At 36.6% G+C, this 72,089-nt stretch overlaps 1 protein-coding gene, 1 long non-coding RNA gene and 2 other non-coding genes across 5 annotated transcripts in view; all 4 read right to left on the bottom strand.

Moving 5' to 3' along the window:
• Positions 1–38,574: 38,574 nt before the first annotated feature.
• Positions 38,575–42,342, bottom strand: LOC115515613. The gene is made up of 4 exons (XR_003969348.1): positions 41,740–42,342; positions 41,185–41,326; positions 40,319–40,422; positions 38,575–39,639 (listed from the first exon to the last, which is right to left on the bottom strand). It is a non-coding gene; the product is annotated as an uncharacterized LOC115515613 (long non-coding RNA).
• Positions 42,343–65,994: 23,652 nt separating this feature from the next.
• On the bottom strand, positions 65,995–66,079 carry LOC115517434. Its single transcript, XR_003969884.1, has one exon. It is a non-coding gene; the product is annotated as a small nucleolar RNA SNORD116 (small nucleolar RNA).
• A 4,391-nt stretch (positions 66,080–70,470) lies between these two features.
• The window catches only part of LOC115515612, a 5,963-nt gene continuing 4,344 nt past the window's right edge, over positions 70,471–72,089 (bottom strand). For both annotated transcript variants that reach the window (XM_030317567.1, XM_030317570.1), the window contains 2 exons: positions 71,004–71,138; positions 70,471–70,728 (listed from right to left, as the gene is read on the bottom strand). In XM_030317567.1, the coding sequence (XP_030173427.1) occupies positions 70,513–70,728; positions 71,004–71,138 (351 nt within the window). In that variant the 3' untranslated portion in view covers positions 70,471–70,512. The remainder of the gene's footprint in view (positions 70,729–71,003; positions 71,139–72,089) is intronic.
• LOC115517432 lies at positions 70,660–70,753 on the bottom strand. The gene has a single exon (XR_003969881.1). It is a non-coding gene; the product is annotated as a small nucleolar RNA SNORD116 (small nucleolar RNA).

Below are 72,089 nucleotides of genomic sequence, written 5' to 3'. Positions count from 1 at the left end.
TGAAACATTTAAGGTCTGTGTCTAGGTCCCCTTTTCATATATAGATATCCCCTTGTTCTAGCATCATTTATTAAAAGACTATTCTTTATTCATGGAATTAGTTTTGTTCTCCTGCCAAAGATCAGCTAGCTATATTTGTGTGGATCTATTTCTGGGGTTTCTGTTCTGTACTATTAATTGATGTGTTTATTCATTTCTCAATACCATGTTGTCTTGATTATTGTAGATTTATAGTAAAAGTCTTGAAATAAGGTAGTATGAATCCTACAAATTTGTTCTTTATATTGTGTTCATTAACCGTTGGAACCCTCAGATTCCTTGGAATTTCCTGTACAATCATGTTATCATTAAATACAGTTTTCTTTATCACATTTTAAATCTGTATGTCTCTTCACCCCTTTTCCTGTCTTATTGCACCAGATAAGACTTCCAGTATGATGTGGGATAGGAGTGTTGCAAATGATATCCTTGCCTTTTCCCTGAAATTAGCATAAAGTCTCTCACTGGTAGATCTCATGGTAGTTATAGAGTGTTTAGATTTCCTTTATCAAATTTAGAAATTTTTCTTGTATTATTAGTTTTATTAAAGTTTTATTATGAATGAGTGTTGGATTTTATCAAATGTTTTTACAATATCTACTTAAATAATCATATGATTTTTCTTTGATAGACTTTTGATGTGATGGATTACATTGATTGACTTTTAAATGTTAGAAAAGCCTTGCATACTTGCAAGAAATTCCACTTGGTTGTATAATTTTTTTCCCTATACATTGTTGGGTCTGATTTGCTAATATTTTGTTGGTGATTGTTACATAAATACTCATGACAGATATTGGTCTATATGTTTCTTTCTTGTAATGTCTTTATCTGATTATGGAATTAGGGTAATAATTGTTTCATTTGATGAGTTAGCAAGTGTTCCTTCTCTTTAAATATTTTGGAAGTAATGGTGGAGAATTGGTATTATTTCTTCTTTTAATGTTTTGTAAATTTCACCAGGAAAAGTATCTGGGCTTGATGCATTCCTTTTGGAAGTTTATTACGTGTTAATTCAATTTCTTTAATTCATTTAGGGCTATTCAAGATATGCATTTTGCCTTGTGTGAGTTTTGGTAGTTTTTGTCTTTCAAGAAATTGGTCTATTTTATCTAATTTTTCCAATTTGTGGGGCATAGGGTTGTTCTTAGCATTTTGTAATTATCTTTTTAATATCCATGGAATCAGAACTGATAATTCTGATTTCTGATACTGGTTATTTGTGTTCTTGTTCTCTCTCTCTCTCTCTCTCTCTCTCTCTCTCTCTCTCAGTCTCTCTCTCTGTCTCCTTATTTCTTCTCCCTTTGCTTAGTCTGGTTAGGTATTTAGCAATATTATTGATCTTTTAAAAGAACTAGCTCTTCTCTTAAAAATGGAGAACAAACAGAGGGTTACTGGAGGGGTTGTGGGAGGGGGTATGGGCTAAATGGATAAGGGGCGTTAAGGAATCTACTCCTGAAATCATTGTTGCACTATATGCTAACTAGGATGTAAATTTAAAAAAGAAAATAAATAAAAATAAATAAACAAAAGAAGTAGCTCTTGTTTTTATTCATTTTCTCTATTGTTTTCCTGTTCTTAATTTGACCTATATTTTAATTTTTATTATTTATTTTCATCTATTTGTTTTAGGCTTAAAGTGTTATTTCCTTATTTGTAAGGTAGAAAATTAGATTATGGATTTTAGATTTTTCTACTTTTCTAATCCATTAATTTAATGTTATTTTTTCCCCAAATGCATTGATGTAGATACATCCTACAAACCATGATAAGTGGTATTTTCATTTGGATTTAGTTCAAAATACTTTAAAAAATTTTTTCTAATGGCTTTTCCTCTGATATACCTGTTGCATAGGAAGTGTACTGTTTAATTCAAATATGTAGGAATTTTCCAGCTATACATTTCTTTATTGATTTTTAATTTTAATCCATTATTGCCAAAGAACTTACTTTGTATTTTTAATATTTTAAATTTGCTAAAGTCTGTTTTATTGCATATAACATGATATTTTTTGGTGAATGTTTTATATGAGCTTTAGAAGAATGTGTATTCTCATTGATAGATGGAGTAATCTGTCGGTTGACAAATAATTGATAGTGATATTTATATCGCCTATATCCCAAATGCTTTTTTTGCCTATTTAATCAATTATTGCCAGGCAGATGTTGAAGTCTCCAAATTTAATAATGAATTGCCTGCTTTTCCTTTTAGTTCTTTCAATTTTTACCTCATGTATCTTGACATGATGTTTTGAGGCATACACTTTTATGATTGCTATGTCTTCTTTAATGATTGGTCTTTTATCATTATGTAATGCCATCCTTCATGCCTGATCATCTTCCTTGTTCTGAGGTTTTCTTTGTCTGAAATCAATATAGTTTCTCAAGTTAGCTTTTGATCAGTGTTATCATGGTATATCTTTCTGAATCCCTTTACATTCATCCTATCTAAATTTTTAATTTTAAAGTAGGTTTCTTGTTGAATGGGTATTGAATTTCTATATTGTACAACTGAAACTAATATTACAGTGTATGTTATTTAACTGGAATTTAAATAAAAACTAAACCTGTTGGGATGAGCACTGGGTGTGGTATGGAAACCAATTTGACAGTAAATTTCATATTAAAAAAAGAAAATAAAGCAAGAAACAATCTTCAAAAAAACAAATATAAACTAAAACCAAGGTAATAACCTTATCTCAAAGGAAAAAAAAATAGGTTTCTTGTAAGCAACAGTTAGTTGAGTCTTGTTTTTCTTAATCCATTCTGACAACCTTTGTCTTTATTTTTAAATTATATATATATACATATATATATATACACACACACATATATGTATATATATGTGTGTGTGTATATATATGTGTGTGTGTGTGTGTATATATATATATATATATATATTTGAGAGAGAGAGAGCATGCAAGCAGGGGAAAGGGGCACACAGAGAAAGAGAGAGAATCTTAAGTAGTGTGGGTCCACACCCAACATGGAGCCCAACATGTGGCTCAACTCCATGACTGTGGGATCATGACCTGAGCCAAACGCTCAACCAACTGAACCACTTAGGCACCCTATCTGCCTTTTAATTCAAGATATTCATAGTTAGCGATACTTTGACTTCTTCTTTGCCAATTTGGATGCCTTTTATTTCTTTTTGTTGTCTGATTGCTGAGATTAAGACTTCCAGTACTATATTAACGAGTAATGATGTGAGTGGACATCCCTGTTTAGTTCTTGATCATAGGGGAAAGGCTCTCAGTCTTTCCCCATTGAAAATAATATTAGCCATGAGTCTTTAGTATATGGCCTTTATGATGTTGAGGTATGTTCCATCTATCTCTACTGTGTTGAGGGTTTTTATCAAGAATTGGATGCTGTGTTTTTTCAAATTCTTTTTCTGCATCTATTGAGAGTAACATTGTTCTTATCTTTTTTTTAGTAATGTGGTGTATCAAGTTGATTGATTTGTGAATATTTTAAAATATTTATTTATTTTTGAGAGAGAGAGAGATGGAAAGGGAAAACATTAGTGGTGGAGCATCAGAGAGGGGGACAGAGGATCTAAAGCAGGCTTTGCACTGACAGCAAAGAGCCCAAAGCAGGGCTTGAACTCATGAACTGTAGAATCATGACTTAAGCCAAAGTCAGACACTTAACTGACTGAGCCACCCACATGCCCCAATTTGTGAATATTGAACCAGCCCAGGAATAAACCCTGCTCTAAAATAATTATTGTTATAGTTGGATTAATATTTTCTATGTTTACAACTTTTTTAGTCATTTATTTTTTTTATTGCCTTCTCTGCTTTTAGTTGATCCTTTTATAAGGTTATATTTTATCTTCTCTCTTAGCGTATCAATTATTTTTTTTTCTTTTTGATTTTTTCCACTGGTGTTCCTAGAATTCACAATGTACATTTTCAACTAATCCAAACTCACTTTCAAATTACACCATACCACTTCATATGAAGTGCAGGTGCCTTATATCAGATGATTCTCAACTTATCCATCTCATCTCTTATGATATTGCTGTAATTTACTTTATTATCTATATGGCATAATCACCCAATATATTAATATTATTACCTTGGAAACATTTAATTATTTAAGAATGATGAAATAATAATTTCATTTTATCTCCTTTATTCCTTCTCTGATGGTCTTTTCTTTATGAAGACTCACATTTCTAACCTGTAGAATTTTTATTTTGCCTGAAGAACTTATTTTTATTTAATTTCTTGTAGGGCAGTTCTGTTGGCAAGAATTCCCTCATTTTTGGCATATCTGAGAGTATTTATTTCTCCTTTACTTTTGAAAGATAATTTCGCTAATAAAGAGTTCTAGAGAGATTATTTTTCCTGCAACACTTCAAACATTTCACTTCTCTTCTTACTTTCATTTCTGATGGGAAGTCCACTATAATTTACAGTAACTCTGTACAGATAAGCATTGTGGATTTTTCCTAGCTCTATTCATGATTTTCCTTTGACTTTGTGTTCCTACAGTTGAATATTATATTCCCAGGTTTTATTGTTGTTGTTGTTTTCATTTTTTCTCTTCTTTTTATTTTATGAGCTCCCGGCATCTGTAGTCTGAATGATCTATTGGTCATTCATTTTGGAACACCCTTAACCATTATTAATTCAAAAAATCTTTCTGCTCTGTACTTTCTCAGCTCATTCTAGCATTCTAGTTATGTCTGTTACACTTTTGTTCAACAGCTCTTGGATGTTATGATATGGCTTTCCATTATTTTCTTCTCTTTGCATTGCATTTTGTTAAATTTCTATTAATTATTATTCAAGCCCACTGATTTTTTTCTTCTACAGTGTTGAGTCTAGTGATGGGCCTGTTAAAGCATTCTTTATTTAGGTTACAGTGGTTTTGAATTTTTTTATTCGTTTATTTATTTTTGAGAGGCACAGAGAGACAGCATGAGCTGGGGAGGGCCAGAGAGAGAGGGAGACACAGAATCAGAAGCAGACTCCAGGCTCCAGTCTCCGAGCTGACTCGAACTCATGAACAGCAAGATCATGACCTAAGCCGAAGTTGGGCACTTAACCAACTGAGCCACTCCTAGATTACAGTTATTTTGATCTCAAGTATTTACTTTTGGTTCTTATAGTTTTCATCTCTCTGCTTACATAACTTATCTGTTCTTCTATTTTGTCTTCTTTTTCTGTAAGAGCCCTTAACATATTAATCATAGTTATTTTAGGTTCCTTATTTGATAAATCCAACATATGTGCCCTGAGTCTGTTTCCACTAATTGCTTTGTCTCTGCAGACTGTTTTCTCCCCTCATCACATGGAATGAGTTGTATTTTTGTTGTTGCTTCTTGTTTTTGAGTTGTATCTGGTATCAGGGATTGAGATAAATAGCCCTTTAGTGTGATATTTATTGTAATCTGACTAGGAGTTTTTCTGTTTAATGATTGCTGTTGGTAGAGGTATCAATAATGTCAAACTCCTTTAGTGTGTTCTTTCTCTCTCTCTCTCTTTCATTCTGGGCTTCTCTGCTTTTTCTGAGAGAGTTATTTTTCAGTTTTTTCAACTGTAATCCACTGTTATTATGCTGAAAACTGTGGGATGGTAAACTGTGGGGGAATTTAGTAATCCAAAACTTTTTGAATAAGTCTGTTTTTGTGTACCTGTGTGTTTTGGTTGTGGCCTTCATGAGTATTTCTCCAGTATCATATCTGTTTTTCTTCTTGTCTTCTGTTTTCCCTGACTCTAGTGTCCCCATCCATTTCCTCAAAGCACTAACCTCTGTTGACTTGTGTATTTGTGTGTGTATGCATTTTCTGATTGGTAAGATAGGATGGCTAGAATAAGATGGAGTGAGAGGAATACCCTTCCCTCAACTGGGATAAGAGTTTTCCCAAGTCTTTCTCCTGGATATTAGACTTTTGTTGTGGAAAATTCTCTGGGTATATGTCACAATAATTACTCTTCCTTCATCCCAGAGTCATTAAGGGGTCTTTATCAAATCTTTACCATTGTAAATTTGTGGGGTTCTTGTAGGTAAAGTCCCCAGAAGTGTGGAAATTCCCAAAAGTCTTTCCTTTTAATTCTAGTCCACACTCAGTCCACCTACTTATCTAAATTGCCATTTAAGTTTTCTTATCAATTTGTGGCTTCCATTTTCACAAAGAATATCTCACCTATATCTCAGTGGGTGACTGTGTCTCCAAATTTTGGGGTGTTGGTTTTCCCTGCAGCCTCAGATCTCTGATGGATCCAAGGGAAGTATTGGTTTTTCAGTTTGCTCACCTTTAACTGGTTGCAAGGACAGAAATGGTGGCTTACAGCTCTTCACATGTTAGAGTTGAAACCAGAAGTCTTGAATAATTTTTTTAACATTAAGGAAATATTTCATTACTTAAGTAAACCTAAAATGGCTCTGATGCATTTAAAAATATTTTATTTAGGGGCGCCTGGGTGGCGCAGTCGGTTAAGCTTCCGACTTCAGCCAGGTCACGATCTCGTGGTCCGTGAGTTCGAGCCCCGCGTCAGGCTCTGGGCTGATGGCTCGGAGCCTGGAGCCTGTTTCCGATTCTGTGTCTCCCTCTCTCTCTGCCCCTCCCCCGTTCATGCTCTGTCTCTCTCTGTCCCAAAAATAAATAAACGTTGAAAAAAAAATTAAAAATATTTTATTTAATTAATGTGTAATATTATTGCATTTAAGATGTTTGCTTCTGTATTCATAGTAGCCATATTCTATAAATTTAATTTTAACAGTGTTATTTTCTGGTTTGGTTACTAGAATTAAGCTAGTCTGAGAAAATGATAGTTAATATAGTTTTTCTTGGGGAGCCTGAGTGGCTCATTCGGTTGAGCATCAGACTTTGGCTCAGGTCATGATCTCACAGTTCATGAGTTCCAGCTCCACCTCAGGCTCTGTGTTGACAGTTCAAAGCCTAGAGCCTGCTTCGAATTCTGTTTCTTCCTCTCGCTTTTCCCCTCCCCTGCTGGCTCTCTCTCTCTCTTTCTCCCCCTCAAAAATAAATAAAAATATTTTTAAAAAGTAGAAAACATAATATAGTTTTTCTTAAATACTTATAAAAATTCCCTAGAGTATTTAGGTCTGGAATATTCTTGTTTGGAAAGATGCCTTTGTCTTTAACAGATATAAAATAATCTATATTTTCCATTTTTTAAAGTTTTTATTTAAATTCTGGTTGGTTAACATATAATATTAGGTTCAGGTGTATAATTTAAAGACTCAACACTTACATACAACACCTGGTGCTCATCACAACAAATGCACTCCTTAATAACCATCACCTATTTAATCCACCCCACACCCACCTCCTCTCTGGTAATCATCAAATGGTTCTCTTCCATTTCATTTTGTGATTTTTTCACTAGTTGTATTTTAATTCCCCCCACTTTATTAATGATTTTTAAATAACTGGGAAAAATTCCTCTTCAAATTTTCTTTATGTTTTAAAATTTTTAAGTTAGGAGATTTTCCAATAATCTACAAAGACAAATAGATCATCGAGATGACTATGAACATTGTTCTGTGTTTTTTACATTTTACCAGGTTTTGATAGTGAGATGAAAATGCTACCCTTGACTAAAAGACATTATACATACGTACAAAATTATCAGCAAATTCTGCTATCACCCAAAAAACAGGATTTCCCAGTACTCAGGAAGCTACTAAAAAGGTCAAAACTTGTTTTAGAAAAATCCCACCGCAATCAGCAAATACTACTTTAACTGACCTACTATATAATTGTTTCAATTATCTCCATTTGCCTTCGATGAAATAAAACCAATCCAATCAGCTCCATCCTTATCTTACCTAACCAAAATACTGCTTATTATAAATTTAACCTAAATTCCACACTTTCTCAGGATTCTATATAATATTGCTTCTTTCTTCAAGAAGCAAGAAGTTGAAATTTTTCTTGCAGTTTCTCCCTTACCTGATCAATAAGTTGAACTAATTTAGCTCCTGATTTTCAAGGTTGAGTTAATTTTTATTTCTTTTGCAGAGTCAGGAAATTGGGATTCATGCAGGAAAAGTAACAGTCCAAAATCTGTATTCTCAGCATGCTTACACTCTAGTACAAGTAACCAATAAATTAAAAATATTAAATATACTTTATACTAGATGATTGTGTCCAAAGTCATGGAAAGACATATAAATAAACTTAGGAAATAAATAGAGGATTTAATATGCAAATAAAAACTAGAATGAAAACTTGTGACATTATCAGATCTCCTACACCTCACTAAACATATTGAGAGTTTTATAATACAAACAAAATCAGAAATCAAACTACACCCTCCCATTCCAGACAGTTGTAAACACTAAGTACACTGGAAAAATAATTTGTCCTGCATTAGTTGAAAATCTAAAAGAAAAAAATGAAATAGAAAATCTAGGTGCTTAAATCAAGAACTTAATTATCCATTGTATTTTAAAAGTCAAAAGAAACTTTATTATTAAAGTCAAAAGAAAACTTTCTTTAAATATTAGAGGATAAATTTACAATTTTTCCAGTTGATATGGGTGCCACAATGTTAATTTTAAAAACCCATTATTACTCTTCTTCCTCAGAAATTACAAATAATTTAGGTGGTAGATTTATCCAATAATCCTCAGCTGTTCCCCATGTCCCAGACTATCAGAAATTACCCTCAGATTTTAAATTGAATTATTTTATTATACTGTAATACCATAACTACTTACTTGATAGGTAGGTGCTTACTGTGAAAATGGAATTGCAAATTAAACACTCTGGATGGTATAAGCTTCAAGACTTTGAAGACTCCCTTCTTCATAAAAAGTCCCTAGATAATTGGCAATTGATTTACTACTACTTTTGTATCTAAATCAATCCCAAAATTACGATCTCCAGGAACTGGGGTGCCTGGGTGGCTCAGTCAGCTGAGCATACGACTTGGGCTCAGGTCATGATCTCACAGTTCATGAGTTCGAGCCCCGCATCAGACTCTGCCTTCAGCGCAGAGCCTACTTCAGTTCCTGTCTCCTTCTCTCTCTGCCCCTTCCCCAGCTCGTGCTTTCTGTCTCAAAAGTAAATAAAAATATCAAAATAATAAAAAAATAAATAATGAAAAAAGAAGATCTCAAGGAAATACTCAATATTTTTGTGCACAAAAATTTCTAATAATATAAGTAGGGTTATCTGGAATAAACACAGTAAGGTTTAGATTTATCTATATAAGCTGCTACCCAAACTTGCAAAACATCATCTATAACCTGGAACTAAAAGGGACTAAAAACAAAAGCCAAAAACTTGTACCAGTTCTTATAATACTTTTACTCTCCAATTTCAAAAACCCATTAAGTGGATACATTGTTCCAGACCTCATAGCCATGTGCAAAAATAGTCATTTCCTGTTTCCCTACATCACACCAAAATACCATTTTATTTTCAGTGACTCCTTGAGGCTGTACACGCTATAGTGGTAGATTTGTGTTCTACTTTTTTTGTTAGTTTCCCTTTGGATCAAAATAGTCTATACTTGTTTGTAAATCCAGGAAAATCAACAGTATATTTGTACTCAAAGGAAAATCTTCCCAGATGGCAGAAGTCATTGCACTCCACAAATCTGGTCAGAGATAAGAATGTGATTATACACAATGATGTTAAGTATACTTTGACTGTAGTCCATGGTTTTGGAATGCTTTGTAAATAAACACTGTTTTTCTCTCAGGAGAAGATTCAATGAAGAATAGTCAGCAAATCTACAATAGCCAAATTGTGGAAAGATCCCAAATGCCTATCAACTGATGAATGGATAAAATGAATGGTATACACACACACACACACACACACACACACACAATGGAATACTACTCAGCGATAAAAAAAATGAAATCTTGACATTGGCAGCAATGTGAATGGAACTAAAGTGTATTATACAAAGTAAAATAATTCAGAAAGAGAAAGTCAAATATCATGATTTCACTCATATATAATTTAAAAAACACAACAGATGAACATAGGGGAAACGAAGGAAAAATAAAAACAGGGAGGGAGGGAAACCATAATAGACTCTTCAACGTTTATTTTTGGGACAGAGAGAGACAAAGCATGAACAGGGGAGGGTCAGAGAGAGAGGGAGACAGAGTCAGAAACAGGCTCCAGGCTCTGAGCCATCAGCCCAGAGCCTGACGCGGGGCTCGAACTCACGGACCGCGAAATCGTGACCTGGCTGAAGTCGGACGCTTAACCGACTGCGCCACCCAGGCGCCCCTAGACTCTTGAGAACAAACTAGGAGTTGCTAGAGGGGAGCTGAGTGAGGAGATGGGCTAAATCGTTGATGGGAATTAATGAAGGCACTTGTTGGGATGATCACTGGGTGTTTATGTAAGTGATGAATCACTGGGTTCTACTCCTGAAACCAATACTACACTGTATGTTAACTAACTTTAATTTAAATAAATAAATTTTTAAAAAGAATGGTCAGCAAAATAACCTTTTAATCCTCTGAAAGTTTCTGAAGAATTGGCTATAATAAAAAGGAAAAATTCATAAAAAGGGATACCATGAAAGCTAAAAAAAAATGCCCCACCAGGTACTAAGACCCATTCCTCATTATTAAATATTTTGAGAGGCTCAAACGGGTTATTATAGAATACCATACATTGGTTCAAGTGTCAGTAAAGAGTTACCAGAGGTAAATTACATGAGAATAACTTCTGATGCTTAGTGCCAGAGGACTTCAAATGGAAAATTGCAAAAATTTAATATAAACTTATTCCCCATAGCAAGGACAAGTTGGCTATTGTGCTCGGTCAACATTGGTGGATAAAATGTACTAAAATTACTAAAAGTGTGTGTGGTGTATGTCTCATGTGTCATTATTTATAAAACTGTAGAGGTGAGACATGGGCAAGAGCTAAATACTCCAGGTTCTTTGAACACTTGCAGATTTCATAAATACCTTCTGCAATGCATTTTGATTATATGTTGTAATTGTCTGATTCTTTGGGGGGGGGGTGGATTAAAACCTTGTTGGAGACTTCTAGATTTGCTAGTAGCAATATATTACATTGGATTTTGTGTTCCCCAAATACCCCTATAATAGTGGGCACAAGCACAACCATTTTACTGAGACTATTACTAGAGAGTTCTGTACAGCTCTACCAGTCATATAGTAACCTTATTGTCCATACCACTCAAATCTTCATGAAAGGTAGAATAAACAGAAGTCTTAAGCTCATATTCACAAAATTCTCAGAGACTCTCAAACTCCCATTGTCTAAGATTTGCTTAAATGGCAATAAATGTAACTTCTGGACTTCATTGAAGTTTTCCTTTTGAGTTAATAACAGGACAACCTATGAGTCTTGGAATACTACCTCTGCTTCTAGACTCTGCACTATTCTAAGTAATCTTGGCCATATATCGCAGGCAACTTAGTCAACCATCCAGTTGTAATTATAAAACTTTCTACAAATTTGTAAACAAGCAATGTGGACGAAGCTCTTGGTGTTATGACAACTTTATTAGAATTCTCAGAGACCAGCTTACTAAAGTATCTGTTTTGACTCAGTGGCAATAGCCACAGTAACTAAAATAGTGAAAACTGCTGGCTTGATTTTAGATTAGGACCTCCTATAAAACCATGAGGTACAAATAGCTCTTCCTCAATATTCTCCTAAACAACGATTAAATTTTAAAGATCTGGTTTAAAACTTAGGAGAAAAAAAGCCTTCAAACTCCGAAAGGACCAATTAGGCATGGTTAAAACTAGTTCAGAAGTAAAATCTCATCAGGCTGTTACTTAGATCAATGTCTCTCATTCAAAGAGGGATACACCATCTTAAATCATTGCTGGAGGCTTCAAGCTGAGAAATCTTAGGAAGTAGATGGTCTTTGGAGGAAAATGACTTTTACCTAAGACCTTGAAATTGAGATGATTGTATGAAATGTAGACAGTTTCCACTCAAGACCCACAGAACAGTATTATAAATTGACATGTTTTAATCTGCATTCTTTCATTCTTTTCTTATTTATTTTCAGGTTACATTTAACTATGTTACTTATAAAACATTTTTATTTATATTTTATTTATTTTGCATTTTAGTTACTTTTTAGTATAAGTCTAATGATTTATGATTTATGTATGAAGTGGTTAATGCATGCAATAAATTGACTGTTGGGTTTGTACACATTTTCCTTTGTGACACACCTAATTTCTCTTTTTTCCAATTCCTGAAAATAAATCAGTAACTGAGGCTTAACAAATATATGGCAAGGCAAACACAACAACATGATAGACAGAAATTTAAAAATGCCTATCCTATACCTGGAAAATAAGTTTCTTGTGTCTACCTAAAAGTACTGGATGATCTCTGGTGGAAGTCAGTTTTTGTAACTAAACTTTCACAGAACTAGAACTTGCATGAGAACTTGAGAGCAGATAGTATTTATATGGAGGTATCTAAATTTCTCAGATCTTATAAGATCCACTGCAATTTCTTTTGTTTTAGATCTACAAATGGTATTGATAAGATAAAATTTATTGTCTGGCACTAAACTATTCTTGACAAATAATACTGAAACATTACAGCTTTACAATCCATAGAAATATTTTGGTTTTAAACAGATCATTGGGTAACTCTGAAAGACTTATACTGGATTAGTGAAACAAAAGTCTTCTGGGCTATGTCCTCTACTCTAGCATATGTGCTGCTTAAGTGAGTACATATGTCCTGTACTCTGCACTGGAGCTTGTTACCTTGGTAAATTAAAGTCTGCCTTCAGGGGTGCTTGGGTGGCTCCGTTGGTTAAATGACACTGGATTTTGACTTAGGTCATGATTTCACAGTTGTGAGATCAAGTCCTGCATTAGGCTCTTCGCTGACAGCAAGGAGCCTGCCTGGGATTCTCTCTCTCTCTCTGCCTTTCTCCCACGTGCCTTCTCTTTCCCTCTCCTTTTCTATAAATAAATAAATAAAAAGTTTTTAAAAAGTCTGCCTTCATTATAGTCTCTGACATCACCAAAGTTCTATTTTGGACAATTAATTTCTCTTTTAAGGAAAAGAGAGCCTTATATAACTTAATTCTAGAGAAGGAAAAATTAGTCCTTAATGTGAAATCTGAAGACCTACCATTCAAGGGGAATTCTGTATTTTTTTCTTTTCTCTTCAAGCCCCTCCATCCCTGCACCCCAAATGAAAGACCCACCTTCACTGAACCTTCAAAATGTGCATTCTTTTTTGATATACTGTTGGGACTCTGCCAAGGTGGACTTTCTCTTGCTATCAAAAGACAGCATTGTACTTTTGATGATATTTTTCAGGAGCCAGCATTTGAAATACATAACATAAATAATTATTTTTAAATGTATGTTTCCACAAAGAGTCACAAGTAATATTTATTGAACACATAATGCACCAGATACTGTTCTAAAATAAATCTTTCACCAACAGACCTCATTTAATTTTGGTAATTGTTAACAAATCTCACCTCTCACCACAGAGACAACAAGGAAGAGATGGTAAATGGGATTTTGAATCTAGACAATGCATTCTAGTATCCATTTCCTTAAAAGTATGCATTTGCATCTATTAATACATTTTATTTTCATGATTACAGAGAGTCTTACCCTTTTGCCCATGCTTTTTTCTCCACTGCCTAAAAAAATTTCTGTTTCATACTACAGTATCCACAAATACTTTAGGGTGAATAGATTTAAAACATATTCCATGTTGGTACACTTAGTGATATCTGAGAACACAGATTTGAATGCAGTAGACAAAATTAGACTAATACATATGCTACTTAGTAATTATCTTGTTTTTCTTATATTTGTAATGAAGGAAACATTTAGGTTCATGCTAAAGTTTATATGGCAGAATTACACAAATCAGCAACCACAAGTACTAGAATAGACTTGCTACCATAAAGTTGTCGTTGATGATAATGATGATGATGATGATATTATTCTTATATCACTTTCACCCCAGTTCTTTTCTTTCCTAACTTTCTTCAGCTTGTTCCTGGTTATTTAGTAACATACAAAAATCTGTATTATGGTTTTAGTTTTGTTTCTTTTTTTTTTAATGTTGAAAGTTGTTCTCTGAGTTTCTGGAGCTTATAAATAAACACTAAGTGTTTAATACATCTTACCCAGAAGTAGAAATTAAAAGGGAAAAGGAAAAGTAGGTAGAGTTTATGAGGGAGTAAAATCATATTATTATTCTAATGGGAATTCTTCTCAAATGTTGGAGGTAAGCTTATCTGCCACTAGGTCAAACTATGTTCCAGATCAACTTTTTTGATCTCTAAATATTGGAGTTTTTCTTTAATTAGATGAATTTAAGCCCTGTGTGTGTGTGTGTGTGTGTGTGTGTAGATAGATAGATGATAGTGGATGATAGATGCATATTAGAAAGATGACAGATGGGGATAAAGTATGTGGCTGGTACAGGACCTCAACAAATGGTAATAATAGGATAGTTAGTATTATCACATTTACCTCTGCATCTATTTGCTTATTCAATATAGAATATAAACCAAACAATAATCAAATTAATAATAATTAAACAATAGCAAAAATAAAATAATTGCGTCAGTTTAAGCACACATAGTATTATGTTTTCAACTTTCTTCACTTATAATTGGTTAAAAAAGGATCATTTTTGGCTTAAAAATCAAGTCTCATCATGATTTTAGCTATGGTCTCTCTCTTGATACAACTCTTTCTTTCATAAAGATAATAAATATGAGAAACTTCAGGCAGAAGGTAGGCAAAAAATTATTTTGCCCATTTATTCAATAATTTATATATTTTTGGTGATTAGTTGAACAGACAAACATTGCTGTAGCATCTCTTCTATGTCTGGTATTGTACCAGACACAGGAAGAATACAACTCTTTGGCTGCTTCCATGGAGTTTAGAATAGTGTTGATAGCCAATATGAAGCTGTTGATGCCCTTTTACTCTATACATCACTTGCATCTCTGATACTCACTCCAGGTAAGTTTTTTTATTCTATCTTTTGAACTTACACTTTTATGCATACTCACTAAAACACTAAAGAATGGAATATATATATATATAGCAATTGCACATTTATGAATTTCTATACAGCTTTTTATTTGTTTGTATGTGTAATATATATATTACTGAATATATATTATATTATAAATAATTATATATATATATATAATTATGTGTATGCAATTGCCCATTCCTTCATTTATTCAATAATAAATCATCCAAAGTACTGAAGTTGCATTTATTAAGAACATATTATGATCACAAAATGTGGGAAGCACTTAGAATGAAAAAAGAATATAAAGGAAGCTTATAGATTACCTAAGATGATAAAAATGTTGACAGTAATTTAAATAAAAAAAAATGACAACTGGGTGAAATTACAAACAGCTCTAAAAATAATGATTTGAATTTTTCCTGAAGTTTTATTTAGAGGATATATTTCTAATATTTTAAAAAAGTTTTATTTGCTTATTTTGAGAGATGGAGCATAAGCAAGGGAGTGGCAGAGACAGAGGGAGAGAGAGAATCCCAAGCAGGATCCATAATGTCAGCCGGAAGCCCAACATAGGGCTCAAACTCATGAAACACGAGACCGTGACCTGAGCTGAAATTAGGAGCCACTTAACCGAGTCACCCAGGTTCCCAAATATTTTTTTTAATTTATATCTTTAATTTTGTTAATAATGAATGTAATTTTTCTCCAAACCAGAGTAGAGGAAGGTTAGTCCTTCCCAGAAGAGTGTGGAACATGGTGAAGTGAGTTTCCCATGGTCTCACAACAGATATTGATGTCTTTTACAGAATTTTCAGGAGAGGAACCAGAGACAAAAAATACTCAGCAATACCACTTTTAATTGTATAAGTAAAACATTCAATTAATGCCATTTCCCATGTGGCCAACCCAGGACACAAGTAACTCCTTCAAGTTGAAACTTGCTAATGTTGCATTTATATGCCTGCCACTAAAATTTTAAAACCTATACTCTAACTACAATTAGAGAAATGGATGAGGCCCCAATATTTTTCTTTAATTGGTACTGTTTTCATTTATATGTATGAAACCCTTCCATTTGTAGTACAGGTTAATAGAATAGCCTATTTATTTTTAAAAATTTTTAAAATATTTATTTCTCTTTGAGAGAGAAAGAACGTGAGTGGGGGAGGGGTAGAAAGAGAGAGGGAGACACAGAATCTGAAACAGGTTCCAGGCTCTGAGCTGTCAGCACAGAGCCTGACGTGGGGCTCAAACCCAGGAATGCAAAGATCATGACCTAGGCTGAAGTCGAATGCCCAACCGACTGAGCCACCCAAGCACCCCACTAATAACCTATTTCTATATCAGATATGTGGTTTCCTTCTCAAATTCTTTCATTTTAAGTGTTAGAATATGAAATGGTAATTTAATTTTACACACACAATTCTACAACTGCCTGAAGAGTATCACTGAAGTGGAAAATGGGGAGATATCGGGGCTCACATAATTAAATGCAAAATAATCAAAGGACAGAATAATAATTTATGTGTCTCATACACAATATTTTCTTCACACCTCTCATTCAATTGAGGAAGTTCTACCATATTCTAATATCCTATGTCTAACTGAATAGCCTTTCCAGTGGAAAACTGGTAATTATTTTGAAATAATGCCAAGCAGTGCATTAATATAGCTTTTTGGATATTCATGGATTGGGGCCTTAGAGTCTTTATCAAAATATATAATGTTATTAAGGGTATGTTAACTATTCATGAGGGTGCTGACATGAATAAATAAGTGTCATTCCAAGTTGCTTTTCTAAATTCAGACAATAGCATACAAATTTCTGGAGAAGCCTTTTCTTTCTACAAAATGTAAGAAGCCTGAGAACCAAATGGTCATGGAGATAGAAAACTTTCAATAGACATATTCTTCCCCAAAAGTGAGATTAGAAATATTTATCAATATCTCCCTATACATGATCCTTTCTTTAATGGAAGGTATACATCACTAGCCCTTAAAACAGTCCACTTAGTAGGTCATTGCCCCAGAAATAAAGTGATGTTTAAATACTATCCTTTATTACCCATTTCTGCACCCTGAGTCCAAGGCAGAAAGAACCACTTTCTCTCTAAAGATGGAGTCATAATTTAAGCACCATCATTGGTAGTGGTGCCTAATGATGTTTCCTATCCCAAGGTGTTCCCTCAATCTAACCACCCATTAGCCTGGAGCTGTAAGGGAATTGTATATACAAATTAGAAACCTAAAGCCTAACCACAAAAGAATATCAATTCCTTGATTCATTGATAAAATGAATTTCTAAGTCATTATAGTACACAAAGAAGGAACTCTCTACCACTGTCACTATACATCTTCTAAGCCCACTAGAAAACTAAGTTCTTCCCCCAAGGCAAAACAGGGACATCTAGATTAATTGACCAATTAATTCATTTCAGTTGAAATTCATTGCTGTTGGGGGCGCCTGGGTGGCGCAGTCGGTTAAGCGTCCGACTTCGGCTCAGGTCACGATCTCGCGGTCCGTGAGTTCGAGCCCCGCGTCAGGCTCTGGGCTGATGGCTCAGAGCCTGGAGCCTGTTTCCGATTCTGTGTCTCCCTCTCTCTCTGCCCCTCCCCCGTTCATGCTCTGTCTCTCTCTGTCCCAAAAAATAAATAAACGTTGAAAAAAAAAATTAAAAAAAAAAAAAAAAAAGAAATTCATTGCTGTTGTCCATCATTCATTCAAATAATGAATATTTGGTGGTATGCGGATTTGTTTGATCATGTAAGCTGGTAGTAATTATTAATGTAATGTATATGGTCACAAAGACTTGTATTGAGCACTTGGCACACTAATGGTTGGTGGTGGCACTTATACACTATAGTTGCCCGATCATGTTTACAACTCACTTCCTTTCCTTTTCTGTTAGGGAACATTCTTTTCCAGACTATGAAATACTGCTAGAGAGCTGACAATCATGGGGTGCCATACCTCTGCTGGGGTTATGACCAAACTACGCAGAGTCAGTAAATATCTTTCTGAATCAATCTAGGTCCATTCCTCCATTCTTGGACTTCTATATAGTCAAGGGAAGAGAAAAGTTCACATTTTACTATGCTTACAAAGATAACTAAACCTAGAGCTTCAAATTGCTTTTCCAATAAGATAATTAAAAAAAATACTGTAGGATTAAGCAAAGCCAAGAAACATAGAACTAAGAAATGGAAAGAAAGCACAAGGCCAGATTATTCTTTAGATCAAACTCCTGTATTCCTCTGAGACTGAAGATAGACTCAGTATGGTTAGAAAAACTTATGAGCTCCCTTGTCCTTCTTTAAGATATTGGGTTGTATATCTTTCATTAATAACTGAGAGATATGAATGATAAAACAATTATGAGAAAAAGCAAAGTGGTAAAAATATTAAAGCTTAAGAATGATGTTATTTCTAGAGTTCTCCTTGAACAATTTTTACTTAGAACATCATACTGGTAATAGAAAGAGAGAGAGAGAAAGAGATAAAATAGTGATATGAAGGTGGTACCATAGAGCAAGAGGAGACAATCAAATTCTCTTTGATATGTAATTAATTGTTGATCATATGGTATCTAGTGCTGCAAAACAGAATCAGATGAAATAATTTTAATAATTTAACTTTGTGTAATTTAATGTAGTTGTACAAATAACTGAATAAACTTGTACAAATATAATATGTGACCATGGGATTAAACTTTCTGTTTATGCCAACAAAGAGAAACTAGAGTGTGGACAGCATCAAGGTATAATGATTAGGTCAATAGTTCTTCAGTTAAGATATATATAGATAAAAATATTGCCTCAACCCGTTACTATAATAACTATCATTATTGCTGCCATCCCCAGCATCTGTTCGCAGCAGCATTATGTCCCAAACTTTCTAAGCTGCTTTATTTACACAAAGTAATTTACTATTTAAAAGAGCAAATGGTGGTATGAGTGTCCTCATTATTTAGCCATATATAAAAACATGTATATGGTATCAAATGTATAGTATTGTAATATATATCTTCTGGGATAATTGGAAATCTTTTTTTTAGTGTTTTTAACTTGTATTTATTTTCACTTATTGATTTTATAATTATTATATTACATACACCAATATTCAATTATAAATAGTGATAATGTCGATATCTTTGTTTAGTTTTTTAGTTATTTTTACTTATTCAACTTCTGCCTAGTTATGAGTCACAAAAGATAATTATGTTTTTAAAATTATATTTAATGTCCGTTGTTCTCTAGCGCTTGAAACGTACAAATGTACTCAAAACTTTCTGTAGCATCCTCATGCAAATATTTAATTTAGAAACATTTTTGTGGATTCACTTTTTTTTAATGAAATTTATTGTGAAATTGGTTTCCATACAACACCCAGTGCTCATCCCAACAGGTGTTCTCCTCAATCCCCATCACCCACTTTTAAAATGCAAGTTTTATAAACATTTAAAAGCAAAGAATCTACCAGTTTTAAGTGTGCCACAAAAACATTTATCATACTCATTATTACATAAATAAGGAATTTGTAGACATGTGCTATTTCCTTCTTTCAAACAAGGAAGCCTCTATGAAGTTGATCAACTAAAAAATTAGTACAGTGAAGGAAACAATGAACAAACTAAAATGTAGCCTATGGAATGGGAGAAAATATTCGCAAATGACATACCTGATAAAGGGTTAGTATTCAAAATCTATAAAGAACTTATCAAACTCAACACCCCAAAACCAAACAACCCAGTTAAGAAACAGACTGAAGACATGAATAGACATTTTCCATAGAAGCCATCCAGATGGCTAACAGAGACATAAAAAGATGCTCAGCGTCACTCATCATCAGGAAAACACAAATAAAAACCACAATGAGATACGACCTCACACGATTCAGAATGACTAAAATTAACAACACAGGAAAAAAAATAACTGGTGTTGGAGAGGATAGAGAGAAAGAGGAGTCCTATTGCCCTGTTGGTGGGAAGCAAACAAGTGCAGTTACTCTGAAAAACAGTATGGAGGTTCCTCAAAAAAAACCTAAAACTAGAACTACCCTATGATCCAGAAATTGCACAGTTAGGTGTTTACCCCAAAGATACAAAAATACAGAGTCAAAGGGATACATGAACCACAATGTTTATAGCAGAATTATCAATGATAGCCAAACTATAGAGAGAGCCCAAATATCCAGGGACTGATGAATGGATAGAGAGGTTGTATATATATACAATGGAATATTAACCCTCACAAAGAATGAAACCTTGCCATTTGCAATGATGTGGATGGAGGTAGAATGTATAATGCTAAGCAAAATAAGTCAATTAGAGAAAGACAAATACAATATGACTTCACTCGTATATGGAATTTAAGAAACAAAACAGATGAATATATGTGAAAGGGGGACATAAAAGAGAATAGAGGCAAACAAATCACATGTGATGATTAACAATAGAGAACAAACTGAATGTTGATGGAAGGTTGTGGGTGGGGAATGGGTTAGGTGGGTGATGGTTATTAAGGAGGGCATTTGTTGTGATGAGCACTGGGTATTGTATATAAGTGATGAGTCACTGAATTCTACGTAGGAAACCAATATTGCACTGTGTTTTAAGTAAATGAAATTTAAATTAAAAAATAAAATAATAAAAAAGGAGCAAACATTGTTTCACCATATAATTTAAAGGCATGTAAGCAGCCTAATCAAAACACACAAGCAACATACTTTCTTTTTTATTTTTCAATGTTTATTCATTTCTGAGAGAGAGAGACAGAACGTGAGCAAGGGAGGAGCAGGGAGAGAGGTTAGACACAGAATCTGAAGCAGACTCTAGGCTCTGAGCTATCAGCACAAAGACCAATGTGGGGCCTAAGCCCACAAACCTGAGATCATGACCTGATCTGAAGTCGGATGCTTAACTGACTGAGCCACCCAGGTGCCCCAAGGAACCTATTTTTTAAATGAATAGAATGGAGGAAACGTAAGTTATATAAAAATAATCAAAGTGAAATGAAATATCACAAACCACTTAAAAATAATTATAAAATGGCAAATGCAAATAAAAATAATATCCCCTATTACATAAGAATAAGTTATTTAAAAATCATATTAAATAAAAAAACACAAAAAATGTTTTATTAAAAAAAGACAAGTCCAGGGGCGCCTGGGTGGCGCAGTCGGTTAAGCGTCCGACTTCAGCCAGGTCACGATCTCGCGGTCCGTGAGTTCGAGCCCCGCGTCAGGCTCTGGGCTGATGGCTCAGAGCCTGGAGCCTGCTTCCGATTCTGTGTCTCCCTCTCTCTCTGCCCCTCCCCCGTTCATGCTCTGTCTCTCTCTGTCCCAAAAAATAAATAAATGTTGAAAAAAAAATTTATATAAAAAAAAAAAAAAGACAAGTCTGAGACTAACAGGATATTTAAACAGAAAAATAAGATACTCTTGATAAAAGGTATAATCAAGAGTTGCCATCTTGTGTCCCTGTAGGTGTGCACCTAATCTCAGCTAGTCTGCCGGTGACACACTGAGCATCAATCCTAGCCCCTTCCTCAGTTCCATTTCCACTCCAAGATGAAAGAAACTATCATGAACCAGGAGAAACTCCCCAAACTGCAAGCACAAGTGTGCATTGGTGGGAAGGGACTGCTCCCCCAAAGAAGAAGGTGGTTTGTAGAACAGCTACAGCAGATGATAAAAAACTGCAGTTCTTCTTACCTTTGTTAAGGTTAAGTCATTATGTTCACAACCTAAGGATCCACTTTAACAACCCTAAAGTTCAGGCATTCCTGACAGCAAACACTTTCACCAATACATGCCATACTGAGACAAAGCAGCTGACAGAAAAACTACCCAGTATCTTAAGCCAACTTGCACACATTCTGTCTAGTTTAAGAAGACCGGATGAAACTCTACTCAAAAAAAATCCATGGATGGAAAAGCAACACTTGCTGCCAGAAAGGATGTTGATGATGAAGTTCTAGATCTTGTGGAGAATTTAGATAAACCTTCTAAGAATGAAACAAACTGAATTAAGTCACCTTCTGAAGAAGATAAAAGTTGAAGAAGTTACTGGGAGCTGCTATTTAAAATTTTTTTTTTCAACGTTTATTTATTTTTGGGACAGAGAGAGACAGAGCATGAACGGGGGAGGGGCAGAGAGAGAGGGAGACACAGAATCGGAGACAGGCTCCAGGCTCTGAGCCATCAGCCCAGAGCCTGACGCGGGGCTCGAACTCACGGACCGCGAGATCGTGACCTGGCTGAAGTCGGACGCTTAACCGACTGCGCCACCCAGGCGCCCCATGGGAGCTGCTATTTTATATTATGATTGATTTTTAAATTTTTATTAATGAATCTGATAAAATCTAGATCTTGAATATTTTTAGGCCCACACCTCTTGGACACTGCAGCTCGTGGCAGTTTTTGCTTATACACATTTCATTCTTCGTAGGTACTTAAGCTGAAGAAGCCTAGGAATAAAGCTTGAATCAAGGTTAATAAAGTTCTTTGCCTAGCATATAGTTTTATTTTTTAAAATTTCATTGACACTGATTTGTGCAGAGATTGCAAAGTTGTTTATAGGAAGCTAATCACAGCATGCAATATGTCTAGTAAACTTTGGTGACATTTGATTAAAGATTTTATAACTTATTTTTAAGTTTATTTATTTGAGAGAGACAGAGAGAGTGCAAGAAGGGGATGGACACAGAGAGAAGGAGAATCCCAAACAAGTTATTCACTGTCAGCACAGAACATGTTGTGGGATTCCCTCCCATGGACCATGAGTTCATGACCTGAGCTGAAACCAAGAGTCAGTCACTTAACTGACTGAGTCATCCACGCGCACCTAATTAAAGATTTTGAATGGCAGTATAATGTAACAAAGGTGGTATAAAATTCTCATATTTTAAAACTTCTCTCCAGAAGTCCTCAGGCTACTGTGGTTTATCTAATGAGTATAATTATAAAATGAGGATGGACAAAAAGGTATAATACACACACACACACACACACACACACACACACACAAAATTACTGACCCCATTAAAGATAAATATTATACCATCAAATTTTATAGAGCAAAAATTGCAGAAAATCCATGGGATTTAAGTAAAACAACAGAGAAAATTTAAAACACTACTCAGTTTTTGACCAATCAAGGAAATTACAAACAAGAGTATAGTTAAAGTAATTATCACTATAGTTTGCTTTAGGGCCACCATGTTGCTATTTGTTTTCTATAGATCCTTGTATATTTTGTTCCTCCCTTTATTATTTTCTGATTTAGTTTTGGTTAATAAATTATTTTTATCCTTATATTTTAATCCTGCTATTGGCTTTTTAGCTATAGTTCTGTACAATTTTTTGTATTTGTTTATGGGTATAGTATGCATATTCAGGTTATCAGGGTCCGCATAGAGTTTATGTAGTACAGCTTTATGTAAAATATGAGAAACATGCATTACTATAGTTACACCATCCTTGCTCTATCTTATGTACTATTGTGATGCAGATTGTATTTATATATGTTACAACACCCACAAGCCATTATTATAATCTTAGGTTTTAATGATAATAATAACATAGTTTTCAAATATTGAAAGAAAAGATAAAAACATGTATTTTATTAACCAACATATATCTTAAATTATTTTTCTCCTTCCTTTTCCCTTTTCCCAAGATTCCAATGACATTTATGTCAATAGAAAAATATCTAAGATAGCTCAGATGTGGTATTAACAGATAAGGACTTTAAACAACTCACTAAAATGTATTTAAATATTTGAAGGAAAAGATTCTCATAATGGATTAATATATAGGAATATAAGCAGAGAAATGGAAATTACAAAAATGAACAAAATTAATGTTCTAGAACTAAAAAAGAAAAATACAGAAGTAAAATATTTAAAGTAAAATTGGAAATGGGTAATAAATAGACTTTTATTTCTAGTGAAGCAGAGAATAGTGAACCAGAGGCCAGATCAATAGAAATAACTGAGTTGGAAATTTCAAAAAAATATTTAAAAAAATGAACACAATATCACTAATGTGTGCAAAAATAAAGTAGTATTCTAACATAGACATAGTTGTAGTCCACAATGAGAAGAGGGCCTGGTAAGGGGGAAAAATACTGGAAAAAACAATGGCTGAACATATCTCAAATTTCAAGAGGAATATCAGTCTACAATCAAAAAGTTTGGTGAACACCAAACAAGATAAATACAAAGAAAACCACACTTAAATACAAAGATAAAGAAAAACCTTAAACAGATACACAGGAACACAGATACAATAAATAAACATAAATAATGATTCAAGGATGAATGAATTCTCAAAACATCGGAGGCCAGAAAGCAATAAAATGCCATGCTTAAGGTGCTGAAAGAATAAAAAAATGTCCAACTATAATTGTATATTCAATAAAAATGATATTAAAATATTTTTCAAACAAATGGAAGGTGAGAAAATTTGTTGTTAATACACTACCACTGCAAGAATACTAAAAGAAGTTCTTCAGGCTGAAGAAAAAGAGAAGATGGAAACAGAAAAAAAAGAAAAAGTAGAAATGACAATCATATAAGTAATTACAAATATATTCTCAATTTACTTAAAATACTGATTGCAGAAAGGAAAATTTTAATATATAGATTTGATAGCATATGTAGACATAAAATATGATGAGAACAAAGGACAAAGGAGTACTAAGTATAACTACTTTGCTGAAAAGTTTTTTACACTTTAAATTATACACTTTAAATATTATACAATATTAACTCTAAGACTAACATAAGTTAAGCTACATATTATAATCCATATGGGAACCCCTAAACAAAAGTACATAAAAGTAGAGTTAAAATATAAGAGACTCATGTCATCTATGAAGAGTGAAAGTTTGACTTATTTACCAATTTGTATGCCTTCTATTTCTTTTTGTTGTCTGATTGCTGAGTCTAGGACTTCCAGTAATATATTGAACAACAGTGGTGAGAGTGGACTTCTCTGTTATGTTCCTGCCCTTCTAGAACTAATATATGAATTCAGCAAATTCACAGGATATAAAATCAATGTACAGAAATTAGTTATATTTCTATACACCAATAATGAAGCGGCAGAAAGAGAAATCAAGGAATCAATCCCATTTACAATAGAACTAAAAGCATAAGATACCTTGGAATAAACCTAACCAAGGACGTAAAAGATCTGTACGCTGAAAACTACAGAGAGTTTATGAAAGAAATTGAAGAAGACACAAAGAAATGGAAAAGCATTCCATGCTCATGGACTGGATGAATAAACATTGTTAAAATGTCTATACTACCCAAAGCAATCTATACATTCAATGCAATCCTATCAAAATAACACCAGCATTTTTCACAGCTAGACCAAACAATACTAAAATTTGTATGGAAACACAAAATACCCTGAATAGTCAAAGCAATATTGAAAAAGAAAAACAAAACTGAAGGCATCCCGATTCCAGATTTCAAGTTGTATTACAAAGCTTTAATCATCAAGATAGTATGGTACTGGCACAAAAACAGACACATAGATCAATGGAACAGAATAGAAAACCCAGAAATGGACCCACAACTGTACAACCAACTAATCTTTGACAAAGCAGGAAAGAATACCTAATGGAAAAAAGTATCTTCAGCAAATGGTGCTGAGAAAAGTGGACAATGACTTGCAGAAGAATAAAAGTGGATGGCTTTCATACACCATACACAAAAATACATTCACAATGGATGAAAGACCTCAGTGTGAGAAAGGAAACTATCAAAATCCTAGAGAAGAAAATAGTCAGCAACCTCCTTGACCTCAGCTGCAGCAACTTCTTACTTGACATGTCTCCAGAGGTAATGGAACCAACAGCAAAAATCAAATATGAGACTTCATAAAGATAAAAGCTTCTGCACAACAAAGGAAACAATCAACAAAACTAAAAGCCAATCGATGGAATTGGAGAAGATATTTGCAAATGACCTATCAGATAAAGGGTTAGTATCCAAAATCTACAAAGACTTTACCAAACTCAACATGCAAAATTCCTCCAAATAATCCAGTGAAGAAATGGGCAGAAGACAAGAATAGACACTTTTCCAAAGAAGACACCCAGATAGCTAACAGACACGTGAAAAGATGCTCAACATCATTCATCATCAGAGAAATACAAATCAAAACCACAATGAGGTACAATCTCATACCTGTCAGAATGTCAGAATGTCTAAAATTAACAACTCAGGAAACAACAGATGATGGCAAGGAGTTGGAGAAAGGGGAAACTTTTGCACTGTTGGTGGGAATGCAAACTGGTGAAGCCACTCTGGAAAACAGTATGAAAGTGCCTCAAAACATTAAAAATAGAACTAGCCTATGATCCAGCTATTGCACTACTAGGTATTTATCCAAAGTATACAAAAGTGCTGATTTGAAGGGGCGCATGCACCCCAATGTGTATAGAATCGCTATCAACAGTAACCAAAGTATGTAAAGAGCCCAAATGTCCATCAACTGATGAATGGAGATATATATGTATATACGTATATATACATACACACTCACACACATATATACACACATATATATATATATATATATATATATATATAATGGAATATTACTTGGCTATCAAAAAGAATGAAATCATTCCATTTGCAACAATGTGGATGGAACTAGAGAGTATTATGCTAAGCAAATTAAGGCAGTCAGAGAAAGTCAAATATCATATGACTTCACTCACATGTAATGAATGTAAGAAACACAACAGGTGAGCATAGGGGAAGGGAAGGGAGAGGGAGACAAACCATAAGAGACTCTTAAATACAGAAAACAAACTGAAGATTGCCAGAGAGGAGGTGGGTGGGAAGATGGGCTAAATAAATGATGGGCATTAAGGAGGGCATGACACTGGGTGTCATATGTAAGTGATGAATCACTGGGTTCTACTCCTGAAACAAGTACTACATTGTATGTTAACTAACTTGAATTCAAATAAATAAATTTTAAAAAGAGAGAAGTAACAGGTAAATAGAGAAGTTGATATAGAATACTAATATACATTCAATTAGTTCCATAATTTTGTAATTATTTAATTATTTGCAAAAAGAAGGAAGCAAAGCAGGGAGAAAGGTGTAAACTAAAAGGGACAAATGGGGGAGAAAAGTAGGTAAATAATAGGCATAAATCCAAATATATCAACAGGTATATTTAATGTAAATAGACAAAAAGATTTCAAAAGATTTAAAAGACATTGATGGTTAATTAAACTAGATAAAAATTAAGACTCAGCCATATGCACTCTACAAGAGTTACACTATAAATATTAAAGACACAGATTAAAAGTAAAAAGGTGGAAAGACATATCAGACAAGTGATAATCATAGGAAAGTTGGTATTACTATTCTAAGACAAAGCAAACTTCAAGAAAATGAATATATCTAAAATAAAGGGAAACATAATAACAAGAAAAAATACATTAAGAAGTCATGATAGTCATAAAAGTGTAATAAATAAAACGTCTTCAGATACATAAGAAGCTAATGAGACTTCTTACTATAAAACGTCCCCTGTGGCAAGGGAATTAGAACAAAAATAAACTATTGGGACTTCATCAAAATAAAGTGTCTGCACAGCAAAGGAAAAAATTCAACAAAACTAAAAGGCAACCTATGGAATGGGAGAAGATATTTACAAATGACATATCAGATAAAGGGTTACCATCCAAAATATATAAAGAATGTATCAAACTCAATACCACAAAAATTAATAATCTGATTAAAAATTAACAGAAGAGATAGACATTTTTTCAAAGAAGACATACAGATGGCCAACAGACATATAAAAAGATGGTCTCATCATTTATCATTAGGGAAATAAAAATCAAAATTACAATGAAAAATCACCTCACACCTGTCAGAATGGCTAAAATTAACAACACAATAAACAACAGGTTTTGGGAAGGATGTGGAGAAAGGGGAACACCCACACTTTTGGTGAGAATACAACCTGGTAGAGCCACTGTACCCACTGTAGAAAAAAGCATGGAGATTCCTTGGACTACCTTACGACCCAGCATTGCACTACTAGGTATTTACCCAAAGGATACAAAAACACAGATTCAACAGGACACTCTGATGTTTATAGCAGCATTATCAGCAATAACCAAACTATGGAAAGAACCCAAATGTCCATCAATGGATGAATGGGTAAAGATGTATTGTGTGTGTGTGTGTGTGTGTGTGTGTGTGTGTGTGTGATGGAATATTACTCAGCCATCAGAAGTAATAAAATCTTGCCATTTGCAATAACATTGATGGAGCTAAAGTATATTATGCTAAGTGAAATAAGTCAGAGAAAGACAAACACCATATGATTTCACTCATATGTGGAATATAACAAACAAAACAGATGAATATAAGGAGAGGGGGAGGAGAAAGAGGGAGGCAAATAATAAGACTGTTAACTATAGAGAACAAACTTAGGGCTGATGAAGGGATGTGGGAGGGAGATGGGCTAAATGGTTGATGGATAATAAGGAGGGCAGTTATGATGAACACTGGGTGTTACATGTAAGTGATGAATCACTAAAATCTACTCTTGAAACCTATACTACACAATATGTTAACTAACTAGAATTTAAATACAAACTTGAAAATAAATGAATAAATATAAACAAATGTGGAAGAAAAAAATACATTAGGGGGTTAAGAAGGTGGAGGAGTAGGGAGACCCTAAGAATGTCTCATCCCTTGAACACAGCTAAATAGTTATCAAATCATTCTGAACACTTAATAAATCAATCAGATGTCTAAATGAGCAAAAACTTTGAGACTACGTATAGGAAAGAGACCACCATTTGGAAGGTAGAAAGTGTAGAACGTTTACAAAGGAATATATTGCTCTGGATGCAGCTACCGGGAGGGAGCCTGCTTACAGAGGCAAAGTAGTAAAAGCATCTGAGTACTTCTACTTTTCTTCTGCATTTCTCTATTAGTGGGAAGTGCCAGGCATAAAAGTGTTCAAGTGGTAAAGAGGTGTAGAATACCAGGAGTGACAGCATGGTCTGAGAATCCCTTGAGTCACAAGAAAGATGGGATATGCCAACATGCTGTGCTGTTTCCAGGGATAAGAGAGGGGACTCAGTCTGGCTGACAGCAGTAAGCAAGTGTGTCGGCCTTCTTCTTTGTTTTGACATAAACTCTGAACAGCCACACAGGCCCACCACTGTTTTCACTTGGTCAGGCAAAAGTATGGCAAGACTCTTCCCAAGAGGAACAGTGTGGGTCTACACTGTGGGAATCCCTAAAAATTGGAGTTTTGAAACTCAGACATGCTCCTGAGATTAAAAAAAAAAAAAAAAAAAAAAAGCTTGGACACAGGAAAGGTGAATGTGGGGTTCTGATGAAAACTGGGGACACAAGAGGGGTAATTAATTGCTCTTCTGTGAGGACTTCCTGACTGTGGATGGTGCTAACTTCCAGCTCCAGAGATATAGAGCAGGGCACAGCCAAAGACATTCTGCCCTTCAGAACTGAAAGCCTTCAGGGAGCAAAATGGCACCACCTAGTGTAGGCAAGAGCCACTTAAGCCAAGCCCTGCCCCGCCTGCACCCAGGAGGCACATTTCCACTGATACAAGACAGCCTGAAAATCAGCATCTCACAGAAATACATCCCTCCTGCAGAAGAGCAGCAGAAATAATTTGCATTCACCAAGTCTACTGATAATAGACTTCAGCTTTAGAGGAAATAGGATCTAACTTCTGTTTTATTTTTATTCTTTTTTTTTTTTTTTACTATTAGTTTTTCACTTATTTTCTTAGTTTTTTTATATTCTTTTTTTTACTTTCTACTATTATTATTTTTATTTTATTCATTATTTTATTAATTGTACTTATATTTTATTATTTATTATTGTTAATATTGCTTGTATTTATTATTTCATTAATATTGTTTTAATTTTAATTTAATTTAATTTAATTTAACTTTATTTTATTTATTTTTGGATCTAGAATCTTTTAACAAGCAGACCAAAACACACCCAGGATGTAGTTTTGCTTTGTTTTGTTTGTTTCTTTGCTTTTCGTTTGTTTCGTTTTCCTTTTCTTTCTTTGCTCTTTTCTTTTCCCGAAAAAAATGATCAGATGGAAAAACTCATTCCAAAAGAAAGAACAGACAGAAGAACTCATGGCCAGGGATCTAATGAACCCAAATATAAATAAGATTTTTGAACTAGAATTTAAAAGCACAATTATAAGAATACTAGCTGGGGTTGAAAAAAAGCATAGAAGACACCAGAGAATCTCTTCCTACAGAGATTAAGAACTAAGATCTAGTCAGGTTGAAATTAAAAATGCTATAAATGAAATGCAATCTCAAATGGATGCCATAACAGCAAGGATGGATGAAGTAGAGCAGCAAATCAGTGATATAGAAAATAAACATATGGAAAATAATGAAGCTGAAAAGGGAAACAAAGGCACAAAGGTCACAGTACAAGGCCTAGAGAATTCAGTAACTTATTAAAGAATAACATTTGTATCATAGGAATCTCAGAAGATAAAGAGAGAGAAAAAGTGGCAGAAGGTTTATGTGAGCAAAGTAGAGCTAAAAAACTTCCCTAATCTTGGGAAGCACACAGATAATAAAATCGAAGAAGCACAGAGACCTCCCATTAAATTCAACAGCAGCTGACCATCACCAAGGCATAAATCATGGTCAAATTTACAAAATACACAGACAAGGAAAGAATTGTGAATGCAACAAGGGGAAAAAAGTCTTTAACCTCCAACGGAAGACAGGTCAGCTTTGCAGCAGATCTGTCCACAGAAACTTGGCAGGCCAGAAGGGAGTCACAGCATATATTCAACGTTCTGAATGGGAAATATACAGCTAAGAATTCTTTATCCAGCAAGGCTGTAATTTAGAATAAATGGAGCGGTAAAGCGTTTCTACTAAACTAGCTTTGCAAGAAATTTTAAGGGGAACTCCTTGAGTGAAGAAAAAAATAAAACAAACAAAAAATACCAAAAGCAAGAAAGACAAGACCAGAAAATATTAACATTACCAGAAACACCAACTCTACAGGCAAGACAATGGCACTAAATTTATATATTTCAATATTCGCTCTGAATATAAACGGACTAAACGCTCCTATCAAAACACATAGGGTTTCTAAACTGATAAGAAAGCAAGATACATCTATATGTGGCCTACAAGAGACTCATTTTTGACCTCAGGGACCTGCAGATTGAAAAGTGGGGAGATGAACAAACATATATCACACTAATGGATGTCAAAAGAAAGCTGTAGTAACCATACTTACATCAGACAAAGTAGACTTTAAAACAAAGATTATAACAAGAGATGAACAAGGGCATTATATCATAATTAAGGGGTCATTATCTAACAATTGTAAATACTTATGCCCCCAATTGGAAAAGCCAAATGTATAAATAAATTTAAAAAATAACATGAAGAAATTCATTGATAATAACACAACAATAGTAGGTGACTTTAACACCCCACTTACAGCAAGGGCAGATCATCTAAACAGAAAATAAACAAGGAAACAATCTCTTTGAATGAAACACTGGATCAGAATAATTTAAGACATACATTCAGAGCATTTCATCCTAAAGCAGCAGATTACACATTCTTCTCAAGTACACATGGAATATTCTCCAGAAGAGATCCCATACTGGGTCACAAATCAGCCCTCAACAGGTACAAAAAGATCAAGATCATACCATGCATATTTTCAGGTCACAACATTATGAAACTTGAAATAAACCACAAGAAAAAAATTTGGAAAGCCCTAAAATACATGGAGATTAAAGAACATCCTACAAAAATGAATGGGTTAACCAGGAAATGAAAGAAATTGAAAACTCACGGAAGCAAATGAAAATAAAAACACAAAAATCCAAACAATTGGGGATGCAGCAAAGGCAGTTTTAAGAGGAAAGTATATTGAAATACAGGCCTATCTCAAGAAGTAACAAAGTTCCCAAATACACAACCTAACCTTACACCTAAATGAGGTAGAAAATGCCAGCAAATAAAACCTAAAACCAGCAGAAGAAGGGAAATAATAAAATTAGAGCAGAAATAAATGATATATAAACAAAAAAAATACAGTAGAAAGTAAGAGCTTGTTCTTTGAAAGAATAATCAAAATCTATAAACTTCTGGTCAAAAAGAAAAGAGAAAGGACCCAAAAAAGAAAATAGAAAGGACCCAAATAGATATAATCATGAATGAAAAAGGAAAGATCACAACCAACACCACAGAAATACAAACAATAATAAGAGAATACTAGAAAAAATTATATGCCAACAAACTGTGTATCTGGATGAAATGGACAAATTCCTAGAAACTCACAAATGACCAAAACTGAAACAGGAAGAAATAGACAATTTGAACAGACCCATACAAGCAAGAAATTGAATTAATTATAACAATTCTCCCAACAAACAAGAGTCCTGGGCCAGATGACATCCCAGGGGATTTCTACCAAACATTTAAGGAAGAGTTAATACCAATTCTTCTCAAAGTGTTCCAAAAACTAGAAATGGAAAAAAAACTTCCAAACTCATTCTATGAAGCCAGCATTACCTTGATTCCAAAACCAGACAAAGACCCCACGCAAAAGGAGTATTACAGGCCACTTTTCCTGATGAAAATGGATGAAAAAATTCTCAACAAGATACTAACAAATTGAATTCAACAGTATATTAAAATAATTATTCACTATGATCATGTGGGATTTACTCCTGGGCTGCAGAGCTTGTCCAATAGTTGCAAATCAATCAACATGATACACTACATTAATAAAATAAAGGATAATAACCATATGATCCTCTCCTGTCAAAAAATGCAGAAAAAAGCATTAAAACCCTCAAGAAAGTAGGGATAGAAGGAACCTATCTCAACATCATATAGGCCATATATGGAAGACCCATAGCTAATATCATCCCCAATGAGGAAAAACTGAGACCCTTTCTCCTGTGGTCAGGAACAAGACAAGGATGTCCATTCTCACCATTACTATTTAACATAGTACTGGAAGTCTTAGCCTCATCAGTCAGAAAGCAAAAAAAATAAATAAATAAAGGGAATGCAAAAAGGCAAGGAAGAGGTAAAACTTTCTATTTCCAAATAACATGATATTCTATGTAGAAAAACCAAAAGACCACTCCAAAAAATTGCTACTACTAAGAAATGAATTTAGCAAAGTCACAGGATATAAAATCAAAGTGCATAAATTTGTTGAATTTCCATACACCAATAACGAAGCAATAGAAAAAGAAATCAAGGAATCAATCCCATTTACAATTGCACAAAGAACAATAAGATACCTAGGAATAAACCTACCTAAAGAGGTAAGAAATCTGTATGCTGAAAACTAAAGAACACTTATGGAAGAAATTGAAGAGGACATAAAGAAATGGAAAAGATTCAATGCTTATGGATTGGAAGAACAAATATTATTAAAATGTTTATACTACCTAAAGCAATCTACACATTTAATTCAATCCCTATCAAAATAACACCAGAATTTTCACAGTTAGAACAAAAAATCCTAAAATTTGTATAGAACCACAAAATTCCCTGAATAGCCAAAGCAATCCTGAAAAAGAAAACAAACCTAGAGGCATCTCAATTCCATATTTCAAGCTATATTACAAAGCTGTAGTCATCAAGACAGTATGCTACTGGAACAAAAACAGACACATAGATCAATGGGACAGTACAGAAAACAGAAATGGACCCACAACTATATGGTCAACTCATCTTTGACAGAGTTGTAAAGAACATCCAATGGAAAAAAGACAGTCTCTTCAACAAATGGTGTTGGGAAAACTGGACAGCGACATGCAGAAGAATGAAACTGGACCACTTTCTTACACCATATACAAAAATAAAATGAAAATGAATGAAAGACCTAAATGTGACAGGAAGCCATCAAAATTCTAGAGAGGAAAACAGGCAGCAACCTCTTTGACTTTGGTCGTAGCAATGTCTTACTAGTCTTGTCTTCAGAGCCAAGGGAAACAAAAGCAAATATGAACTATTGGGACTTCAAGATAAAAAGCTTCTTCACAGCAAAGGAAACAATCAACAAAACCAAAAGGCACCCTACAGAATGGGAGACGATATTTGCAATATATCTGATAAAGGGTTAGTATCCAAAATCTATAGAGCTTATTGGGACACCTGGGTGGCTCAGTCTTTTGCATCCAACTTCAAGTCAGGTCATGATCTCGCAGTTTGTGATTTTGAGCCCCACTTCAGGTTCTGTGTTGACAGCTCAGATCCTGGAGCCTGCTTCAGATTTTGCACCTCCCTCTCTCTCTGCCCTTCCCTTGATTTCTGTCTCTCTCTCAAAAATAAACATTACAACTTTTTAAAAAAGAGCTTATCAAACTCAACAACCAAAAAAACCAAAATAATCCAGTTAGGAAATGGTCAGAAGACATCAATAGACATCTTTCCATAGAAGCCATCCATATGACTAACAGACCCATGAAAATAGACTCAACATCACTCATCATCAAGGAATACAAATCAAAACCACAATGAGAAGTCACCTCATACCTGTCAGTATAGCTAAAATTAACAACACAGAAACAATGGGTGCTGTCAAGAATTAAGAGAAAGGGGAACCCTCTTGTACTTTTGGTGGGAAGCAAACAGTTGCAGCCACTCTGGAGATTATTATGAAGTTTCCTCAAAAAACTAATATAGAACTACCCTATGATCCAGCAATTGCACAATTAGGTATTTACCCAAAGGATGCAAAAATACAGATTTGAAGGTGTACATACACCACAATGTTTATAGACGAATTATCAACAATAACCTAACTACAGAGAGAGCTCAAATGTCCATCGACTGATAATGGATAAGGAGGATGTGGTATATATATCAATGGAATATTACTCAACCATCAAAAAGAATGAAATATTGCCATTTGCTATGACATGGATGAAGCTGGACTATATTATGCTAAGTGAAGTAAGTCAATCAGAGGAAGTAAAATACCATATGATTTCACTCATCTGAGGAATTTAAGAAAAAAAACAGATGAACATATGGGAAGGAGGGAATAAAAGAGAAGAAAGGTAAACAAACCACAAGTGATGATTAAAGATAGACAAAAAACTGAGGGTTGATGGAGGGATGTGGGTGGGAGATGGGTTATATGGGTGATGGGTATTGAGGATGGTGCTTGTTATGATGAGCACTGGGTTTTGTATGTAAGTGATGAATCACTGAATTCTACTTCTGAAACCAATATTGTACTGTATATTAACTAACCAAAATATAAATAAAAAGTTAAATTTGGAAAAATAAACAGAAATTTTACCAAGAAGATTTATAACTGGCAGCTAACCTCATGAAAAATTGTTTATCTTTTTAAGTGACCAAGTTGAAAATTGAAGGCACAATAAGATACCACCTCACACCCACTGAAATAGGTAAAACTTAAAAGAATAAGAATATTTAATTTTAATAGTGATGGATATTAGCTGAAAATATCACAGACTGTCTGAAAGTCTAAAATACTTCCAAATATTTAATATACATTTTGGCAGTTCCTTATGAAGTTAAACAAAATCTATCCTATAATCAATCACATTCCATTTTTAGGCAATTACGGAAGAGATCTGCTAATATATTCAAAGTAGCTAAAAACTGAAAAAAACCCACAAATGACCATCAACAGGAGAATGGGTATGCAAATTGAAATATGCCCATTCAATGGAATGTTTTTCTGCAATTAGAAAGAAAAATTTAAAAATCTACTGATACTGGGAATAACATGGATGAATTCCAATATGATTATGATGAGTGGATGGAGCTAGACACATACTGTGTGTTTCCATTTATATTAATCTCAAGAACAGATAAAACTAATGTATAACACTAAAAATCAAAACATTGTTTCCTATGAGAATTAAATGTGGCTAAAAGGAGGCAAGTAATAAAAATATTCTACCTCCTGAATAAGGTACTAATTACATGGGTATATAATTAACATGAAGACACTTTGGCAAACTATTGATAATGGTGGAACCTGGGCTCCTGGTGCAAGTTTATCATTCTTTTCTCCTTATACCCTGCATGTTTCCCTGTGTTCACAGTGAGTAGTTTTATAAAATTCACAATAGAACATATCTTCATTACAAAAGAAAACAAGTGAATAAGTGGATTATACATGTTTAAGAATTTATTTAGAAAACGCAAAGAACTACAGAAAAATATATAAATAAATTAAAACAGTTAAAAAACCACACTGATAAGTTGTATCAACAAGCTGATTGGGGGAGAAGAAAAGGATCAATTAATGATGCTAAAAATCCACGAGTCAGACTTACTTCATTTTAAAAAAAGGCATAGCAAAACAAACAAAAACTGGAATGAAAATGGGTATCAGTTGAAATGAGAAATTAAGAAAGTGATGAAAGAACCCTTTGTATAACTTCATGTTACTTTGTTGGAAAATCTGCTTGGATTGTGATGTTCTAGGATAAACCAAGTTAAATATAAGATGCAAGACATAAAACAAACAGTCACTATAGAAAAAAGTGAGAAAATTTTATAGATAGCCTCAGTTCTACTTCAAACCACCAGAAGAAAGGACAGTTCAGATTATTTAATTGATGTTCACTTAGCCATTCATATTAATGCTAAAGGTTTTCAACCCATTCTATAGCACAGAATATCCTCAAAATTAATTTAACACAACCAGAAAATCTGATATAAAACCATGACAAAAATAGGACAGAAAATTATGGATCAACTTCATTTAATAGTATACTTGCAAAAAGTCCAAATCAAACTAAGATATTCATAATTTAGTAGTAAATTTAGAGCAAAACATTTTTTACCAAAACATTTTTACCAAATTATTAATTCAATGAATAAAATAAAGTTTCAATAATATAATTATTTCACAATAATAAAAGTTTAATTGAAGAATAATACAATTTTTTTAGGAAAAAACATTTATTACATTACCACCTGGTTTTGATGAAATTTCTTAAAAATATAAAAGGTGGGAAACTTACCTAATATGATACACAAAAATATCTCAAATTTAAAATTCAAATATTGCATTAATGATTGAGACCACCTAAATAAAAATAACTTACCTATTAAGTTTAGGACCTGATACCACCCCTAGCAGAGTCCTATACACAAGATAGAACTACAAACCAATAAATACATTGACAGTTTTCCCATCTAAACTATAGCTCTTCTATTATTGAAAATATCTTACTCATGTAGGCAAACAGCTTATTTATCAGACAAAAATTTTGATTATCTACACTCCCATCAAGGACCTCATGTTACTCTTTTACCAATCTTAAACTATTGTATGCCAAATTTTGTCCATTCTTAACCATTTCCATTTTTTGAAAAACCCACCTCAAACCACATCAACCCAGACCCCAAAGCTTACTTTTGAAACACTACTAAACGTTGTCAAAGTGGTGTTTTCCCTTGCTGCAGTAAGTTTACTTAGTCACTCAGCTTTTCTTGATCATTGTTCTTTCTTGGAGTCTTTTTGGTTAATAGACCAGCAACAATATACTGGTCAAACCCAAGGTTTGATTAAATCAAGGGTGGGTAAAAGTTCCACATTTGTTTAAGTGCTCTGAAAGTACCAGTCAGTGAACATTATCAACATAATTAAATCAAGATCACTTGGAAGGAGAGAATCAAAATGATCAGTATTTGCAAATGATTTGGTATGTACTTTGACAAAATCTGAAAAGTCATGAGAAGAGTAAGGTGACCACCTTCCCCCCCAAAACAAAATTTTCAGATTTAGAAAAAATATCAAGAAAATAAACTGAAAAAAAATCACAAATTGAAAATGTTAACAGTAATTAAAATTGCTGAATAAAAAGAAAGACATACCTTGTCCTTGGATAGGAAAACTTATATTACTAAAAACCAATTCCCCCTAAATTAATTTACTTAAGTTGATGAAATTGCAGTCTAAACTGTAATTTCTTCCAACGAGAAGACACGTGAGACAGGAGGCAGAAGAAGAGACACACATATCCACAGAAAAAAAATGGTGCCAGTCACAGATGAAATACAGCATATGTGCAAGATGGCATTACAGATAAATGGGCAATTATTGGCAAATAATCGCAAGTAATGGCAAATAACTTGGCAACTTTAAGATTTCAAATAAAAAAAATTTCTCATGATTTAAGAATTTGAATAAAAGAAACACAAAAGAATAAGAAGTTAACATAGGTGAACGGTTTTATGAAATCAGTATAAATATTTTTTCCAAAATGACATGAAACTCAGAAGCCATAAAAGCAAACATGGTTATACTTGGACATATAACAATCATACACATTCTTACAACAAAAATGAAGTATAAAAGTGCATAAAAATATCTATAATGCTTCACAATCCAAAGCTTATTCTCCCAGTAATAAATGAGCTCTTCAAAACCAGAAATCTAAACCCCCACCCCCAAAATTGGACATAAAGAGGAAATTAAAGAATACAGATGGCTAATAAACATGAAAAAATGATCAAACTCAAAAACAAAAGAAATACAGTTTAAGACAATAGTTTGGGCTATCACATTGGCAAAAAAATTAAATATTTATAAAATCCATTATCTGTGAAGTTGTGGGGAAAGCTGGCAATCTCATTCATTGCCATTTGAGGATAAAGTTGTCACCACATTTTAAGGAAATCTTGTAATAATTTGAAATGTGCATATCCTTAATCCCAGTATTTGAACTGCTAAGTAATTTATTATGATATAATAGACAAGTGCAGAATTATTGATAGGGAGTTTCATTGCACAGAAATTTGGTGCTAACATAAATATCTATGAATGAGAAATGCTTATAACATTTAATTATATTTCACCTACAAAACAGTCGTGCAGTCATTCAACAAATGACACAGATGTGTATTACTGAAATAGAAAAGGGTATTAAAACTGTTAAATGAAAGACAATTTGCAGAAGAATGTGTACAATATGGCCCTACTTCCAGAACCCCTCAAAATAGTTTGTGTGTATGTGTCTGTGTGACTGTATGTGTGCATCTATCCACTTAAAGAATGCACACAACTCCCTTAATAGAAGAAAACTTTGGGGGGGTAGAATTGGGAGGGAGGAGGGAACTTAATTTATATATTAGATATTTAGATACACTTTGAAGTTTTGAAAAAAATTGTGTAGTTTCTTTTCAATATATCCAATATTTAAATTTTACCATATGGCAAATGGAAATTATAAATGTATATTTATGGGAGCACTGAGCAATTCCATCATTTTGAGATTCTTGTGCAATAATATTTCCTCTACTGAGGCTCCTGGGATTGAGTCAAGTGGCAGCAAGGGAAACAGTCACCATGCCCAAATTAAAGTCTCATCGATGATATCCCAACATGAGCATTTCTCAGTTAAGCATTTCTTATCTGCAGGAGGTGTCCACTGCAACACAGGAAAGAGACGAGTCTCCAAGCATAAAGAAGACTGTATCATTGTTTTGGTGAAGCTTGTAGTAGAAGTAATGGCACCCTCAGTAATAAATCCGCCTCACATTTGTGGTCATCACCTGCAAGGATACAGGAGGGAAAATTGGCAAAGCTGTGGGACTTTTCTAAGGAGCTTATTGGGGGCTATGAAATTCTTATATACTCTACCTGTACATATCCTAGAATGAATCTACCCAGGGGACACACAGAAAGCCACATTTTCAGCTGCTGGGTCCACATTGGCCAGACAAATTACTTTAAATCTCCCTAAATCAAACATCAGTGCTACTTTTTCTTCCTTGCTGGGCTAAAAAGTGATAGGCACCTCCAACTATCTCAGATTTTTATCTCTTTCCCTCTGTATTGGCTTCTTAAAGTTCTAGGTCACTCATTCATTTGACCAATTATTTCAGAAGAAAATAGTTGTCTTCCCTCCAGTCTAATGGTTTTTGAGAACCACTGAATCTCATGAAACTGACTCTGTTAACACATTGGATCCAGCCAATTAGGAGCTTAGTTTATCAGATAAGAAAAGTTAAGAAAATCTTTCTTATTAACCATAACTATACTAACTGAAATGTAGAAAATCTATGAATGTATATAAGAAAAGCTGTATCTCTTAACTCACTATGCATTCTGGCCCTTGAAGTCAACTAGAATATAACCAGAAGTCATTAATCTTCAGAAAATTAACATCTAATTTTCTGCCCAGACATGGTTGCTCCTAGAAAGCAAGGAATATTCTGAAAAAAATCTTACCTTCAGAGGGTAGCATTTGGACAACAGCCCCTTTGTCTGAAGAGTCTTGTTTCAAGGATTTACTGGTATCATTCACTTCAAATGAATTCCCAAGAAGTGATCTTCTGAGGGGAAAAAAATGAAAAATTACACTTCCAATGAAAAAGGTAATTCAGCTGGAGGCTAGGAAGTTATTCTTTGGTACTCTTTATTGATTTTATTTGGAAGCTGCTTCTTAACTCTCACACAACTCAGAAACTATAGCTAGCTGCACCATAGCTCTATACATTTCAGTATAAGCATATTATATCAGAGCCCTTATCTCTTGTGCATTTCCAAAATTGACTGGATTGCCTGAATCCCACTGAACATTATGTCTCTTTTCCCCCCATCATTTATTATTTTCTGCTTATTTGGCTAGGCTACTTACAAAATCACTCAGTATAATCTATTTATGTATCTATTCTCAGTAAAAGTTTATTGAGAACATATTCCATGCCTGGAAATCTATAATTACTTGTACCACAAAAGTAAACTAAAAATGTCAGGCCATAAGAAATTAAAAGCCCATTTGATGAATCAAGCACAGAAATAAAGACCTGAGAAGTAACTTAGTAAATGGTCTCATAGAGGTAGATACAGTTTTAGGACTGTTGAGGGTTTAGGGTTGTTGAGAAAGTCCTCCATTTAGAGATACCTGTTATTACCCACAGCTATAACTCCTAGTTACTGTAATGCCCACTATTAACTGGATATTAGATGGGCTTTTAATAATATTTAGCTACAACCAAATGTTATCAAGCTTAAGAAGAGGGAGATCTATCAGATCCTATCCATCTTGGGCTTTTTTCCAGTAAACATGATGTTCCCTGATAATAGAGTCATACCTGCAAGGGTGTCCAAAAGACCACAGGTAGGAATGGAGAATCACTGACTTAAAATTAAGTTGTTATCTTACTCTCTGGAGATAGAATTCAAGAAAGGCAAAGGCATAGATAATTTCTCTTCCCTTTTAGGCCCCATCATTACCTGGCAGGGGAAAACAAGAGGAAAAATAACATTTTAAGACAAAATATGCATACATAGTATAAATTTTACCTATATGTACATATAAACTATATATATTTTTAAATATTACACAAACACATGTACATGTAATCTAATAAACAATAAAACATGCACAAATTGTGGGTGTAGTGCTATACAGACTGGAAAGAGTGGATATTGCTAAGTTCTTGTGTGTCACATGCACAACCTTCAAACATGCATTGCTCTCCCTTCCACCTGACATTGAATAGACCCAAAAAATGGCTGGCTAGTAATTATTTTATCAAGGTAAAATATTCTTTTTCTATTAAGGCTAAATGTTATCAAACACACACACACACACACACATATGTATATATATATATATCTCAATAAAAACATGGTTTTTCTACTACCATCTCATGAAGTCCAAGAGAAGCTCCCACAGTTCCATTGGCAAAAGAAAATTGTTTCTAGCTTATCAATTTTCACAAGACCATCTTTAAAAGAAAATATGCATGTCAATAACATCTAAATATTTGGAAGGATTGGATTAAACTAAGTATCTCTTTTATAATAACAGTCTAATATTTACTCCAAAGCAATAATCTCGTGAAAGGATACATTCCTGTGCAAGAATCATAAATGTTCTAACCACTCTTCATCTAAAAGAATTCATAAATACAATATTTTTATCTATGATTGTGAAGAAAGCTCATACTGTAAATCATCAGTTTTAAACAACTTCAATAAAACAATAAAGTATAGGTGTTATAAAATGAAGAGTACACTTCATTAATATATTCAGAGTATCCTCAAAATTGCACAGAACAATGGCTTACATTTGATTTTCTGATCTCAAATTTGCTGATTACTCAGTAAAAAATAAAGAATTGTGTGTATCCTAAAGCAATGTCCTAACAATGTCTTTCTGAAATCATCTGCAGAACACCATATCTCAACTTTAATCAAATGTATTTAGGTTTCTTTTTCATCATGTCAACCATTAAAATATCTTTAAATACTAGCTTTATGTAAAGGTATAAAATTTTAAAATTTATATTAAAGAAAAAAGTAGGCAAAAAACATAATTGTTAAAACATGCTTTTGTCTTCAGAATATAAACATGCTGATGTAATATCGTCTTATTTCATTTCCTGTTTCCTGACAAGTTTAGAAACATTTATCATAATGTAGCAGCTTATATTTATATTTTCAAACACATTTTCCCCAAAATAATCTTACCTAAATTTTCAATTACAGATATTTTAAAGATGCTATTTTTATAAGATCTACATATTTCATCATACATTGGCATACATGTTAGTAGCTCTAGATAATTTGTTTCCAATAGAACTTTGGCTCCTGCTGAATTGAGGTTTATAAATCCTGGGGCCAGAGTAATAGTATATCACTGTGCATACATAATTCTCTCGTCTAAGAGTAAATTTGGTCCCGAAAATTGCTGTTGGAAAATGCATGAATATGGACGTTAGAGTTTTCTTAAAGTCCTAATGGAAGACAAGTAGACTTTCCCTTCAAAGGAACCATAGAGACACAGCTCTTCAAAAAGTATTAATATCTAAGTTAGGATAATGTATCATGGAAGAGAAAGATATTAGGTGAGTCTAAATGGGAAAAGAAACACAGTCTTCTAAAATTACTGTCTCTGCAAAGCCTGTTACTACTGAGGAAATCTTGGCAAAGTATAGCAACTGCTCTGGCTTCTATTACACTTGATTCTTACACAGTTAGATGACAGAAATATATTAATTTCTTTAGACTTGTATGACAGTGTGTCTCAACCTTTTTTTATTATCATGTGATTGGATATCCTTTTTAGACATTTTCCCCTAGTTTTCAATCCTCCCCCCCACCAATTTTAATACCACAAATATTCTGTATATTTGCTTATGTGTGTATGTGCATGGTGACTGTTTGGAGGGCCATAAACCACTATAATATTTAAGATTTCTTTTGCTCCCAAGAATTACTTTCACCTCAGAAGTATGACATCAACTATGTTGAGAATCATGGTGTATAGTAATTTGAGAAAAATAACTAAACAGGTAGGAAGCATATAGAGTCTTCCAGCTTATCATGAAATGTGTTTGGGGTAGTTTCCCATTCTCTTCTAATGCTCATACTCAACAGGACACACTACTGAGGGCTCTGAGATGTTCTCTCAATCACATATCTCACTTTGGTCCAATATAATCTTTATGCCCGAAAAAGGAACTATGCCTTTATGCTTTGGGCTAAGCACATAAATGTCAAAAATTCTAGAATACACAGGAATGAAAATCATGGAGGACTCACCAAATTATTAATGTATACATGTGATGTGATTACAAAAGTTCTCATAAAATAGATTAAATTATTGGCTAGTTAAATATTGGCTAAAAACATAGATCAATATGAATGAGTGATATTATATTGTCAAGGGAACTTCTGGAAGATTTGCAGAGATAACCATTGTTGACGATGGAAATCTAAGTATCAGTGTTTAGTTGCTGAGTCTTAAGTGCAACTAAAACCTTGGATTCCTCCATAACCACCTCCCTTCAAGAAAACACGAGACAAATAACATTTCTAATGGAGTCCACAGTCAGTAGTGATGCCCCTCTTTCATTCCTAACTCTAGTTATTTATGTCTTCTCACTTTGTTTCTTGTTCAGTCTAACTAAAGGCTTGTCAGTTTCATTAATCTTTGCAGAAATCCAACTTTTGGTCTCATGGGTTTTCTTCCTAGTAATTCTGGGTTTTGTTTTTATTTCATTGATTTTTGCCCAAATATTTATTATTTACTTCCTTTCACTTGATTTTCTAGTTTAGTCTTTTTCTTATTTTTTAAAGCGGAAGTTTAGGTTATTTATTTGATGTTTTTATATTTACTCTTTTCTGATAGTCATTTAAAAAAATTTTTTTTTTCAACGTTTATTTATTTTTGGGACAGAGAGAGACAGAGCACGAACGGGGGAGGGGCAGAGAGAGAGGGAGACACAGAATCGGAAGCAGGCTCCAGGCTCTGAGCCATCAGCCCAGAGCCTGACGCGGGGCTCGAACTCACGGACCGCGAGATCGTGACCTGAGCTGAAGTCGGTCGCTTAACCGACTGCGCCACCCAGGCGCCCCTTTTCTGATAGTCATTTAAAACTATAAATTTTCTAGGGCACCTGGGTGGCTCATTTGGTTAAGCCACCAACTTGATTTTGGCTCAGGTCATGATCTCACGTTTTGTGAATTTGAGCCCTGAATCAGTCTCTGCACCAGGCTCTGCACTGATGGCACAAAGCTTCCTTCAGATTATCTTTCTCTTCCTCTCTCTTCCCCTCACTTGCTCGTGCTGTCTCTCTCAAAATAAATAAACTTAAAACAATTTTTAATGTTTATTTTTGACAGAGAGAGAGGCACAGAGTGTGAGCAGGGGAGGGTTATTTTTGACAGAGAGACAGGGAGACACATAATCCAAAACAGGCTCCAGGCTCTGAGATGTCAGCACAGAGCCCAACGTGGGGCTCGAACTCATGAACCATGAGATCATGACCTGAGCCAAAGTCCGAAACCCAACTGACTGAGCCACCCAGGCACCCCTTAAAAATTTTTTTAAAACTAATTTTCTTCTAAGCATCTCTTTTTATGTATCCCATTCAATTCAAAATGTTTTCTAGGTTTTTTTTTCATGATTTTATCTTTGACCAATTGGTTCTTTGAAGTATGTTAATTTTCAAATATTTGGTGATTTCCCAGATTTATTTGTTTTGATTTCTAATTTAATTCCCCTATGGCTATAGACCATACTTTACATGATTTTAATATTTTTAAATTCATTGAGTCTAGTTGTATGATGTAGCATATGGTCTATGCTGGAGAATACTCCAGATGTTTTTGAAAATAGTTTGTTTTCTGCTGTTGCTGAGTGTGTGTGTGTGTGTGTGTGTGTGTGTGTGTGTGTGTGTATCAGATCAAATTTATTGGTAAGATTGCTCAAGTATGCTATAACCACACTGATTCTCTAATTGGTCTGTCAATTATTAAGAAGAAGGTACTAAAGTGTCCAGTTATTATTACTGAACTATCTACTTATCCCTTCAACCATGTCTGTTTTTCTTTTGTTATTTGAGGCACTGTGGTTAGCTAATTATGTTTTATATCTATCTATCTATCTATCTATCATCTACCAATCTATCATCTATCTGATTAATTAAACCATCTATCACTATATAATATTCTTTTTCATTTCTAATAATAGTTTACATTAATGTCTGTTTTCTCTGATGTCAGAATAGCCATTCCAGTTCCTTTTTGGGTATTCCTTGCGTAATACAGCTTTATCCATCATTTTAGTTTCAAACTGTTTTTGTATTTCATTCTAAATTGTATCTTTCATAAATAATATATAGCTATTTAATTTTTGATGGAATATTTCAGTTTCTGTCTTTTAAATTTAATATAATAGTCATAGGGTGGGATTTATGTTTGCCATTTTTCTTTTTTTGATGTCTTACATCTTTTTGGTCCCTATGTTCATTCTTAGCTACTTTCTTTTGATTTAAGTATTTTCCCATTACACTGTTTAAATTCTTTGTACTTCTTTTAATATTTTTGAGTTATTATTGAGGACTCATCCTACTCTTTATAAAGTATATTTTAAATTATCATAATTTCAGGTTAACACTAACTTCGTTATATAGCATTTATATGTCTTGAACTCAGTTTCAGAAAAGTGCTTCTGTCACTCATGTTTCCCATATATTCCAACAGATAAATTACTGATGCTATCATTTATCCAGGCATGTTTATAACCATGACTATGAGCATGAAATAGGTGACAGAAACTAAACACTAAGGATTCTGACATCACTGGACACTGTGATCATGTTTTGAAGTCAGAGAGACCAGCAAACACAATCAATAGCTGGCTAGCATAGACAGAATCTCACTGTCATTTGGATCATTATAGTTCCTTAAAAGAATATCAGTATTCTTGGGACAAAATGCATACCTACTGCTTAATTTTCATATATTTGTTATCACATAACATAGAAAGGCAAAAATCCATAATCTCTTTTAATTTTGACCATCTAACAGCCCTCAAGGAATCAATAATCACTGAGAAAATTATGCAGCTCAGACAAATGTGTAAATGGCTCATGTGTAGGCACAACCATTTCTCAAATTTTCAGAACTACCATGAGAGTGCATCATTGCATTTCTTCTCAGATAAGAGAGCTGGTAAAAGTGACAAAATCAACTGTTCTTTGGTGAGATGGCAAGAATTCCATGAAATTACTATCTTAACTTCCAACCTACAAATCACAAGGACAATCAGAGGAGCTGAAAAAGAAAAACTTTTATATTCAGTGTTTATTGATAAGAGGTTATAAGTAATTACATACATTCATTGACCATGACAAGAAAAAAGTATACTTGTTCCATGGAATAGAATAGTATACAAAGTTATTTGTTCTAAGACCTAGTCAAAGTTTCTCCAAAGAATTCTAAGCATCATTCATCAAAACTAGGATCTCCCTTTAAACAGAAATGAACAGACCAAAGTAATATGAATATTAATGATTAAAATTATAAGAACTTGAAATGCAATAATTTCACCATTAAAAATATTTAATTCAGGGGCACCTGGGTGGCTCAGTTGGTTAAGCATCCAACTTCAGCTCAGGTCATAATCTCATGGTTCATGAGTTTAAGCCCCGTGTCAGGCTCTATGCTAACAGCTAGGAGCCTGGATCCTGCTTCAGATTCTGTGTCTCCCTCTCTTTCTGCCCCATTCCCTGCTTCCACTCTGTCTTTCTCTTTCAAAATATAAATAAACATTAAAAAATTTTAAAAATATTTAATGCAGTATGTACTTGACTCCATCACTCAAATGTATAGAAAAATTCTCTTTGGGTGACAAGAAATCAAACACTATGAATTCTTGTGACTGGATTAACAAGCAAATTAAGATATTCTCTGAGACATTCTCATACATAGAAACCATTGTTCAGCTTCCATTATGTTTCCTTTATCTAAAAAAATAATTGGTAACTAATGACTTAATATTATTGAATTGACTATCTAATTTACCTCAATGGACTATGCCTTACAAGATTGCAGCATATAAGGAAATCAGGTGAATGGCTTAAGGGTAGACAAAAACATAACTCATTGGTCTCAGTACTCATGTGCTGGTCCCCCAGTGTCTGATTATCATCAGTCTATGGTTGCTGCCAGCCAAGCATTCACAGAGTACCATGTCATTCCTAAATTAGATATTTATAGATCTCCGTACAACTCAATCAGCTTAGGTTTCAAATACCACAGACCTGGCTTGTACTACTACCTGACAAATATATGTATTTGCCTTACAGGATCCTTCAGCAGACTTCAACTCACAGAAGTGATTGTCACTCATTTTGTTCAGATTCCACATTTATAAAAGGGACGTTGATCCTAAGATATGTGGTAGACACTGAGTACTCCAGATTCCGTCTCCCTGGGACACACCTATACCATTTAATCATGGAGACTGGTCATCACAGTCAATGACTCAATCTCACAACTGATTAGTACAATCAGAGTTTTACTGTCATATGAATGTTAGAATGTCCTAAGAGGAATGCCAGTATTTTCAGGACAAAATACTAATGTTAGAATTCCTGTTGGAATTCTTTCAAGAAAAGGGAATAAACTCATATGAGACCCAGCTAGTGTTCTTGTCAACCTGTGGAAACAGAGTAAAAATATGGAAAGATGTGTATACACATCCTTTTGTCAAACATTCATAACACAGAAAGGATTATAATACACCTTCATATCAAAAGAACTCATGTTACTTAACTAGGATGTTTCTGTTGTTATTCAAAAAGAGAAGTCATAAAAATCTTGGAAATAAAAGAGACAAAATATTGGATGGCTCACTGATAATTAAGAAGTCACATTGGATTAACAGCTACTTCACAAAACCAATTATCTACTTAATTACAGATAAGTATTTTACTTAAAAAGCCATAAAAGTACATTTATTTAAAATTGATTATAACCCTTGGAGTGCATTGGTTTGTTCCATTCCAGAGAAAAGGAACAGATAAAAATGACAAAATCAGCACTTCTTTGCTACAATGGTGAGTATTCTATGACATTCATAAAATTATTCCATTCTACAAAAGCACAGAGGAAATTTAAAAAGTTGTGAAATAACCTTCCCAGTTGAATGGTTACTGATGAGAGGTAGTTAAGGAATTAACCATATATTCCCTTGACTACATAACTAGAAAAATTATGCTTTTCCTCAGAAAAGGTGGTAGAGAAAGTCAAATTTCTAATACATCAGTCTCAAGGTATTAGATCCAGAGCACCCCCAGCATTACTCACTACGATTATAACTTATCTTTATGCATATAAACCCATTGATGGAATATAAACGTTAGCCAATTATATCAACATAAAACTTCAATAATTAGAAATTTAATAATTTCATGTTAAAATGTTTAATGAAATACCTAGTTTAATCTATCATGAAATATCTAGAAAATTTCTTCCTGAGTGACAAGAAAAAGAAAAAAAAAGTTCTAATCCCTGCAACTGGGCAGCAGGCAAATTAAAACATATAAGATCATCCAATAAATATAATCTATTCTTCGATTTTCCCATAATTATTCTATTTAAGAGATAAATGACTAGCAAAAAATGAATAATTTCTAATTGACTATCTAATAAGACCTAAACATGTTGATTCTCACAAAAGACTATGACTAAAGAAATGGTGTAAATAGCTCATGTGTAGGCACAACTATTTCTCACAGTGTTCACTGCTCATGTGCTGGTTCTCCACAGTCTATTTACTGTGGGCTTATGAAGGCTACCAGTCAAGCACTCAGAGTTGCCATGTCATTCCATAATAGTTATTTATTGCCTCTGTACAATTCATTTCCACTAGCATTCATCAGCATGCTAGTTTTCCAATGCTATAGTCTTTTTTATTTGGTACTATGTCCTGACCAAATTGAATTCTCCTCCACATTTTTCTTTTTTTGGCTAGCATTATGGTCCCTGTGCTGGACCTCAGCTCACAGAAGTGATTTTGTCATTCGTTTTCTTACGATGTCAGCGAGACCCATTTTTGAAGTCATCACTGATCCAAGCACATTTGCAAAAGGGATTTTGATCCTGATATAAAAAGGCAGACATTAAGAAATTAGGATTGTCTCACTAGGACACTCTGAATCATACTATTCAATTATGGAGACTAGCCACTACTGTCAAGGACCCAGCCTCATGACTAACTAACTTAGCCAAATTCTTATCATTAGAGTGTTATAATTCACTGAGAGGAATGCCAGTATCTTCGGGGAAAAATGCTTACCAGCAAGAAAATTCCCACTGATGCTTGAGGATGGGAGGCAGAATTTTTCCTAACACTTTCTTTCATTTCATGTCTCAAGGGGAAGAAATAAAAGATTTTATATGAAACTGAGTTCTTAGTCCATGTTGATCTGCTAGCATAGAATAAAATTAGGGAAAAATGAGAAGCATACATATCCATCTGTATCATGTACAACACAAGAGGTTTACTATACATAAGTATATATAATACTATCTTTCAAGTAAGATCTTCTGATATTATTTAATAGAAGAAGCATACAAATTCTGGGGGCGGGGGGAAGTACACAGAATCCTCAGATGACCAAGGTTATAAAGGCCTCACATTGTTTGTATTAACAGATTCTCAAAATCATTTGTAATTTTGTTTGCTGAAGATAAATCATAGAATGTAAATAATAATAAATAATAAATTTTATTAAACATGCAATGTTACCTCTGGAGTGCACTATTCTGATTATTCCCATAGAAGTGAGCTGGTAACAAGTAACAAAATCAGTAGTTCATTGGAGCAGTAATAGGAATTCCATCCAATTCCACTATCACCTCTAAATCTATAAAAAATATACAGGGAAATTAGAAACTTTGACAAACAAAACCACCATAATTGGAAATTTATTAATAACAAATTATAAAAAATAAATTATAGTCACGTGACTATCTATGTAACAACAAAATTCATGCTCAGTACTTGAAACAGGGAAGCATTGAAGGTCATAAGACCTTGGTCTCAAAGTTTCCCCAAATGGCCTCCATCAGCATCAGGCATTAAAACTAGGATGTCCCCCCATCTTGCACTGTTGGTAGGAATGCAAACTGGTGCAGCCACTCTGGAAAACAGTGTGGAGATTCCTCAAAAAATTAAAAATAGACCTACTCTATGACCCAGCAATAGCACTGCTAGGAATTTACCCAAGGGATACAGGAGTACTGATGCATAGGGGCACTTGTACCCCAATGTTTATAGCAGCACTCTCAACAATAGCCAAATTGTGGAAAGAGCCTAAATGTCCATCAACTGATGAATGGATAAAGAAATTGTGGTTTATATACACAATGGAGTACTATGTGGCAATGAGAAAGAATGAAATATGGCCCTTTGTAGCAACGTGGATGGAACTGGAGAGTGTTATGCTAAGTGAAATAAGCCATACAGAGAAAGACAGATACCATATGTTTTCACTTTTATGTGGATCCTGAGAAACTTAACAGAAAACCACGGGGGAGGGGAAGGAAAAAAAAAGAAAAAAAAAAGAGGTTAGAGTGGGAGAGAGAGCCAAAGCATAAGAGACTCTTAAAAACTGAGAACTGGGGCGCCTGGGTGGCTCAGTCGGTTAAGCGTCCGACTTCGGCTCAGGTCACGATCTCGCGGTCCGTGAGTTCGAGCCCCCCGTCGGGCTCTGGGCTGATGGCTCAGAGCCTGGAGCCTGCTTCCGATTCTGTGTCTCCCTCTCTCTCTGCCCCTCCCCCGTTCATGCTCTGTCTCTCTCTGTCTCAAAAATAAATAAACGTTAAAAAAAAACAACAACTGAGAACTGAGGGTTGATGGGGGGGTGGGAGGGAGGGTAGTGTAGGTGATGGGTATTGAAGAGGGTATCTTTTGGGATGAGCACCGGGTGTTGCATGGAAACTAATTTGACAATAAATTTCATATAATAATAAAAAAAGAGACCAAAAAAACCCAAAAAAACACAAAAATAAATAAATAATAAAACTGGATGTTCCCTTCAATGTTAACTATGAAGCTTACTAACAAAATATGAATATTAGGCAGTAAAATCTACCTAAAACACCAAGAATTAAAAATGTAATCATTTTATAATTAAAAATGTTTAGTGCAGCATCTACTTAGGTCCACAGCCCAAATGTCTATTAGGGTGACAGAGGGAAAAATGTGTTGCAATTCTTGTGATTTCATCAGCAAGGAGATTAAAACATGCTTTAAGAAGTTTTGACAAATATAAACTACTCTTCAATTTACACATTTCTTTTACTTAAAACATAAATCAGTAAACACACATATCCTTTACGTTAATTACCTAGTTGATCTCAATCAACTTCTCCTCACTCTGAAGATTTTGGCATGTAAGAAAAATGTGTGAATGGCTCAAGGGTAGGCATAACCACTGGTCTCTCTCCTCACATTCTGGTTCTCCAGGGTCTGGTTACTATGAATATATGGATGCTGCCAGCCAGGCACTCAAAGAGTTGTCATGTTATTCCTATATCAGAAATTGATAGATCTCTGTATAGTTCATTATCCTTAATGTATGCAATCAGGATAGAATTCAATTACTATAGGCCTATTAGTAACACCAGCTGACCAAACTGAACCCCTTCCACATTTTTGCCTAGTATCGTGTCTTGTGCTGGACTTCAGTTCACAGAAGTGACTTTCTCACTCATTTTGTTCAGATTCCAATTAGAATCATTGTTCCAGGCACACTTAAAAAAAATCTTGATCCTGACATATATGACAGACATTGAGTACCCCAGATTATTTCACCCCGAGACACACTAAACCATAGTATTTAATCATGGAGACCAGTCATCACAGTTAATGATCTGGCTTCATGGCTGACAAGCACAGGCAGAGTCATAATGTAATAGGAGTGCTACAGTGTATTGAGAGAAGTGTCAATATCTTCAGGACAAAATGCTTACTGGTGGTAGAATTCCTACTGGTTCTTGAGGATGAGATGGTAGAATTATTCCCAATACTTTGTTCCTTGTCACATCTCAAGAGGAAGGAGATACTTTTTATTCATATGAAACCAAGGTTTTGGTTCACATTAGCCTGTGGAAATAGGGTAAAAATATGGAAATATTAGAAGTATACATGTCTATTTGTCAACCGTGGAAAAGACTGGATAGTTCATCATGTACCTGCATGTAAAATATACTAATTGATTACTCTACTAGGCTTTTTCTGATATTATTAGAAATGAGACAGAAGCCTCAGATGACTCAGCAAGTTATTAAACCTCACATTTGTTGGATTCATAGAGTTTTTGCAAAACCAATTACATTATTGATTAGTTAAAAAGTGTTTTTAAAGGAGTGCACTTGCTGCAATGAGCACAGGGTGTTGTGTAGAAGTGTTGAATCACTATATTGTACACCTGAAACTAATATTACACTATATGTTAACTAACCTAGATTTAAATCAAAAGTTAAAAATAAAAATGACTCATGAAAAATAAATTTATTAAAAATTGCAATGTTAACCCTGGAAATCAGTGTTCTGAACATTTCCAGAAGAGGAAATTTGTACAAGTAACAACATCAGCAATTCAAATGGTGTGGCAGGAACAATTTCAAGCAATTCCAATGTAATTTCCAACCTATTATGCTTGGAGTAAATTATGGAAGTTGAAAATAAAAACTTCCTAATTGAAAGTTTACTATTAACAGGTTACAAGGAATTAACCATAGATATGCATGTGACAACCTACATTACAAGAAAATTATAGTCACTCCTGAAGCAGAAGTCATCTTTTATTTAGAAGATACTGAGGTCAATGTTTCGCCAATTATTCCCCTTAGGATCATTCATTATAACTATAATCCATCTTTATTTTTAAAATTTAAATTCAGGTTAGTTAACATATAATGTAGTATTGGTTTCAGGAGTAGAATTCAGTGATTCATCACTTGCATATAACACCCAGTGCTTATCCCAAGTGCCTTTCTTAATGCTCATCATCCATTTAGCCCATTCCACCACCCAACCCTCTCCAGCAACTCTACGTTTGTTCTCTGTATTCAAGAGTTTCTTATGGTTTGTCTCCCTCTCTGTTTTTATCTTATTTTTTCTTCTTTTCCCCATGTTCATCTGTTGTGTTTCTTAATTTCCACATATGAGTGAAATCATATATTTACCTCTGACTTATTTCACTTAGCATAATACACTCTAGTTCCATCCATGATGTTTCATATGGCAAGATTTCATTCTTTTTGATCACTAAGCAATATTCCATTACACACACACACACACACACACACACACACCTTTATATGTTCATAAGTCTATGGATATTTGAGCTCTTTCCATAATTCGGCTATTGTGGACAGAGTTGCTATAAACATTGGGGTGTATGGGCCCCTTCAAATCAGCATTTTTGTATCCTTGGCATAAATATGTGGTATTGAAATTGCTAGTTTGTAGGGTAGTTCTATTTTTTGAATGTTTTAAAATTTATTTTGAGAGGGGGGAGAAGCAGAGAGAGAGGGAAAGAGAGAATTCCAAGCAGGCTCCATGTTGTCTGTATAGATCCTGATATAGGGCTTGATATTATGAACTGTGGGATGATGACCTGAGCTGAAACCAAGAGTCCTGAGCCACCCAGGTGCTCTGGGGTAGTTCTATTTTTAATTTTTTTTTTCAAAGTTTATTTATTTTTGGGACAGAGAGAGACAGAGCATGAACGGGGGAGGAGCAGAGAGAGAGGGAGACACAGAATCGGAAACAGGCTCCAGGCTCTGAGCCATCAGCCCAGAGCCTGACGCGGGGCTCGAACTCACGGACCGCGAGATCGTGACCTGGCTGAAGTCGGACGCTTAACCGACTGCGCCACCCAGGCGCCCCGTATTTTTAATTTTTAAAAGAACCTCCATACTATTTTCCAGAGTGGCTGCGCCAGTTTGCATTCTCACCAACAGTGCAAAAGTTTTCCCTTTTCTCTGACTCCTTGCTATCATCTGCTATTTCCTAAGTTTGTTTTAGCCATTCTGACAGGTGTGAGGTGCTATCTCATTTTGGTTTTGATTTGTATTTCCCTGATGATGAGTGATGTTGAGCACCTTTCCACGTGTCTGTTAGCCATCTGGATGTCTTCTTTGGAAAAGTGTCTATTCATGTCTTCTGCCCATTTCTTCACTGGATTATTTGGGGGTTTGGAGGCTGATGAGTGTGATAAGCTCTTTACAGATTTTGGATACTAACCACTTATCTGATAGGTCATTTGTAAATATCTTCTCCCATTCCATCACTTGGCTTTTAGTTTTGTTGACTGCTTTGTAGTGCAGAAGCTTTTATCTTTATGAGGTCCCATTGTTGATTTTTGGTTTTGTTTTCCTTGCCTCTGAAGATATGGCTAGTAAGATGTTGCTGTGGCTGAGGTCAAAGAGGTTTCTGCCAGTTTTCTCCTCTAGGATTTTGATGGTTTCCTACCTTACATTTAGGTCTTTCATCCATTTTGAGCTTATTTTTGTGTATGTGTAAGAAAGTGGTCCAGTTTCTTCTGCATGTATCTGCCCAGTTTTCCCAGCACCATTCGTTGAAGAGACTTTTTTCCACTGGATATTCTTTCCTGCTTTGTTGAAGTTGGCCATACATTTGTGAGTCCATTTGTAGGTTCTCTATTCTGTTCCTTTGATCTATGTCTGTCTTTGTTCCAGTACCATACTGTCCTGATGATTACAGCTTATGGTTTGCCTCCATATTGTGATGCCTCCAGCTTTGGTTTTCTTTTTCAACATTACTTTGGCTCTTTGGGGTCCTTTCTGGTTCCATACAAATTTTAGAATTGTTTGTTCCAGCTGTGAAGAATGCTGATGTTATTTTAGCAGGGATTGCATTAAATGTGTAGATTGCTTTGGGTAGTATAGATATTTTAACAATATTTGTTCTTCCCATTCCTGAGCAAAGAATGTGTTTCCATTTCTTTGTGTCTTCTTCAATCCTTTCATAAGCTTTCTATAGTTTTCAGCATATATATCCTTTACCTCTTTGTTTGGTTTATTCCTAGATATTTTATGGCTTTTGGTGCAATTGTAAATGGGATCAATTCCTTGATTGCTCTTTATGCGGCTTCATTATTGGTGTGTAGAAATGCAATGGATTTCTGTATATGGATTTATATCCTGTGACTTCATTGAATTCGTGTATCAGTTCTAGCAGTTTTTTGGAGTCTTTTGGGTCTTCCACATAGAATGTCATGTCAACTATGAAGAGTGAAAGTTTGACTTCTTCTTTGCCAATTTGGAAGCCTTTTATTTCTTTTTGTTGTCTGATTGATGAGACTAGGGCTTCCAGTACTATCTTGAACCACAGTGGTGAGAGTGGACATCCCTATTGTGTTCTTGACCTTAGGGGAAAAGCTCTCAGTTTTTTCCCTTTGAGGATGATATTAGCTGTGGATCTATAATCCACATTTAAATACATATAAAATTGGCTGGGGAAATATTAGCAAATGAAATCTACCTTGAATACCAAGAAGTGGAAATTAATTATTTCATGATTTTAAAATGTTTTATGTAGCATCTACCTGAATGCTTTACTCTAATGTCTAGAAAATTGCCTCCTGGCTGATAGCAAAAAACAACTATTCCACTTCCTGTGACTGCAACAATCAAATTAAAACACTCTAAAACATTCACAGGAATAAAACCAACTTTAAAATTACCAATTGTTTATTTTATTTAAGAGATAAATGCCAAATAAGAGTCATAAGTTCTTCAAATAAGCTATCTAATTGACATCAATAGACTGCTTCTTATTAAGCATATTGTAGCATCTAAGTAAATAGCATGAATGTCCTACATAGGCACAACCATTTTCTACTGAGATAATTACTCATGTGCTTGTTTTACATGGTCTGTTTAGTATGAGTATATGGATGCTACCTGTGAAACAAATAGAATTTTATCATTTTACCCAACAATTAGATATTTATAGACAACTATAATTAGCTGCAATTAACTTTGCTTAATATGTAGTCAGGTTAGCTTTCAAGTACCCTGTTGGTACTACTACCTGACCAACTGAATTCTTTACACAGTTTTAGCCTTGCATGGTCCCTATTCTGGAGCTCAGCTCATAGAAGTGACTTGTTATTCATTTTCTTCAGATTTATATAAGATCCACTTTTTTTTGAAGTCTTTATTGATATGGGCATATTTATAAAATAGATCTTTAGAATGGATATGTGACAGACACTCAAGAACTCAGGATTCTATCACCCTGAGAAATGCTTACCCAGCCCCATGGCTGACCAGAGTAGCCAGTATTATTGGAGTGTTACTGAAGTATTATGATTCCCTAAGAGAAATGTCAGCACTTTCAGGACAAAATGATAACTGATGTTAGAATTCCCACTGGCCCTTGAGGATGGGAGGCAGAATTATTCCCAACAGTTTCTCTCATGTCATACATCAAGGAGAAGGAATAAACTCATATATATGAAACCTAGTTTTTGGCCCACACCTACCTTTGGTTAAAAAGTATAAATGTGGAAAGATGAATGGCATATATGACCATTTGTCAAAGTTGCATTAGTCAGGAGTACTCACTATGTACCTTTCTGTAAAAATACACTAATTTATTATTACTATAGGATATTTCTGGTTATTCAAAGTAGAAGAAAGAGTAAAATCTGAAAAATAAAGGAGACTGAAACTTCACATATTCCCACAATTATTAATGCTAATAATAGTTTGTATTAACCAACTATACACTAATCGAATTAAATTTGGATTACTTAAAAAATAATAAGACAACAGAGATACATAAATTTGCTACAAGTTTGGTGTTAAAATTAGGAGTATATTGTTTTTTCCCTTCCCAGATAAGGGATCACTTCAAATCAGCACTTCATTGGTGCAGTGATGAGATTCCATGGAATTCTGATACTACACTCTATCTACAAAGTATATAGGAAGTTAGAGAAGTTGCAAAACAAAATTTTCCTAATGGAATATTTAGTTATAAAAAATTATAAGAATTCTTCATGGATATTCATTGGGTCATCTGATGACAACTGTTATGCTCACAATTTTGATCTCAACAGTACAGAAATAATTTTTTCTAAGATATTTGCCTAAAAATTTCCCCAGTAAATTCACTGAGAAATGATTTATTATAACTATGGTGTTTGTCTACACACATTAGAAACCCATTTATGATAAATGAAAGAGGATAATGTAATTCATGTAAGAATACAAGAATTTAAAATATAACTGTCTCATATATAAAAATGTTTAATCTACCATGTAGTTGAAGCCATCACTCAAAAGTATATGAAATTTCTTGCTTAGATCATAGAAAAAAACAAAGAAAACAATATGTAATCAACTGTTCCAATCCTAGTATGTGGGTTGACAAGGAAATTAAAATATACTATGAGGATTCAACATAGAGTGCCTACTCTTGAAACACACATTGTTTTACTTAATAGAAAATGATAAGTAAAATTTCATAATATCTTTGGATTTTGACAATCTAAGCTCACTAAAGACACCCATCATCACTCAGAAGTTTCCAGCAGCTCAAACATGTGAATAACTTAAGTGTAGTCACAAACATTTCTCATGGGACTCATTATTTATGTGGTGGTTCCCCAGGGTCTACTTATGACACATGTGTAAACACTGGCAGTCAAGTACACAAAGAGTAGTTATATCATCCCACAGTTGGTTATATACATCTTTTTACAACGCATTTCCTCTAGAATATGCCAGCATGTTTGTTTTACAATACCGTAGCATTTTTTAAAATAACATTTGCTGACCAAACTGAATTCCTTTCCACATTTTTACTCAGCATGATTCATGGACTAGACCTCAGCTCATAAAATTAATTTTTGTTACTCACTTTGTTCATATTCCAACAAAATCCATTTGTGGAGTCATCATTTATCCAGGCACACTTATAAAAGGGACCATTATAATGAGATACATGGCATACACTAAGAATTCAGGATTCTGTTATACTAAGAGACATTGATCAACACTAAATTAATCATGGAGACCAGAATCACTGGTGACCACATTTCTGAGTAGAATAACCAGAGGCTCATTGTCACTGAAGTGTTACAATACCCTGAGAGGTATTCCAGTATCTTCAGGACAAAATGCTTACCGATGTGAGAATTCCCACTGGCCCTTGAGGATGTTTTGGCCTAACTATGCCTGAAGTGCTTCTTCATGTCATATTTTATATGAAACCCATCTCTGTCCACCTTGAACTATATAGTAATAAAGTGTATATATATACATATATATACATACATACATATATATATGTATATATATGAGAATAATGACTATTTTTCAACCAAGCAAAAGATGGTAAGATTCACTGTTTACCTAAATTTAAATTTAACTTTATTAATTAATTTGCTTGGATAGTTTTAAATACTATATTAAGAAGAAAAGAGAAAAAAAAAATCTGGAAATAAAAAAAGACAGCATGAATGGCTGACCAGATTATTAATGCTTCACAGTATAAATAGAATGAGAACATAAAATAAACATATACCAATAAAAGATTAAAACAAGGATTTAGTTGTCTAACAAGTATTTAAAATTAGTGATGATAAACATGTTCATATTATAACTAAAAAATAGGTGGAACAAAATAAAATTAAGCCAATGTCATATAAGTAATAAGAATCTTAAAAAAGAGAGAGAGAAACTTTATAAATGAAAATGATATAAAAATCTCATAGGATAGTCTCATTATTAGTCTTGACATAAGAGGAATATATTAAGTGAACTTAGTATGAATCAATAGATTTTATTCAATCTTGAACAAAAAAAGAAAATAATCTAAAAACACTTGGGGTATCTGGGTGGTTCAGTTGGTTAAGTATCCGAGTTCGGCTCAGGTCATGATCTCACAGTTTGTGGGTTCAAGCCCCATGTCAGGCTGTGTCCTGTCAGCTCAGAGCCTGGAGTCTGCTTCATATTCTGTGTCTCCCTCTCTCTCTGCCTGTCACCCACTCATTCTCTCTCTCATTCCCTCTCTCTCTCTGTCTCAAAAGTAAATAAACGTTCTAAAAATTTTTTTAAAAAAACTTATAAAATCACAGTGCAGAAGGTGGTGGTGTAGTAGGGGGACCCAAATCTAGTCTCATCACTTGAACAGAGCTAGATCAACATCAAATCATATTGGACACCTAAAAAATTGATTTGAGGATTAAGAGAACATTCTGCACAATTTTAGGGAGACAATGTGGCAGGTATATGGTGCAGAGAAGGGAATTGGGGAAGAGAAAAGGTGTGGTGCTGTAGAAGGGTAGGAGCCATTTTTGCAGAGAAGAGAAGGAAACAGAGTGAGAGAGAGCAATGCATTGAGTTTTCACAAGAAAAGCACTCCCTCAAAACCATTGATGGGGGAATAGTGAAAAACTGACTATTACAAGCTTTTATAAACAGTGGAACTCAATTTCTGAGTTCTTCAAAGTCTGCACCATTTGCTGGAGTGTATCCAGGCTGGTTGTGGTTTTCCTAGGGAGAAAAAAGGGGAAGCCCAGGAGTGGATATCAGACAGTGTGGTGTGGGGATCCCTTTGGTTGAACTGGGGGAGAAAGTTACCCTTCTTGGAGAGCATTTGAAAGAGGGTATAATGCCTCTCCAAGGACAAAAGACTTGGCTGGTGCCTTTAAGTGACCATTCAATCACAGGGTACACAGGTGTGTGCAGAGGGCAGATAAAGTGGCTGCAGCTTTTTACTGTGTTTCACCATAAGCTCCAGGTACCTGTGTGGCCATGCAACGGATTTTCTGAGACAGAACAGTGCCAAGCACAGTGCTGTAGGGATCTCCTCTGGAGGGTAGAGTGGGTCCGTGTCTTTCTGGGTCCCATGCTTTGCTGGGTCCCAGATTGGGGTGTTGAACCCTACTACTGCAAGCAAGGAGGATATCTGCAGAGGACTGACCAGTCGGGAAGAGCAGCTAAAACACATCAGCAGAGTGCACACAGCATGCACCAGAAACACTTCCTGAACTGACAGGCACTGGACAGTGTATAAGCCATTTTTAATATAGCAGTGCTCTCAGGTGCAGGAAACATAACAAGCATTAAAAACATGCAGACACAGAAATTTATAAAAAAATGACAAGACAGAGAAATTCTCCCCCAAAATAAAGGTCAAGAAAAAAACACATCCAGGGACTTGCTCAAAACAGATGTAAGTGATAAATCTGAATAATTATTTATTTATTTTATTTATTAAACAATTAATGTTTATTTTTGAGAGAGAAAGAGAAAGACAGAGTGTGAGTGTGGGAAGGACAGAGAAAGAGGAAGACACAGAATTCAAAGCAGGCTCCAGGCTCTGAGTTGTCAGCACAGAGCCTGACGTGGGGCTTGAACCCATGGACCACAAGATCATGACATGAGCTGAAGTTGGACACTTAACCGACTGAGCCACCAAGGTGCCCCAAATCTGAACAAAAATTTAGAACAACAGTCATAAGACTGCTAGCTTGGCTTGAAAAAAACATAGAGGGCACCAAAGAGTCACTTGTTACAGATATCAAAGACCTAACAACTAGTCAGGAAGAAATAAAAATTGCTAAAACTGAGATGCAAAACAAACTGAATAAAGCGACAATGAGGAATTAAGAAGCAAAAGACAGAATAGGTGATATGGAAGATACACTTATGGAAAATAATGAAGCTGAAAAAAGAGGGAATGGAAATTATTAGGTCACAAAGGGAGAATTAGAGAATTAGGTGATTCCATGAAATGAAATGATATCCATATCATAGGAGTCCCACAAGAAGAAGAGTGGGAAAAAGGGGCAGAAGTTTTATTTGAACAAATTATTGCTGAGAAGTTCCCTAATCTGAGGAAAGATATAGGCATTCAAGTCCAAGAGTCACAGAGAATTCCCATCAAAATTAACAGAAACAGGTCAACACTATGATATATCATAGAGAAACTTGCAAAATACAAAGATAAAGAGAATTCTGAGAGCAGTTAGGGACAAAAAGTTCCTTAATCTATAAAGGTAAACACCTAAGGTTACCAGCAGACCTATCTACTGAAACTTCGCAGGTCAGAAGGGAGTGGCAGGAAATATTCAATGTACTGAATAGAAAAATTATGCAGCCAAGTATTTTTTACCTAGCAAGGCTGTCATTCAGAATAGGAGCGGTAAAGACTTTCCCAGACAAATGAAAACTAAAGGAGTTTGTGATCACTGAAGCAGCCCTGCAAGAAATTTTAAGGAAGATTCTCAGTGGAGAAAAAAAAAAGACCAAGGCAACAGAGACAATAAAGAACAAGAGAAAAGCACCAGAAACACCAACTTTATGGGCAACACAATGGCACCAGCTTCATCCTTCAATAACCATTCTGAATGTAGATGGACTAAATGCTCTAGTCAAAAGACATAAAGTTTCTGAATGGATAAAAAACCAAGGTCCATCTATATTGTACCTGAAAGAGACTCATTTTAGACCTGAAGTCATCTGCAGATTGAAAGTAAGGGGATGGAGAACCATCTATCATACTAATGGATGTCAAAAGAAATCATAGTACCCATACTTATATCAGACAAACTAGACTTTAAAACAAAGACTGTAAAAAAGACAGTCTCTTTAACAAATGGTGCTGGGAGAACTGGACAGCAACATGCAGAAGGTTGAAACTAGACCACTTTCTCACACCATTCACAAAAATAAACTCAAAATGGATAAAGGACCTGAATGTGAGACAGGAAACCATCAAAACCCTAGAGGAGAAAGCAGGAAAAGACCTCTCTGACCTCAGCCGTAGCAATCTCTTACTCGACACATCCCCAAAGGCAAGGGAATTAAAAGCAAAAATTAATTACTGGGACCTTATGAAGATAAAAAGCTTCTGCACAGCAAAGGAAACAACCAACAAAACTAAAAGGCAACCAACGGAATGGGAAAAGATATTTGCAAATGACATATCGGACAAAGGGCTAGTATCCAAAATCTATAAAGAGCTCAGCAAACTCCACACCCGAAAAACAAATAACCCAGTGAAGAAATGGGCAGAAAACATGAATAGACACTTCTCTAAAGAAGACATCCGGATGGCCAACAGGCACATGAAAAGATGTTCAACGTCGCTCCTTATCAGGGAAATACAAATCAAAACCACACTCAGATATCACCTCACGCCAGTCAGAGTGGCCAAAATGAACAAATCAGGAGACTATAGATGCTGGAAAGGATGTGAAGAAACGGGAACCCTCTTGCACTGTTGGTGGGAATGCAAATTGGTGCAGCCACTCTGGAAAACAGTGTGGAGGTTCCTCAAAAAATTAAAAATCACCTACCTTATGACCCAGCAATAGCACTGCTAGGAATTGTACCCCAATGTTTATCGCAGCACTCTCAACAATAGCCAAATTATGGAAAGAGCCTAAATATCCATCAACTGATGAATGGATAAAGAAATTGTGGTTTATATACACAATGGAGTACTACGTGGCAATGAGAAAGAATGAAATATGACCTTTTGTAGCAACGTGGATGGAACTGGAGAGTGTGATGCTAAGTGAAATAAACCATACAGAGAAAGACAGATACCATATGGTTTCACTCTTATGTGGATCCTGAGAAACTTAACAGAAACCCATGGGGGAGGGGAAGGAAAAAAAAAGAGGTTAGAGTGGGAGAGAGCCAAAGCATAAGAGACTGTTAAAAACTGAGAACAAACTGAGGGTTGATGGGGGGGGTGGGAGGGAGGGGAGGGTGGGTGATGGGTATTGAGGAGGACACCTTTTGGGATGAGCACTGGGTGTTGTATGGAAACCAATTTGACAATAAATTCCATATATTGAAAAAAAATAAAATAAAAAAAATAAAACAAAGACTGTAACAAGAGATGAACAAGGGCATTATACCATAATTAAAGGGTCTATCCATCAATATCTCACAGTTGTAAATATTTATGCCCCCAACTTGAAATACCCAGATATATAAATTGATTAATAATAAACATAAAAAACCCATTTATAATAATAATACCATAATAGTAGAATACATTAATATCTCACTTATAGCAATGAACAGATCATCTAAGTAGAAAATAAAGAAGGAAACAATGGCTTTGAATGACATACTGGAAAATATGGTCTTAACAGATACATTCAGAAATTTCATCCTAAAGCAGAATACACATTCTTCTTTTTTTTTTTTAAATTAACATTTATTTATTATTGAGAGACAGAGAGACAGAGCATGAGTATGGGAGGGGCAGAGAGAGGGGGAAACACAGAAACTGAAGCAGGCTCTAGGTTCTGACCTGTCAGAACAGAGCCTGATACAGGGATTGAATTCACAAACTGTGAGACCATGACCTGAGCTTAATTCAGATACCCAACTGACTGAGCCACCCAGGCATCCCTTGAATACATATTCTTCTGGAGTACACATGGAACATTCTCAAGAATAGATCACATACTGGGTCACAAATCAGCCCTCAACAGGTACGAAAAGATCAAGATCACGTCATACATATTTTCAGATCACAACACTATGAAAGTTGAAATCATTCACAAGAAAAAATTTGGAGAGCCCTCAAATATATGGAGGTTAAAGAGCATCATACTAAAAATGAATGGGTTAACTAAGAAATTAAAGAATAAATAAAAAATACATGGAAAGCAAATGAAAATGAAAACACGACAGTCCAAACCCTTTGTGATGTATCAAAGTCAGTCTTAAGAAGAAAGTACATTGCAATCAGGCCTATCTCAAGAAGCAAGAAAGATCCCAAATATACAACTTAACATTATGCCTAAAGGAGCGAGGAAAGGAGCAGCAAATAAAGTCCAAAGCCAGCAGAAGGAAATAATAAAGATTAGATCAGAAATAAATGATATAGAAAGAAAAAACAGTAGAATCGATCAATGAAAGTAAAAGCTGGTTTTTTGAAAGAATAAAATTTATAAGCCCTTAGCCAGAATTATCATAAAGAAAAGAGAGGACCCAAATAGATAAAATCACGAAGGAAAGAGAGATCACAACCAACACACAGAAATACAGTTATAAGAGAATACCATGAAAAAATTATATGCCAATTAACTGGACAATCTGGAAGAAAGGGAAAAATTCCTAGACACTCACACACTACCAAAACTCAAACAGGAAGAAATATATAATTTGAACAGTCCCATAACCAGCAAATAAATGGAATCAGTTATCAAAAATCTCCCAACAAACAGAAGTCCAGGGCCAGATGGCTTCCCAGAGGAATTCTACCAACCATTTAAAGAAGAGTTAATATGTACTCTTCTCAAACTGTTCCAAAAAAAATGGGGGGAAAGCTTCCAAACTCATTCTATTAAGTCAACATTAACTCGATTCCAAAACCAGAAAGTGACTCCACATAAAAGGAGAATTATGGGCTAATATCCCTGATGAACATGGATGCAAAAATTCTCAACAAGATACCAGCAAAAAAAAATTCAACAGTACATTAAAAGAATTATTCACCATGATCAAGTGGAATTATTCACCATGATCAAATAGGATTAGGTCTCTCATGCCCCTATTCCATGAGCCATTCTCATGGCAATGGTTTCCCTGCTTTCCATGAGGTGGTGCCCACTGCCTTCCAGCAGAAAATCCCTTCCCTTAGGGAAGTGGATTGGGATGGCTACACAAACGAAACCCAACTCTCCCCAAAACACCTTCAGCCCCACACCAATGGGAGGCAGGTGGTGGGGAGGGAAAGGACATTTGTTCACAGAATCAACCTGCCTGTTGGATCACAGCCAGGCACCATGAAAGCAACCACCTGTTGGTGTCATCTACACCCACAATGAAACAATTCACACCCCAAGATAATAAGCATCCTGCGTGATCGTCATTGAACCTACATCAGGGATCCTTATCTATTATGGGCCTCCCATCAGGGAAAATCTGGGAAGAATCACCCACCCATCCTTCCCTGAGGAGCCATACAGAAACCTTCCTGAGAAGTGTCTAGCCATATCCATCTCTGCCTCAGACTGATAACATCACCCCTGGCCATAGCCTCATGATGTCACTCCCATGTCCCTGTAACCATGATCATGGCCACCTCCTATAGGACCCTCTCTCCCAAAAGGTTCAGTCAGCTTAGTTGGTGTCAACCTCCCAAGACCCAAAGCTCCCTGAGTCTGCCCAACTGACACAAGAAGCTACCTGTCCTAATCTCAGGGAGAAGCTGTGAAGGGGGAGTTGTCTGGGATTGGCCTCATACCCTTCTCTTATCTATATAAACCTTCCGAGCCCTTAAAAGGACAAGGAAATAAAGCGGTGGGGATAGGCCCTCAATGGCTTAAAGGCAGCCCAAATGCGGGCTAGTGGGTAAGCTGAACTGTCATATGTACCCTCACCAGCTCCTCTAAGGGGTGCCAGATGTGTGCACTCTGATGGCCCTGGTTCCTCCAGATAATCCCTTACAGATGGGAGCAGGGTCTCCCCCTGCCAGTGAGCCTTTCCTGCCTAAAGGGAGCCACTACACTCGCAGCTGCCACCAAAGCTAATGAACGGCATGTGTCCCTCCTGTGTGTTCACTGTCAGACTCACATGCTAGACATCAGTTTCAATGAGGGTGATGGTAAGGATTCCTCACTTATTTTGTTCAAATGTCCAAAGGATGCATATCATCATCAATCCAAGCACATTTAAGGGCATTGAACATTTAACATTACTGGACTCCACCCAAGGACAGCTGAGGAGCTCAAACATGTTGGCCCTTGGGGGAACCCCAGGGCCAAGCCCCCGGGGAATAAGAGGAGTCAGGCCCAGGAATGGGTAGGCAGCTTGGTGTGCCCTGGAAAGAAAACCAGTAGGATTTGGCAGAGAAGCACTGCTTAACACCACGATGACTGTACCCACATGACCACACAAAACATGCTCTGTGCCTACTGGGGAGTCATGGCTGGCTGGCATCACATTTTACACAGTATAGGCCTAGCTGACTATCCCTGATATCTGCATCCTGCTTATTCCACCTGGGAAGTGATGAGAAGAGACAACACAAGCTTCAGAAAGTCACACAGGTCCATAGGCATCCAGGGGAGTGACACCCACTGGGACCACTCTCTCTATCTTTCCCTATGATTCGTGGGCTCCTTCCATGCATGTGGGGCACATGTCCAAACATGGATGTATCCAGGCATGGGTTTGGGCTGATGCACCAATCCCGGGCAAAAGTGCTGTGCATAGAATCTATTCCTATCCTCACACACCACATATCGGCTCCCGAACCCAATACCCAAGGCCCAATGTGGACCATGTCTACCTTGTCCTCCCATGGGATGTTCCCCAGACCAGAGCCCCTCTACCCAAAAGCAACTCCCCTCCAAGGAAGTACCTAGCAACTTGCATAACCAAACAGGAAACATTTAAATAGCTTCGGGGCATAAAACCAGTCAGCTCTTTCCCCCAATCTGAAATTTCTCATGCCACCATTTTAAGAGCCTTTCTCATGGCACTGAACTCCCTAATTTCCACTTCCCCACTGCCTTCCAGTGGAAAATCCCTACTTTAAGGGAACTGGATAGGGACTGGCAACACAAACTAAACAATTGTCTCATCAAAACACTTTTAAGTCCATGTCAATGGTAGGCATGTGGGGGGAGAGGGGAAGAGTGGAGGAAAAGACATATGTCCACAGAATCAACACACTACTCAAACCACAACTGGGAACCATGAAGATGATCACATCCTGGTGCATATACCCACTGTGAAACACTGTACACCCCAAGATAACAGGCAGCCTGCATTATTTTCACTGAACACACACTAGAGATCCATGTCTATTACAGGCATCCAGCCATGGAATGCCTGGGACAGAGGCAATTCACACAACATTCCTAATAGAGGAGCAATATAGGTATATCTTACCCAGATGTGTCTAGCAGTCTCCATATATGCCGAAGTCTAATTGAATCACCACCAACAATAGCCCTGTAATATAAATCCCATATCCCTGTAACCATCAAGATGGCTAACTCCTTCAGGAACCTCTTTCAGAAAATGTGCAGGCTTCCAAAATACCTTCTGTGAGAAAAAAAAACAAAACAAAACACTACACTTGCCCAACCAAAAGCCAGTGTAAAACTCGACTGAACCCAGGGCTCATTCCACACAGGGAACTGACATGGCCACAGGAAGCAGGTTTGGGAGCCCCAAGCTGGAAGGAAACATGCAAAACCTTAGCTTCTTGGTCCACAGGAGGCTGCTCATGCCTACACCACAGGTCCCGCTAGCACTCTCCTCAAAATTGACTCCTACATTGGGGGCAGGATCCTTCAGCTAAGACAGCCACCAACACTTTGGCCTTTGCAGGGATCCAGCCTGTGGCATGCCATGTGGGCTCTGTCCTGCCAATAAGTAACATCAGCATGGCCCACACAGAGCTCAAGGGCTGCAGCCCCACAGGCGAGGCACAACGATAGGAGAATACATCTCCTTCACAAGGAAATGCAGACCTTCTCTAAGTTCCTGGTACGGCTGGGGCACTGAACCTCTCAGGAGATCACTCAGGTACCCGTCCTGCTGGTAGGCTCCCAGGAGAGACGTCTCCACCCCACCCAACAAGATGTGACACACCTGTGTCTGAGTCCAACGGACTGTCCCAGAGTAACACTTGCACCTCGCCAGATCCCTGCGTGAGGAGAAAAGATCTCCAAAGTAAAGTTTGACTGAGACACCTGGAGCAAAACCAGCCAGATATACGTTTTCAGCTAGCCCCAGTTTCAGGCATGAAGAACACCACCACTGACCACCATTCTGTGGGAACACAGATGCCAGGAGCACACACAAGTCAGGGACCTCTGCTCCATACATATGCAACCTGAAGACCTGAGAAGGCACCTGAGAAGGCACCTGAGAAGGGTGGAGAAATCGCATTCACATGTGAGAAACATACCCAGGTGCTCAGCTTGCCACACCGGGAAGAACGAATTTGTGACTACACCTTGCGTCTGCCTGTCCTGTCCCTCTGTCCCTTTCGGCTGCCTTCAGATGGGCAAGATGCCACGTATACAGGGGATTATGTGAGCAGGTGCATGTGCCTGTCTGTGAGTTTGGGTGTGTGCGTGTTTGTGTGTGTGAGTGTACGGGTTGTGTCTGAGTCTGTTCAGTGGTGTGGTTGAGAGAGGGTGTTTTTGCTCATCTAGGGAGGTCTCCATGCATGCAAGAGCTTACTCGGTGTGCAAATCCATAACTTGATGTCCTGCCACAAAACAGCACAAGACATATTTCCTTGCAAATCAGAGTTCACCTTTGATCTCTAGGGGTGGCTGAAACTGGCCAGTGATACCCTCTCTTAAAGCACTGTTGCCAAGCATAGCACACCAGTATCTACACCCCTCCTCTCCTGCCACTGGTAACCATGACAACGTGGACTGTGGAGGCCAGCAAGCCATCACACTGGAAGCACACTTGAATGAACCTCAGCAGTCAGTGGAAAACCGAAACATCCCAAAGTAAGGCTGGCAAACCTCCAGTGTGGGCAACTAGGCAGAAGCCTAGGCATAGCCATGTGAGGCGGCCAAAGGATTATAGGCCAGGTGCCCATACTTATCCATTTTGACAAAACACCCTCTGCAGCAATGAAGCACATGCCTTCCCCACCAAATGTCAGTATACAACCCCAATGAAACCAGGGTGCAATCCCAGCCAGAGAACCGGCATGGCCAAGGCCAGTGGACTTCAGGGCCTAGAGCTGTGAAGAAACGAGAAATCTATTGGCTGCCTGGTCCAGAGCAGCCTGATCAAGCCTACATGGATAGTCTCTTCAGCACTTCCAAAAAACAGACCCACACATTGGGGGCACAATTCTTCAGTGAGGAAAACCACCAAATGCATTGGTCTTTGAAAGGACCCAGGCTATGGCATAAGATGTGCGCCCTCTGCCTACGACCAGGAACAGTGGAATGGCCCTCACGAAGCTCAAGTGCTGCAGCCCCGCAGGTGAGAGGTACACTGCACTTGCTGGAAGATAACATGTCTTCCTCACAGGTGGGGGGACCTCTCCGAAGATTCCCATCCAGCAGGGGCATTGCGCCTAGCATCACAGAACATAAGCCCCCAGTGTGCTGGTAGGTTCCTGCAGAAAAGTGCCCACTCCACCTAAAAGTATTGGAGACACCTGTGCCCAAGTTCAACAGAAACTCCCAGAGTAACAGTGTCATGTCAGCAGCATTATAACAAAGGAGACATTGTCACAAAGGCAGGACTGACCAGAGATAGGTCTTCATCCAATGCCACACTTACACTCATGAAGAACACCACCAATGAATGCAGATCTTTAGGGCACAAAGGGAAAGGAGAGCACACAGCAGAAGGACTACAGTACAAAAATCATGCACACTGAAGCCGGGACATTGAGCCACGGTTTGCCATCCACATCAAAAGCCAGATATCAATCAGGAAACCAGGAAGGAACTGGGAACGAAATGTGACACTAGGGAAGAGAAGGCAGATAGAATCACCAAGAATGTGGGACTCTGCTTTCCCTACCATTAGTACCCAGGCTAAGGGCAGAACAAAGACATGACTGGAAACGGAGGCGTTAAGAAGTGTAGTCATAGACACACTGTGAAGAAAACTGAAAGAGATTCCCAAGAAGTAACCAACAACAAGAGGGTCTAAAGAAATGTCCAAACAACGGAGACGTAAGCTACTCCATGTACGAGAGGGAGAAAAAGGGCTCGCCCAGGTATCGCCGCTGGTTCAGACTGGGGTTGACAGGCAACCCATGGCCTGCAGGCTTGCCACGCTCGGCCCCTCAACACACACCGCCGCGCGCTTAGGCCCGCACAGCCGTCCGGGCCCTCGCAGGCCCCAGCCCTCGACTCCCAAGGGCCGGTGCCACAAGACACGCCGTTGAAGCCCTAGGCCTTGGGGGACCGGCTGCCCCACTCGACCCCAGTCGCCAGCCACCGCCCGCAGGCCCTGCCAGCCAGGGCCCTGCCCGCGGCGCCCAGGGCCCGTGCCACGGACACGCCTTTGAAGTCCTAGGCCTCGGGCACCAGCTGCCCCACTCGACCTCCGATGCCGCTCATTGCCCTCAGGCCCTGCGAGCCGTGGAAAGCCTGCTAAGGCGGGGAAACGGCTCCCTGACCCGGACACACCCCGCGAGCCTCTCCCAGGCGCAGGCCGTGGGTGCTGGTGCTTGAAGCAGTGTGGCCAATGGGAAGCCTGCTGTCCCTGACGCTTACCTTCCCTGGGGCGGACAACGTGCTGGACCTCAGTTTCGATGAGAACGACGGGAGGGAGTTCTCACTCATTTTGTTCAGCTTTTCCAAGGAATGCTGTTGAGGGAGTCATCATCGATCCGAGCACATTCAGGGCCGCCTGGCCGGCTGACCCAGGCGGGCCGGGTGGCTCAGCGGGGCAAGCCGAGGGACTCAGGGTCCTCCCGGTGCCCGGGCCGTGCAGAGCCGCGCCACTGAGCCAGAGGAACGGACAGGCCCCTCTGGGAGCAAAACCCCACACGCCCAGCGGGCCGCCTGCACTGGCGGCCTCTCGGGCAGCCCCGGGAAAGCCTAAAGCCAGGGGCACTCGCTGACACCCAGGGAAGGCTTACCGTCCGGACGCTCGCGTCAGCAAGGTGCCCGTTCCGGGCCACGCTTCTTCCGGCCGTGCCGCACACCACAGGCACTCGGGGGCCAGGGAGGCCTTCTTCTCTCGGCCGACCGCGAGCCTGGCGTGGCCACTGCACCTGAGAAAGGGGGAGCAATCGCCCGCGGGCGTGACCAAGCTACCCAGGGGCTCCGCTCGCCACGCCGGGCAGAACGAGTCCGAGACTACGCCTTGCGTCTGTCTGCCTGTCCTGTCCCTCGGCCCCTTGGGGCTGCCTGCGGACGGGCAACAAGCCACGGGCGCAGGGCACTGTGGGAGCAGGAGCGCGTGCCTCTTCGTGCGCACGGAGGGTCGTGTGTGCTGGCAGGCTGGGTGGGCTAGGGGGTGTAGGGGGCTGCTGAGCCGGGCGGCCTGGGTGGTCCCTGCAAGGGCACGCGTGCCTGGTGCGCAGGTCCTGGCCCCGGCGTCGCGCCAAGCGACGGCACAGGCCCGGTGGCCTTGCACCCCAGGGAGCCGCGCTGGACGCCTCTGGGCCACTGACGTCGGCCAGGCTTTCCCCCGCCCAAACACTCTCTGGCCCCGCGGTGCCCACCGACCTCCACACGCATCCGTTCCCGCCGCTGCCCACCCATTCCACGTGCACCGTGGAAGCCAGCACTGGATGGAACCTCAGGGGTCCCAGGAAAACCCAAAAACTGCCCACAGGGAGTCTGGCCGCCCTGGCCCGCAGGCTACGGGGCAGAGGACGAGGCAGAGCCCTCCCAGGCGGCCACGGGACAAACGGTGCCCCCACCTCTCCACTCTGCCAGGAGGGCCGGGGCGGCTAGGCTGCACGGGCCCGGCCCCCAACTAACGCCGGCGCCAAAGCCCACCGAGCCGCGCGCGCGTTCTCTCCCAGGGTGGCGGCGAGGCCACGGCCCCTGGGCGCCAGGGCCCCGGCCCGCGAGGGAACGAGCATTCCCTGGGCGGCCCGCTCCGTGGGAGTGTGTTCCCACCTGCATGGAAGTTCCCTCCCGCGATCTCTGCCAAATGGACCCGGCCGCCGACGGCCGGGAGCTGCAGGGAGGGCAGCCGCAGACAGGCTTTGACC

Source organism: Lynx canadensis, chromosome B3 (genome assembly GCF_007474595.2).
Source record: "Lynx canadensis isolate LIC74 chromosome B3, mLynCan4.pri.v2, whole genome shotgun sequence".
NCBI lineage: Eukaryota > Metazoa > Chordata > Mammalia > Carnivora > Felidae > Lynx > Lynx canadensis.
The sequence above is the reverse complement of the archived record's forward strand: the minus strand, read 5'-3'. Positions and strand labels throughout refer to the sequence as shown.